General features: G+C 32.3%; 2 non-coding genes and 9 pseudogenes across 2 annotated transcripts; all 11 read left to right on the top strand.

The window, feature by feature from the left end:
* Positions 1 to 22,061: 22,061 nt before the first annotated feature.
* On the top strand, positions 22,062 to 22,180 carry LOC124913546 (annotated as a pseudogene).
* Positions 22,181 to 23,808: 1,628 nt separating this feature from the next.
* LOC124913526 lies at positions 23,809 to 23,927 on the top strand (annotated as a pseudogene).
* A 1,755-nt stretch (positions 23,928 to 25,682) lies between these two features.
* Positions 25,683 to 25,801, top strand: LOC124913533 (annotated as a pseudogene).
* Positions 25,802 to 27,565: 1,764 nt separating this feature from the next.
* On the top strand, positions 27,566 to 27,683 carry LOC124913521 (annotated as a pseudogene).
* Positions 27,684 to 28,559: 876 nt separating this feature from the next.
* On the top strand, positions 28,560 to 28,676 carry LOC124913531 (annotated as a pseudogene).
* A 776-nt stretch (positions 28,677 to 29,452) lies between these two features.
* Positions 29,453 to 29,571, top strand: LOC124913482. The gene has a single exon (XR_007096728.1). It is a non-coding gene; the product is annotated as a 5S ribosomal RNA (ribosomal RNA).
* Positions 29,572 to 30,620: 1,049 nt separating this feature from the next.
* LOC124913538 lies at positions 30,621 to 30,739 on the top strand (annotated as a pseudogene).
* A 1,983-nt stretch (positions 30,740 to 32,722) lies between these two features.
* Positions 32,723 to 32,841, top strand: LOC124913541. The gene has a single exon (XR_007096759.1). It is a non-coding gene; the product is annotated as a 5S ribosomal RNA (ribosomal RNA).
* Positions 32,842 to 33,931: 1,090 nt separating this feature from the next.
* On the top strand, positions 33,932 to 34,050 carry LOC124913517 (annotated as a pseudogene).
* A 765-nt stretch (positions 34,051 to 34,815) lies between these two features.
* LOC124913513 lies at positions 34,816 to 34,938 on the top strand (annotated as a pseudogene).
* Positions 34,939 to 35,874: 936 nt separating this feature from the next.
* Positions 35,875 to 35,993, top strand: LOC124913525 (annotated as a pseudogene).
* The last annotated feature ends 28,206 nt before the right edge of the window (positions 35,994 to 64,199 follow it).

Below are 64,199 nucleotides of genomic sequence, written 5' to 3'. Positions count from 1 at the left end.
ACTAGGGCTCTCTTCCGGAAAAGAGTGAATCAACTCTAAGTGTAAGTATTCTTATTCTCCCTCAAATTGTAAAACATAATAAATTCTCCTATTTCCCAAAATTATTTGTTTATTGAGTTGAAAGTCATATTCCTATTTAAAATGTGAAATTATAAACATCATACAAGAGTGTTGGAACATATGTTTAGATCAGTGAATGATACCATAATAATTTACATTTATGTTTCATTTGCTCTGAAACTATCAGATTGTTGAGTTTTAAAAGTATTCTATGAAATAGATGTGTATAGTATAAATGAATAATATATTTGTTATAATGCTTATAATTCTTCCACCATGCATAAAAGAATTGTAAAACATAGAATGATAATTAAGATTATAATGAATTATTAGCTCTCTTATTGAAAAAAATATTTTTTTCTAAATTATTTGTGCATAATATATCTTACACTACTTTAAGATGAATTTTCAATATTATACATGTACAAAATTAAGTAGGTCTTTAGTAAGGATATCTTCACATGCTTAGCTCTTTTATGGTGCACACAAATCCTTTTAACATATAATCACATATTGATTGCCACATATATTTGTTAAGAGTTCTTTGATTTTGGAACTCTTTCATTAGTCTTTGTATCCTTAGTACTTCACATTTACTACGTGTCAAATCTCCCTGTTCTAATTTAACAGTGTAGGTTTCAAAATTGATATATCTTGTGATGCATTTATAATAGATCTATCTAGATTTCAAATAATTTTATAAGACATGACTCAATAATTGGATATCAATCTTTAACTTAAAATTGTACATTCATTCTTATAATGATAACAATGACATCATTTGCAGGTTTTGTATAGAGTCAATCATGGAAACTCATTAAAGATAAGCCAACTACATGATTCAGCGTAGGAAGACCAAGTCTTTATTTTTCAATAGTTCTATGTAATAGCTTTACTTATTTTATTGTATATATCTTTATTTAGATAGTGTTACACTAACTTTATTATTCTTAAAATCAATGACTTTAGAGTTTGGTATAATTTTAGTGATTAATGTTTAGAAAACATAGAATTGTTATAAAATATTTTAAATTACAAGGTTTGTTATCTTATAATTGCAAATTTATCTTATGACTTTAGGGGAGAGAGCATTACTGATGAAATTATAGGTAGTTGATCGCAATGTCAATAATAGAGATTGTATTAGGATTAAATCAATCCAATATAATATATATAGAGAGAAAAATGATAAACTCAACCAAAGATTCAATAAAAACATGTCCACGAATCAACGTAGCATGACATGTGGATAAGAGAGAAAATTTTTCAAAATGTCCCGAAACGGCCTCATAATGTCCCAAAATGAGTGGTTTGGGACCCGAAATGAGTGGTTTCGAGACCCGAAATGAGCGGTTTCGGGACGTGGGGACAACCTAGTAGGCCACGTCAGATTCGTGGACATGCTTTCGTTGAATCTTTCGTTTAGTTTATCAATCTATATATATATAACTTTTATTTATATAACTTTTCAAATTAATATAAAAAAAATTGTATTAATTATCTAAGTAGTTTTTAAGATAAACATATATTCATTCATCTTGGTTCAATTATCCCGAGTGCACCTATCCTAACTCTGATTTCTCGCTCATATGGATTTTAGATACTGTGGTTATGGCTTTAGAGGAATATCCTCCCTCCAGCCTTCCTTAGGCTCCTTCCATATATGTATGGCGGGTAGTAAGAGTCTCCTTGACTCCACAGAAAGACACATATCAATGTGAACATTTAAAATGTTGATAGACAAGGTTGAAAACATATTACAAACCGGTCACACTTTCGAAGAAATCGCTTACTTAGTTTATAGTATTTCTTAGACCCTCTAGTACTTGTCTTTTAATTGAATCACCTTGTAATCTGCACGAAATCAGAAAGGAGGAGATTAGATTATTCATATCTCTAGACAGATCAATCCATTTGATTATTTTATGTTATCAACAACAACCTGCTGCATGGATAGAAAGGTATGTTGATTTCTTGTTGTTTCTCAAAAATATTTACTGAGTTACTTATAGTTTAATAATATATCTGTTACTAATATGATGTTACAACAAAAACATTTTTGTTAACTGATGATGCAGGTGCAATTGAGCATTTAGAAGAATACGAAAACATAATATCAATGGGTTGATAAGGTGTGAGAGAAAAATGATGGTGCAACAAAATAATCAAACATGATGATAATCCCTAAACAATAACAAGCGGACAACAACTTCCAAGAAGGAAGAAGAAGGTCACTTAACGAGAACAACAAAGGAGGAAAGTCACTTCAAACGGGATACCAATAAAGGAAAAAAAATCGCTGCAGAAAATATCATCATTGGTCTACTAATTGGGAATAAAAGCAACACCGAAGGAGGACATCCGTGTTGGAATTAAACTAATTCCATTAATTAAATGGAAATTTGGGACTAATGAAATTCACACCAAATTCAAATGTGAATTAAGTGTGAAATTAATTCATATGAAATTCAAATGTGAATTAAAGTGAAATTAATCCAAATGAAATTCACATGAAATTCAAATGTGAATTAAAGTGAAATTAATCCAAATGAAATTCACATGAAATTCAAATGTGAATTAAGGTGAAATTTATCCAAATGAAATTCACATCAAATTCATTGTGAATAAATTTGTTAATTGTTACAATTAACATAAATGTCTTGAATGAGGCAATTAACAAATGATGTTAATTGCCATTGTAACTACAAAATATTTATTGTAGGATGTAACTTGCAAAGATGAAGAAAAGGCAAGCAACGATAACGTTGGATGAATGGATGATGGATTAGTGACCTTGGATAAAAATTGATTATGAGTTTAATTTTCAACTATAAATATCCTTCACATTGTATTCCTCTCCACACATTATCTTATCACTTCTCACTCTAGAATTCAAAGTCTTTCCTTGTTCTTGTGAGTATGTGAGTGTTCTTCGAGTTTCTTGACTCGATCATTTCTGTGCGAAACCCGGTGATTGTGATTCAGGTACTTTTGTTTAGTTCGTTGTTGTAGTGTTTTTCTGTGCTAAATCATTGCAGGTTCCGTTGTACCCTGGGAAGCAGCCACATACGAAACTCTCCAGCACAAACAGGAGACGGTGAAATTGTTTTAAGGGAACTGTGATTTCATAGGCTCAGAGCAAACGAGAAGATTTTCTTCATCTTATTACATAATCTGTTGTATCTTTTATTATCATTGTATTTTTTCATATTATTTACGTGTAATTTTTATGAGATAAGATTACCAACAATCTTAAAACAGTCTCAAATACTACTTATCTCAGATTCGTAAACGTTTTGGTTCTTAAATGACTACCGAAACACCTACTTCTAACATGAGGATGCCGGTTCCAGCTAACCATCTGGATAAGCCAGAAAAGTTTTATGGCTCAAACTTTAAGAGATGGCAGCAGAAGATGTTCTTCTACCTCACGACCTAAGTCTTGCGCGATTCTCACGGAGGATCTCCCACTCCCAAAATCGATGAGCCAAACGTGGCTTCATCGTCGGATGCAAACGTGCATCCGAAAGATGATGTGCAAGCGCTTCGGCTATTAATGCTAGGCACCATTCAGATTTCTTATGTAGAAACTACGTGCTGAATGGTTTATCAGATTCATTGTACAATGTGTACAGTGAAAGAATACAGCCAAAGAACTATGGCAATCTCTTGAACGTAAGTACAAAACAGAAGATGCGGGTGCAAACAAGTTTATGGTCAGTCGATTTTTGGACTACAAAATTGTAGATTCAAGACTAGTCATTAAACAAGTTCAAGAGATCCAAGTTATTTTGCACGAAATTCATGCTAAGGGCATGGATTTGGGAAAAGAACTTTCTAAGGTGGCTTTAGTATTGAGAAGTTGCCACCGTCTTGGAACGATTTCAAGAACTACCTAAGAACAAGCGAAAGGAGATGAATGTAGAAGAATTGGTGATTCGTCTACGCATTGAAGAGGAAAATAAAAGTGGCCTCAAAGAAATACTTTAGTTAACATGTGGCTAATCAAATGTGGTTGAGCTGGTAAAGACAAGAAGAAACACAATACTTTTGTCGAAAACCGAGCCTTAATCCAAAGTAGGAATCTCTAAGAAGTTCACGGGCAAGTGTTTCAATTGCAATGGCATGGGCCATAGATCTTCCGATTGCAGAAGCCGAGAAGAGTTCGAGAGGCTAACTTGACTCAAGGATTTCGGACATGGATTTATGTGCGATGATGTCTGAGGTTAACTTGGTGGGGTCTAATCCACGAGTAGTGGTGGGGTTGATACATGAGCTACAAGACATGTTTGCTCTAATAAAGAAGTATTTCAAGCCTCGAAGAAGTGAAGAATGGTGAAAAGTTGTTAATGGGGAATTCCGCCACGTCTGACATACAAGGTGAAGGAAAAGTGGTGTTAAGATTGTCTTTAGGGAAAGATTTAACTTTAACTAATGTGTTGTATGTTCCAAGATTCGGAAAAATTTGATATCCGGATCTCTTCTAAGTAAGCATGGTTTTAGAATTGTGATTGAGTCGGATAAAATCATTTTATCCAAAGGTGGAATGTTTGTAGGTAGAGGTTATGCTACTGATGGTCTTTTTAAACTCAATGTAATGGCAGTTAAGCCAAGTATGAATGAAAAGAATAACTCTTTCATTTATCTGTCGGAGTCTTCCATTTTATGGCATGGTAGACTAGGTCATTATAGTATGATTCGATGCACGATTAATAAAACTGAATAATATACCTACATTCGAAATTAATAAGAAACACAAGTGTGAAATTTGTGTTGAAGCGAAATTGACGAGATCATCCTTTCGAAAGGTTGAAAGAAGTAATAGACCTCTTGATTTAATTCATACAGAATGTGTGTGATTTAAAAGGCACACCCTACACGTGGTGGAGGAAAATACTTAATTACTTTTATTGATTGATAACACAAAATATAGTTATGTGTATATTCTTAAAAGTAATATGACGCCATCGAGAAATTCACTCTCTATAAAAATGAGTTTGAAAACCAACTTGGTAAAAAGATCAAGGTGTTAAAAAGTTGATAGAGGAGGTGAATATGAATCCCTTTTGCCGAACTATGTGCTCAGCATGGTATAAAATCCATGAGACGACAGCACCTTATTCTCCTCAACAAAACGGTACGGCTGAGAGAAAAAAATAGAACATTAAAAGAAATGATGATTTCACTTCTATTAAGTTATGGTCTACCACAAAACATGTGGGGAGAAGATATTTTGACGGCTAATTACCTTTTAATAAGGTTCCACGTAAGAAGCTAGATAAGAGTCCATATGAGTTGGGGAATGAAAGAAAAAACCATCATCTGAATACTTACGAATGTGGGGGTGTCTAGCTAAGGTAGCCATACCATTACCTAAAAAGGTTAAAATTTGGACCAAAAATTGTTGATGGTATATTTATTAGATATGCACATAACAGTAGGTGCTTATCATTTTCTTGTGTTTAAATCGGCATTCCGGATATTCATAAGAATACGATAATGGAATCGAGAAATGCCTCGTTCTTTGAACCATATACTTCCATATAAGTCTAATGAAGAACAAAATTCTCCCAAAAGATTTCTTGAACTAGATGAACAAGAAAAGGAGAATGAAATTGAGGTGAACTTAGACGAAGTAAACGAGCTAGAACCGAAAAATCATTTGGTCCGATTTTATTACTTTCATGATGGAAAGGTGAACTCAAACGTATAATGATGCAATTACCTCATCTGAAGGGCCTCAATGGAAAGAAACAATTAATAGTGAGATAGAAATAATCTTACAAAACCATACTGGGAACTAGTGGATCTGCCTCCGGGAAATAACCACTAGTGTACGATTGGATTTTCAAAAGGAAAAGTGAAAGCTGATGGATCAATTGATAAATATAAGGCAAGACTGGTGGTAAAAGGATATCGCCAACGAGAAGGTCTTAATTATTTTGATACATATCTCCAGTTACGAGAATAAACTTCTATTTCGATTGATTCTTGCGATTGCTTCTTTGCGCAATCTAAAAGTTCATCAAATGGGCGTAAAACAGCTTTCTGAAATGGAGTCTTGGAAGAAGAAATTTACATATATCACCTCAAGGGTTTTCTTCTCAGGGCAAGAAAATAAAGTTTGTAATTGGTTAAGTCATTGTATGGCTTAAAACAAGCTCCAAAACAATGGCATGAGAAATTTGATCATGCTATGATCTCAAGTGGATTTAAGATCAATGAATGTGATAATGTATTTATATTAAAGACACAACAAATGGTTAACGTCATTTTATGTCTTTATATAAATGACATACTTATCATTGGAAGTAATGATAAAATGGTTAAATCCACTAAAGATATGTTTAAACTCAAAATTGACATGAAGATATGGATTGGCTGATGTGATTCTTGGAATCAAAGTGATTAGAACATCGGAAGGGATATTTCTAATTCAATCTCATTATGTGGATAAGATCCTTGAAAAATTTAACAAGGATGACTCTACATGGCTAAGACTCTAATAGATACGAGTCAACATCTATCTAAAAATCACGGAGAGAAGTAGAGAGTGTTTCTCAATTAGAATATTCTCGAATAATTGTGAGTCTAATGTACTTAATGAGTTGTACAAGACCCGATAGAGCCTATGCAATAAGCAAACTATGTAGATACACGAATAATCCGGGAATAATCATTGAAAGCCATTGTACGATACTTAGGTATTTAAGAAATACTCGTGATTATGGTCTTGCACTACACGAGGACATCCTGCTGTTATCGAAGGATACACTGATGCTAATTGGATTTCAGATATGAAAGACTCTAAGTCAACAAGTGGATATGTATTTACTTGGAGGTGCAGCTATATCTTGGAAATCTTCTAAACAACTGTTAATTTCTAATCCACGATGAAATCTGGAATTATAGCTCTTGACAAATGTAGTGAGAAGGTGAAGGGCTACGTCTATTCTTAGAAGATATTCCAATATGGTGTAAGCCCTGTAACAGCAATTTCTATTCATTGTGATAGTCAATCTGCGATTTGGAAGAGCTAAGAGTCATATATATAATGGTAAGTCTAGACATATACGTCGTAGACATAATACATTAGATAATTACTCTCTACTGGAATTATCTCAATTGATTACGTAAAATCAAAAAGATAATATTGCGGATCCGCTAACCAAAGGTTAAATAGAGAGTTGAGTGTTAAAGTCCTCACAAGGAATGGTACTTAAGCCTACAATAAGTTAGTATGAAGGGAAACCCAATCTATGATGATGGAGATCCCAAGAACTAGGTTCAATGAGACAACCTAATTGTACTAAACTTGGTAGATTGCTATGGGTAAAAATCCTACGATAAAATAACATTTCAGGAAAGGATAAGTACACAAGCTTTTAATGATTCTTTATGAATAAAGAGATCCCCTATATGAGAGAGAAGTGGGGCGCTTCGAAAAGAATGCACGGCTCAATTCTAGACCCTCTCATTGAACTAGGCGAGTGTTCATGGCCCAAAACGAACACAATCATGAGAACTGCCATGTATCAGGAAGAATTTTGTGAAAGTGTGTAATCGTTTACACAAAATACAGAATAGTTCAAGGACACGAGTCTACTAATCGGCTAGTAAAGTATATACTTTCATAAGAGAAGGTTCAAAGGGTTACACCTACCTATCCTATGTAGAATTCAACTGGTTGAACCTTTCACTGGGTTAATCTTTCAATTTCCATTAATGTGGGGGATTGTTGGAATTAAACTAATTCCATAATTAAATGGAAATGGTATTTGGGCTAATGAAATTCGCACCAAATTCAAATGTGAATTAAGTGTGAAATTATTTATATGTAATTCACATGAAATTCAAATGTGAATTAAAGTGAAATTAATCCAAATGAAATTCACATGAAATTCAAATGTGAATTAAAGTGAAATTAATCCAAATGAAATTCACATGAAATTCAAATGTGAATTAAGTTGAAATTTCATCCAAATAAAATTCACATAAAATTCATTGTGAATTAAATTTGTTAATTGTTACAATTAAATAAATGTCTTGAATGAGGATATTAACAAATGGTGTTAATTGCCATTGTAACTACAAAATATTTATTTTACGATGTAACTTGCAAAGATGATGAAAAGGCAAGCAACGATAACCGTTGGAAGAAATGAATGATGGATTAGTGACCGTTGGATTAAAGAATTGATTATGAGTTTAATTTTCATCTATAAATATCCCTTCACATTGTATTCCTCTCCACACATTATCTTATCACTTCTCACTCTAGAATTCAAAAGGCTTTCCTTGTTCTTGTGAGTATTCTTGTGAGTGTTCTTGTGAGTGTTCTTCGAGTTTCTTGACTCGATCATTTCTGTGCGAAACCGGTGATTGTGATTCAGGTACTTTTGTTTAGTTCGTTATTGTAGTGGTTTTTCTGTGCTAAATCATTGCAGGTTCCGTTGTACCCTGGGAAGCAGCCACCGACGAAACTCTCCAGCACAAACAGGAGACGGTGAAACTGTTTTAAGGGAACTGTGATTTCACAGGCCTCGGAGCAAACGAGAAGACTTTTCTTCATCTTATTACATAATCTGTTGTATCTGTTTTATTATCATTGTATTATTTTCATATATTATTTAGGTGTAATTTTTATAAGATAAGATTACCAACCATCCGCACCTAGGTAAAAGAAAGAGGTGGCTTCGGTGAAACTATAGAAATGAATGTGAAAGAAGTGGTCATTTGAGTACTGAAATAGAAGTGGGAACAATCCAAAATGAGAATATGTCTCATGGGAGCAAAATTAGATAAAAGAAAAAGAAGGTAATGTGTTGTAGACATGAGTTGAGTTTGATACTCTCGAATCAACCATTTTAAGTATTAGATTCTATGTTTTTCTTTCTTTTTTTTTAACAATCTTTTTTTCTCATTTTAATGATATTAAGTTATACTCACATTTATTTATTGCTTTAATTTTATGATGGTAAATAATATTTCATTTGCAAAATTTATCTTCTACTAAGAGCTACAGTAAATAAATGAATATTCACTCGCAAATAAATGTGTGTGGATTTATATATCTATATATATATATATATATATTAAAAGCTGACAATTAAAAGAAAGGCGGTGGTGTGCTTAATATTGATGCCACGTGGAAAATCAATTGAGGAACCTATAAAGAGTTTGTTAATTAAAATGGGTTCCTTTATAGTTTGTTTATATAGTAGTATTGTTGATTGGTATGTGTGTATAAACTGTATTTGGATTTATAATAAATCTTGTGAATACTGTTTTTTTTTGTAATCTCAATACAACTGTAAAGTTTTTAAGTGGTATTTAATGTCTCAAATGTCTACCAAGATAGAGGGAATGATGGCTCCATTCGCTAGATGTGATTTTTACATGCGCCTCAATCTCCCTTAGGCAAAAGAGAAGTCATGCGATAAGACGAAAAGAATGGTTTTTTCATGCCAATGCATAAACGGGCGGGACTCTATTTAATCGATACAATAATATGTGATCCCGATCTTGCAGATATTTCGATTTCCAACGAACGACAAAACCTATTGTCAAGACTATACCTCAATCCCTACTTGTCCTAACTCTCCTCTAGCTTTAGGAGTTTGGAGAAGACTTCGTACTATCATAACCTGTTTGCTAAGTTTATATATGTTAGAATTTGTCAAGAAGAATGTGGAGAAAAAATACATATCTTCATGCTTGTAAACATGAAAATTTTGCATGCTCTAATATATATTTTAAAAAATATTTCGAATTTTTTAATTCAAAATAATCAAAAACAAAAGCTAAAACTAATTATGATTAATTAATGTGATAACTTAAACCCAAATTAGAAAAATTAAATAGAAAAAAATGGAATTAAAATATGTATTATTTTACCCAAATTAATCTCAAAAGGGGATTAAAATAATTAGTTATGATTTTAGGCACAAATTCTGTATAGTTTATGGATTAAAATAATTAAATAAATACCCTAAAATACCCAAAATCAAAATAAATGAACATAATTTTTATTATGTTGTCATAAATATGTTTTGTGAAGAAAATTAAAGAAAATGGTTAAAATTCAATTTCAAATCGACTACCAGTAGGATTTGTATCCATCGGATCGCGCTGGATTTTCATACAACGCCCAGGAAGAAGCCACGCATCCGTTGTAACCAAGGAAGAAGTGCCCGGGTCCACCGGGATTAGCTAATAGAACGCTAGCGATGGACAAAATGCCAGCAACGCGTTCATTTAAACAAAACGATGCCGATGATATAGGCTGCGAACGTCGGAGGATCGCATTCGATGTGGGCGATCCTTCCAGAAGCCTTATCTCCGCCATCTTCCATCCTTATCTTCAAAATTTCACTCATGTGCACGTCTCTCCATCGCCTTCATACCCTTTGGTTAAGAATTCAAACGCTACCCTAGAACTAGGCTGGCAAGGACCAAATGAAATCAAAGGATAAGGTTTCAGAAGCAAACTGAAGATGAATACGACTTCAATAATCGACTTAGCTTGAGTATATACTCCCTAGATGTTTTTATCCAACCCATCAAACAAAATCCAATAAATACGGTGTATTTGAAGATTTCCAATAGAGCTCCGGCGACTGGTTTTGAAGAAATCATTCGGTGATCCAAGCTTCGATCCAAAGTTCTGAAATAGCTTCCTAAAGACATTTGGATTGTTCTCCAATCAATAATAAGCTTCCAGACCCTACTGTAATTCAAAATTTGAAATTTTCAAGTTCAATCGGGTTGATCTTATTTAGGGTTCAATTTTGTGCTTTCTATAGTCGAAAACAATACCTAGATGATTTCTAAGCCTTCATTTGAAAAAGATTTCATCAATCAATCCCAATAAAAAAACCCAATTTTGATTTGAAAATCTTGAAATTTTGAATTTATTTCTTGAACTTTTAAGCTTGAATTTTGATTCAAATAGTTGCATAAAATGTTTGTAAACATTTATGATGATTTTTAAATGATATTACATACATCCCGATCATGTTGATCGATCTGAAAATTTTAAATAAAAATATTAAATTTCATTTTTAAAGTTTGTTACAATGCTCACTTAATGTTCTTGTTTGGTCGTGTTCGATTTTAAACTCCATTTCGTAGCTTTTATACAAAATTAGGCCATGAGATGGCCTAATTCAAAAGATCCAAATATTTCCCTATAAATCGTTTTGAAAATCAATCGTCTTAGGGCTCGATTGATTGGGCTTAAGATTAGGAGTTATGATCCCTACATCCATATGAGTTGTTAGCAACATATTGATCATGTTTTCATGATTTGTGTCAAAAGATACAAACCTGCAATTTTCATACCAAATGAAGAACATTTAGTGTTCTTGGACCGAGTCTTGTAGGACCTAGGGCTAAGAAACAAGATCGAAATTATCGGTCCTGACCGAGATTGAGGCCGAGAAAATGACCGAGGACGAATGTTCTTTGAGTTATGACCGAGCTCTAGAACCGGTGTTCTTGAGCAATGACTGAGAAATCTGACAAAGGATTTTCCATATGACGAGCCTCACAGACCCACGACCGAGAAATCTGCATCTAGGACCGAGACTCCTAGACCTAGAACCGATCAATCCGAGTTCAGGATCAAGCCTCCTGAAACCCAGGGTCGAACCCCTCCAATCCTATAACTGAGTGTCCTAAGCCCCGATCTAGAGCACCCTTGTATAAACCGGCCCCATCTAGTCCTAGACCGGTAAACATGGACCCAAGCCTATGACTCTGGTCCTAAGTCATCTTTAGTTCCAAATTTAAAAATCCAAAATATTTTTATAATTGGAACCCCAATCAGTTTCAAATAATCCCGGCGAGGTCATAAAATAAATTCAAAATATTTTCGGGATATTCCCAAACAATATGTTCCTAATACTTTCTGATATTTTTCAAGTCTTGTACTCAATCTTAAATATTTTAATTGCAGGTACGCACTTCGAAATAATTTTGTATAATTATTTATGTAATCTAATTTATCCTTATTTAGGACCCCATATTATTAATTAAATAAAATAATGTTATGAATAAAACTTTTGATATCCAGACTTTTACTTAAAAAATAAAACTATTTTCAACGGGCTGCGAAGGACAAGCGCGAAAGTCCTTCTCCCGAGCGTAACCAACTAACGAACCCCTTATGGAAACTCTAGTATAAAAATACGTGTTTAGATGTACATTTTACTGATTTTTCTAAAATTATTTGGCGACTCTGTTTTCAAATAAATAATATTTTCTTAAATTAATTATTTTTAATTAATTTAAAATCGGATTTCAAGTCAAGTTATGATTGATTATAGTAAATTCCCAATTATTATAATTGAATAAAATTTAATTATTTTTACATAGTTAATTCAAAACAGTCATGTACGGTCAAATCTCTATAATAATGTTTATTTAAATAAAAAAAAATTTTGGCACGCAAAGCAAGGGTTTAAAATGCATCGAACCTTGAGTCACCCCGGATCCCCTGTATTGCCAAGTGTTGTTCGACATGCTCTAAGCTAGGGGACCAAAGGGATTTTCCTGGGGTTTACAATGCTTAAAAAAATATTTGGAAATGTGTGAAGCCATTTTGTTTAGTGAATGCGGTGGTAGTGGCTTGTTTTGGGTGCAAATCCAATCCAGTCATCCATTAACCATTATGGGCCTTCTAATTGCGGGGCCTACACTTTTTCTATCATATTTTTTTGCATACATGCGGTGACATTAAGACTTTTGTTAATATATGTAAATTGTCATAATATCGAAATGTTTTACTATGTTGGGGGCTTGTCTCGAAGAAACTTTGAGGGATTTAAGAAAAAGAATAACAATTTGATCGAAGTACTAGAAATTATCATGCCATGGCGACTGGACAACCAGCGAACATCGCGTCGCGATGGACTGATGACGGACCCAAAGGCAAGCCACCAAGCCCATCAAGAGCCTAGACGTAAGGTCAAGGCGCGTGAGAATCAGACCCAAGCGACTAAGCCCATGCCCAACTCATGCCAAAATTGGAACGTCTTCCCTCCCGTGATGTGGATCGTTAAGGTGGCTCTGATGTGGATCTCCAACATGGTTGTTAGTAGGGCATCGTCTCTAACGGGTCCTCTCTTCCTCGACTAGCTGATGAACTAGAGCCCCAAGAACAACAACCACAACCCGATTTTTAGAAAATCCTATTGGATGAATCATTTCGCGATTGGAATGAGGTTGGATGACCAGTAATCATCTGGTGATGATACACTTATATGACAAGTTAAACTAATAAAGAACTTTTTAGTGTTGCATTATTGAGTTGAACATTGATTGAATGACTTGTTAGGAACATCAGGTCAAGCAACAATCCTGACAACCTTATAAATAATTTTAGAAAGAAACAATGCCTCAAAAAAATCTGAGCAACATGAATCTCTACATATAATGCTTGTGTAAAGAGTATCATTGAGTTCCATAACTATGTTTCAATTAGTACATCGTTCTTCAATCATCAAGCCTTACAATGTGGTAATGAATTAGATTTCTTTATATATATTTAGAAACTTAGCCACCAATGTTAATCCACAACATACCGAAATATATAAGAGGATTCAACACATAACTTTGTAGCCCTATTTACTAATATAGAACTTATAAGAATCAACTTATAGTACCTTGTTTACTATCCAAAATTCCAACAACCTATTTTCTTCTTTTCAGATCCACTCGCTTCTGATCGTTTTCAATGATATAATTTGGATTATAACCACATAATATTCGTTAATTAAGAAATTAATGGAAGGAATATGAGACTGAAGAAAAGAAAGTACCATTGTAGTAGCTTTGATAGTGAAAAAACAATTGTCGCGAGGAAAGGAATGGGCAAAGAGCTTGGGATAGAGAAAAGGGGAAGATTGGAGGAGAAGAGAGATCATCGTTTTAAGAAGAAAATATAGAGAGAATATGATGAGTTAGGGTTTGGATTTTATCATTTCCTAATCTATTTATATATAATGATACTTAATTTTCGAAATTGCAACCTAACATAACAAGTACAACTCTTTAACCAACTAGGCTACAAAGACTTATATTTTAAATTCAACACCAAATTTGATAAACGCGGGCGTTTTAATATTAATATAAGTTCAACTTTTAACTAACTAATCTATATATATATAATGATGCTTAATTTTTAAAGTGTCCGGATTGCCGGGTCGAGAGCTGTGGTTAATTTGGATATTTGGGTCGGATTGTGGGTTGACCCGTTTTAATTTGAAACGGTTAAAAATAAAATTAAAAATGCTAAAGGTATGTTTCGAACTTGCAACCTAACAAAATAAGTACAACTCTTTAACCAACTAGGCTACATAGACTTTATATTTTAAATTCAACACCAAATTTGATAAACGCGGGACATTTTATATTAATATAAGTTCACTTTTTAACTAACTAATATATAATGATGTTGAGTAAATGGATACTTGGGTCGAATTGTGAGTTGACCCACCCATAAACTTAAAACGGTTAAAAATAAAATTTAAAAATGTTATCCGTAATTTTTTCACGATTTTTTATATTATTATTCGTGCAAATGCACGGGCTAAATGCTAATATGATTAATTAGAGAATATGAAAGGCCATGTAGATAGAGAGTGAAAAAAGTATTTATTTAGATTTTAATAATTTAAATAAATAAAAAATATATTATATATTATTAGGCTCGAAAACATTTGACAAAAACATCGAGTCCAGTATATTATCTGTTTGAGCTCGACTCGAATATTAGATGAGTCGACTCGAGGTCGACTCAAACTTGGTCAAAGTAAGCTCGAGTCAAACTTTTACTGAGTGGCTGCGAGCGGTTGACTCATTTTCAACCATCGGTTGGTAGTTGAAGATGGTCCAGACGTGTCTCTCTTGTCTCGCGAACGATGACTTGAATTTTGACCAAAGTGTCCAAGAAAATCTCCACTCGCCTATTTTTCGACTAAGCGTATGACCTAGAATTTCTCAAGGCCGCGATCCAAAACATTTCCCAACCACACGACTGTGAAAATAACTAATAAAGTTAGAGACTTCTCTCCTTCCACCAGGAATTTGTTTCCCTGCGCACGACCGAAAGATTAGGCCTCTAGCCTAGTTTTTTCCCGATAACTTCTTGCCCGCAACCGATGCTAGCGACCGATGTTGGAGACTCGGATTACGACTCGTGGACTCTCTCTATACCGAGACCCAATTTGACACAACTTTGCCCTATTTCTTTTGTATCTTTAATTTATTTTCTATTTTTTGTGTTTCAAAGACTTTTAAATCCCAAAATAAATAAATAATAATTTTAACAAAAATAAATATTTTTTTACTTATTGTCTGTTTGGCTTATTTTCAAATTTCTATTTTTCTTTTCATGTCCACAATTGGACTTTTAATCCCAAAAATTATGAAATCGATTTTTTTGTGTTCACAAAATTAATTTGAGACCACAAAAAAATAATTTTCATTTTGATTCTTTTTTCCGATTTTCACATTTACATCCCTTATTCAAGGCATTCGTTTTTGTTTTCTTTTCAATTATCCTTGTTATCCTTAAACATATGATATGACTAAGTTTGATATTTTTAGACCGAATAGGGTATTGACCAAAAAATATTTATAAGTGTAAAAATATTTCTAAGATAATACCAAAATATAGGAAGTAGAGACCCTCTGTTTTGGAAGGGTCACGTGAGACGTATCGTTAATGCTCTTTTTCACGTATAACCAACACCGAACATCTAAGGAATTTTTACTAAAATCGTTATTGTTTTACACGTTAATATTTATTTTCTTAATTTTGTGAGAAAAATAAGGTAGCCACTCTTGAAGTCATTTTTTTTTTAAGGCCCTGATTGATTTATTCTTTCATTTCAAAAATCGAAGATAATTTAAAATATTTATTATTTATTTTCTTTTTGAAAAACAATCGGGCGGGTGATTTTCAAACATATACAATGGTCGAACATGAAATTTTTTATGAAAAAATTTATTAGTTGATGACAATATTATAACATGTTGATAATATTATCATTCTTGCCAAAAAAAAATCAGGAAGTTCATCTTGAGTTTCCTTAGTTATAATTAGTAGCCGATTTTAAGAAAGTAGATAATAAAAGTTTATTTAAGATTTTCTCGGGTTAATAGTTGTTCTTGAAGAATTACCCTATGTTTGTGGCAAAATAAAGAATTATTAATTTTTATTTCTGTGTATGTCAACATGTATGATAAGTGATTGTTATTGAAGTATGTGGTTGTCCAAATCATTTGGTGTTATAAACCATATGAAATTGTAACATGATTATACTATTCACATAGTATATACACTATGTATATGTATGTGAATAATATAATTATGTGTAGGGTAAGTATTTAGCGAATTATGTGTAGGGTCAAGTATTTAACGAATTAATTCGAAAACAAATTGGAATTACAAATTTGGATTCCCTATTCGATTTGAATTAAATTGGAATTACAAATTTGGATTCCCTATTTCGATTTGAATTAAATTTGAATTTAATTTGAATAATCTTATTTATTTAAAATAATTTGAATGAAAATATTTTATTTTTCTTCTTGCGAACGAATTTCTCTCTCCCCTAACAAATGCTCAGAAGTCCGTTCATTCATTCTTTCTACAGATCCATAGATCTCTGGCAACAAATTTCTGTTTTATAATTGTTAAAACTTTGAATGATATTTTATTTGTTATGAATTATGAAACAAAATTTTAAAATTAATTACAGTCTTTTTTTTTTGGATATATAAAAATATAAATAAAAATAAAATAAAAATTCATATATATATATATATAATATACTTAACTTATTTTTTTTTTAATTAAATACAAATAAAATAAAATTAATTAATTATGAAAATAATTATTGAATAATATCAAGTGACACTTACAAAAATATAAATATTTTTTTAGTTAAGATTGTGAAATTATATTCAATCAAATTTATATCCGACCCTTAATAATTAATAAAATTGTTTGAATTACGAATTAAATAAATTTAATTGGATACAATATAGATCAGTTTTACACGTTTAGTCACCCTAATTATGTTACAATTTATATATAATGAGTCTGAGAAATAATAAATTTAATTTTTGTAACCTTTTGTATTAATTATTGTAATATAAAATGTTAAGGTTAAATAGCTTAATACAAACTTTGACACGATCAAGAGCAAATATTATTGATCGGATCTCGTTAAATATATTTTAAAAAATTGTTTTTATCATTTTAGATTGTTTAGTTAAGAGCAAATATTATTGACCGGATCTCGTTAAATATATTTTAAAAATTGTTTTTATCATTTTAGATAGTTTAGTTAATTGACGAATAATAAATATTAGATAATGTCTAGAGAATTATTAATTTTGTTTTTGTGAGAATGCAAATAATATAAAAAGTTTTTGTATGAGTCCCACCCGTCACATATAGTCTATGGTTTTGAGGAAATCCACTGTAGATGTTTCTCCTTGTTTCAAGTTAGAGAACAATTTGAGAAAGTTGACGATAAATTTCTGTCTGATTCTCCTTAATTTTCGGATTGTTAACTAATTTTTAAAAACCAAACTTTGATTATTCGTTTAAGTTTAATTTTCGACAATATTTAGGAAATAGGTGAATAATAGTTCATATTAGGAAAGTTTAAATTATTTTTTATTTTGATGATTTCAATTTGTTTAGAATCTTAACAAATGCGCATCCGGGGAATCGAAACCGTGGGAGGGTACTGAAGTTCATTCATTCCACACAGATATTAAAACATAATCTTTTAGAAAAGTTAAAATATATATATATATATATATATATATATATATATATATATATATATATATATATATATATATTTAATTTAGAAAATAATTATTACCCAAAGTTTATATAAAGGACTGGTGTAGTTTTAGATAATATAATGAAAGAAAAATCATTTTGAGTTTTTCAAACCTTATTCATTCTATTATATTTAGCTTATTTATTGTTTCATTTATCTCCACACAAAAGAGACGCACTTCTATGAATATAAAAAATATGACGTGATCAAGTACTTATACTTAAAACTAACCTTACTTTGTTCTCTTTGACATCTCTCGACACGTGTTCCAATTTAAACGTTTAGAATTCTTTACACTTTAAAACAACTTTAAAACTAAAAACATGAGTTTTGATTATAAATTTCTTAACTTTAGATTATGTTTTAAATGTTTCTAAGAGTTTTGTGAAGCTACCCAGGCCCTAGGATCGAAGAACCCAAACCTCCATCAAAATTCAAAAACTGTAATTTTGATGTTTTAGAAGACCGGTAGATACGTTAGAGAAACTTAACCTAGGATCGAGGTTTTATCTAGAACCGAGAGATCCGATCCGTGTTCTTCATCAAGGACCGAGAGGTCTAACCAATGTTCTTCAGATAAAACCGAGAGGTCCGATCGAGGATTTTTACATCCGAACGAGAGGTCAAACTTAGGACAAAGGAGTCTCGCACCCGATCGAGAACTCCTAAACCTAGGACCGATAACTTTCACTTGGGACTGAGAGGTCCAACCGAGAATTCTGGCACCTGACCGAGAATTCTAGCCTAGGACCGAGAGTCCTTAGCACCTAGACTGATGCTTTACAGCTAGGACCGAGGATCCTAAGCCCCGACCGAGAGGCTCTAGACCCAAGACCTAGGGTTATTAGCCCTTGACCGATAAAACGAACACAGGACCTAGGACATCGGTCATAAGGCATGTTTGGTTCCCATTTTCAAATTCCAAAATTATTTTTGTAATTTTGAAACCCAAAATTATTTTTGAAAAATCCCAGAAAATTAGAAAATGACTTTAAACTATTTTAGGGATATTTCCACAAAAATATTTTAACAAATTCTCATTTAGAATTTATTTTAAAACTCTAATGCCTTTTATACTGATTTTCTTTAGGTACTTTCCTCCCTCAGTTTTTATCAGCAATATGTACTAGCATTTAAATAATTGTTATTACAATTTTTTAAATAATACACAAATCTTATGCATGCTTCGAACTGAAAAAATAGTTGGTTAAACTAAACGTTATATAACCGGTTTTCAAAAGCCAAATTTATAAGTATAACCGTTTTCAAAACGGATACGGAGGATGAAGCGCGAAAGCTCATTATCAAGTATCACTAAAGTACAAACTAAAAGAAAACTCTAGCTAATATGTTTGTACACATATGCAATTTTTATTGATTTAAAAAAAATTAATTGACGACTCTATTTTTAAGAAATAATTTTTTTAACTAATTTAAACAATGAATTTCTAAAAAAATCAAATTATAATTTGATTACCACACATTCTCGAATTATATAAATTGGAATCAAATTTAATTACCTACCTAAGTATTTGACGGATTAATCCAAAATTAAATATGAGTTAAAATTATAAAATTGGATTAATTATTTCAGTTTGAATTAAATTGAATTGGTTTTGGATAATTTATTTTATCCAAAATAATTTGAATTAATTATTTTTTCTTATGTACGGGTTTCTCTCCTCTAATTGGGATGATATTTTATTTGGTACAAATTATATAACTAATATTCAATTAAATTATATCTCTTTTTCTTAGATATATAAAAATAAATAAAAATAACTTATATATATAATATATTTAATTCAATTTTTATTTTTTTTAATTAAATACAAATAAAATTAATTAATTAATTATAAAAACAAATTATTCAATAATATCAAGTTGACACATAAAAAAATTATAAACATTTTTTAGTTTGGATGATTCAAACCATCTTTAATTTAAATCATATTTCATTCAATCAAATTCATATCCGATCCGTAATAATTAGTAAAATGATTTGAATTTGTGATTGAATAAATTTCGTTTGAATGCAATACGAATCGGACAAAACATTTCAATTTTATCCGTTTGCTCACCCTAATAATTTAATTTTTTTAACCATAAGTATTAATTATTGTAATATAAAATTTTAACTTTATATAGTTTAATACAAACCCGAATAGGAGAAGAACAAAAATATTATTGTACTAATCTCGTTAAATATTTAAAAAAATATATATATTTCTAGTATAGTTAATTGGACAAATAATAAATATTAAATTATGTCTAAAAAAATTAATAACCTTTTTTTTCAGAACTCTGCAGTTAAGCGTGCTTGGGTGAGAGTAGTACTAGGATGGGTGAACCATTAGGAAGTCCTCGTGTCACACTCCTTTTTATAACTTTTTAAAAAAACAACCAAATTCATGATTAAAATGGATCAAACCTATGAAACGTTAATGACACACTCATTTTTAATGTTATTACGAAAAAAACGCAAAATAAAAGCGAGAAAATGTACGATTTAAAGGAAAAACATGTTAATTTTGAACATTTAAATTGATTTTTGATTATTTTACGAAAAAACACCAAATAAAAATGTGAAAACGTACAATTTAAAGAATAAACACGTTAATTTCAAACATTTTAATTGATTTTTGATATATTTACTTAAAAAACACAAAATAAAGCGAGAAAATCTACGATTTAATGAAAAAACGCATTAATTCCGAATTTTTTAATTGATTTTTTAAGTTAAAAAAAAACAAATTAAAGCGTGAAAACCTGAGATTTAAAGATAAAACGCGTTAATTTCGATTTTATTTTTATTTTTTAAGTTTTTACAAAAAAAATACAAAATAAAACATGAAAACCTACTATTTAAAAAAAATTGCGTTAATTTCGAATATTTTAATTGATTTTTAATATTTTTACTAAAAAACACAAAATAAAAGCGTGAAACCTATAATTTACAGAAAAAAAAGCGTTAATTTCGAACATTTTAATTGATTTTTAAGTTTTTATAAAAAAACACAAAATAAAATCGTAAAAATCTACGATTTAAAGAAAAAACATGTTAATTTCAAAAAAATTTATTGATTTTTTAAGTTTTTATAAAATAAAAGCATGAAAATGGATCAATTTGAAGAAAGCTTGGTCGTAAGTGGTCTTCGTCGGTTTAAAACTAGTCCATTTCGAATTTCGTGAAATAGTAATTTTTTATTTACATTATGATGTATCAAATGAATACATTGTTCATCATATGACGGGTGTGATCATACCTACACCAATGCACCGGATCCCATCAGAACTCTGCAGTTAAGTGTGCTTAAGCGAGAGTAGTACTAGGTGTCGCACTCCTTTTTATAACTTTTTTTAAAAACAACCAAATTCATGATTAAGATGGACCAAACATATGAAACGTTAATGACACACTCATTTTTAATGTTTTTACGAAAAAATACAAAATAAGAGCGTGAAAACGTACGATTTAAAGGAAAAACACGTTAATTTTGAATATTTAAATTGATTTTACGAAAAAAAACACAAAATAAAAGCATGAAAACGTACAATTTAAAAAATAAACACCTTAATTTCGAACATTTTAATTGATTTTTTATATATTTACTAAAAAACCACAAAATAAAAGCGTGAAAACCTACGATTTAAAGAAAAAAACGCTTTAATATCTAACATTTTAATTGATTTTTAAAGTTTTTATAAAAAAAAAAAAAAAATTAAAGCGTGAAAACTTGCGATTTAAAGAAAAAACGCGTTAATTTCGAAATATTTTATTCATTTTTTATGTTTTTACAAAAAACACAAAATAAATGCATGAAAACCTACAATTTACAGAAAAAACACGTTAATTTCGAACATGTTAATTGGTATTTTAAGTTTTATAAAAAACATAAAATAAAAGCGTGATAACTTACGATTTAAAGAAAAAACGCGTTAATTTCAAATGTATTTATTGATTTTTTTAATTTTTACAAAATAAAAGCATGAAAACAGATCAATTTGAAGAAACAGTGGTCGTAAACAACATTCGGCAGTTTAAAACTAGTCCATTTCGAATTTCGTGAAATAGTCATTTTTTTATTTACATTATGATGTATCAAATCAATACATTGTTTATCATATGACGGATGCGATCATAATAACACTAATTCAACGGATCCCATCAGTACTCCGCAGTTTAGCGTGCTTGGGTGAGAGTAGTACTAGGATGGGTGATCCCCTGGGAAGTCCTCGTGTGGCACTCCTTTTTATAACTTTTTTAAAAAACAACCAAATTCACGATTGAAATGGACTAAACTTATGAAACGTTAATGACACATTAATTTTTAATGTTTTTACGACAAAAACACAAAACATAAGCGTGGAAACGTACAATCTAAAGAATAAACATGTTAATCTTGAACATTTTAATTGATTTTTGATATATTTACTAAAAAAACACAAAATAAAAATCGTGAAAACCTATTATTTAAAGAAAAACGCGTTAATTTTAAACATTTTAATTGATTTTTAAGTTTTAAAAAAAAAAACAAAATTAAAGCGTGAAAACTTGCGATTTAAAGAAAAAACGCTTTAATTTCGAAATATTTTATTCATTTTTTATGTTTTTACAAAAAACACAAAATAAATGCTTGAAAACCTACGATTTAAAAAAAATGCGTTAATTTCGAATATTTTAATTGATTTTTTGATATTTTTACTAAAAACACAAAATAAAATTGTGAAAACATACAATTTACAGAAAAAAAAAATACAAAATAAAAGCGTGAAAACCTACGATTTAAAGAAAAAACGTGTTAATTTCGAAAGTTTTTATTGATATTTTAAGTTTTTACAAAATAGAAGTATGAAAACGGATCAATTTGAAGAAAACTGTAGTGGTAAATGGCCTTCGATAGTTTAAAACTGGTCCATTTCGAATTTCGTGAAATAGTCATTTTTTATTTATATTATGATGTATCAAATGAAAGCATTATTTATCATATCACGTGTGCGATCATACCAGCACTAATGCACCGGATCCCATCAGAACTCCGTAGTTAGTACTACGATGGGTGACCCCCTGAGAAGTTTTTGTGTCGTACTCATTTTTATAACTTTCTTAAAAAACAACCAAATTCACAATTAAAATGTACCAAAATTATACAACATTAATGACACTCATTTTTAATGTTTTTACGAAAAAGCACAAAATAAAAGCGTGAAAAAGTACGATTTAAAGGAAAAACACGTTAATTTCGAAAATCTAAATTGATTTTTGATGTGTTTACGAAAAAACGTCAAATAAAAATGTGAAAACGTACAACTTAATGAATAAAAATGTTAATTTCGAACATTTTAATTGATTTTTGATATATTTACTAAAAAAACACTGAATAAAAACGTGAAAAGCTACGATTTAAAAAAAACGCGTTAATTTCGAACATTCTGATTAATTTTTGAAGTTTAAAAAAAACAAAATATAAGCGTGAAAACCTGTGATTTATAGAAAAACGCACTAATTTCAAACATTTTAATTGAATTTTGATATTTTTACTTAAAAAACATAAAATAAAAGCGTGAAAACCTACAATTTACAGAAAAAAACGCGTTAATTTCGAACATGTTAATTGATATTTTAAGTTTTTATAAAAAAATATAAAATAAAAGCGTAATAACTTGCGATTTATAGAAAAAACGCGTTAATTTCAAATGTGTTTATTGATTTTTTTAGTTTTTATAAAATAAAAGCATGAAAACAGATCAATTTGAAGAAACAGTGGTCGTAAACAACATTCGGCAGTTTAAAACTAGTCCATTTCGAATTTCGTGAAATAGTCATTTTTTATTTACATTATGATGTATCAAATGAATACATTGTTTATCATATGACGGATGCGATCATAATAGCACTAATTCACCGGATCTCATCAGTACTCCGCAATTTAGCGTGCTTGGGTGAGAGTAGTACTAGGATGGGTGATCCCCTGGGAAGTCCTCGTGTCGCACTCCTTTTTATAACTTTTTTAAAAAACAACCAAATTCATGATTGAAATGGACTAAACTTATGAAACGTTAATGACACATTCATTTTTAATGTTTTTACGAAAAACACAAAACATAAGCGTGGAAACGTACAATCTAAAGAATAAACATGTTAATCTCGAACATTTTAATTGATTTTTGATATATTTACTAAAAAAACACAAAATAAAAATCGTGAAAACCTATTATTTTAAGAAAAACGCGTTAATTTTAAACATTTTAATTGATTTTTTAAGTTTTTAAAAAAACAAAATTAAAGCGTGAAAACTTGCGATTTAAAGAAAAAACGCGTTAATTTCGAAATATTTTATTCATTTTTTATGTTTTTACAATAAACACAAAATAAATGCATGAAAACCTACGATTTAAAAAAAATGCGTTAATTTCGAATATTTTAATTGATTTTTTGATATTTTTACTAAAAACACAAAATAAAATTGTGAAAACATACAATTTACAGAAAAAACACGTTAATTTCGAATATTTTAATTTATTTTTTATGTTTCTACAAAAAATACAAAATAAAATCGTGAAAACCTACGATTAAGAGAAAACGTGTTCATTTCGAATGTTTTTATTGATATTTTAAGTTTTTACAAAATAGAAGTATGAAAACAGATCAATTTGAAGAAACCGTGGTGGTAAATGGCCTTTGATAGTTTAAAACTGGTCCATTTCAAATTTCGTGAAATAGTCATTTTTTATTTATATTATGATGTCTCGAATGAAAACATTGTTTATCATATCAAGTGTGCGATTATACCAGCACTAATGCACCGGATCCCATCAGAACTCCGTAGTTAGTACTACGATGGGTGACCCCCTGAGAAGTTTTTGTGTCGTACTCATTTTTATAACTTTCTTAAAAAACAACCAAATTCACGATTAAAATGTACCAAAATTATGAAACATTAATGACACTCATTTTTAATGTTTTTACGAAAAAACACAAAATAAAAGCTTGATTTAAAGGAAAAACACGTTAATTTCGAAAATTTAAATTGATTTTTGATGTGTTTACGAAAAAACATCAAATAAAAATGTGAAAACGTACAACTTAAAGAATAAAAATGTTAATTTTGAACATTTTAATTGATTTTTGATATATTTACTAAAAAAAGCTAAATAAAAACGTGAAAAACTACGATTTAAAAAAACGCGTTAATTTCGAACATTCTGATTAAATTTTGAAGTTTAAAAAAAACAAAATATAAGCGTGAAAACCTGCGATTTATAGAAAAAACGCGTTAATCTCAATAAAATTTATTGATTTTTTAAGTTTTATAAAAAAACACAAAATAAAAGAATGAAAACCTACGATTTAAAGAAAAAACACGTTAATTTCAAACATTTTAATTGATTTTAATTGATTTTTGATATTTTTACTAAAAAAAACATAGAATAAAAGCGTGAAAACCTATAATTTACAGAAAAAATACATTTATTTCGAACATGTTAATTAATATTTTAAGTTTTTACAAAAAACATAAAATAAAAGTTTGATAACTTACGATTTAAAGAAAAAACACATTAATTTCGAATGGTTTTATTGATTTTTTTAGTTTTTACAAAATAAAAGCATGAAAACAGATAAATTTGAAGAAACATTGCTCGTAAACAACATTCGGCAATTTAAAACTAGTTCATTTCGAATTTCGTGAAATAGTCATTTTTTTACTTACATTATGATGTATCAAATGAATACATTGTTTATCATATGACGGATGCGATAATAATAGCACTAATTCACCGGATCCCATCAGTACTCCGCAGTTTAGCATGCTTGGGTGAGAATAGTACTAGGATGGGTGATCCCCTGGGAAGTCCTCGTGTCGCACTCCTTTTTATAACTTTTTTTAAAAACAACCAAATTCACGATTGAAATGGACTAAACTAATGAAACGTTAATGACACATTCATTTTTAATGTTTTTACGAAAAAAAACACAAAACATAAGCGTGAAAACATACAATCTAAAGAATAAACATGTTAATCTCGAACATTTTAATTGATTTTTGATATATTTACTAAAAAACACAAAATAAAAATCGTGAAAACCTATTATTTAAAAAAAAAACGCGTTAATTTTAAACATTTTAATTGATTTTTTAAGTTTTTACAAAAAACAAAAATAAAGCGTGAAAATTTGCGATTTAAGAGAAAAAACGCGTTAATTTCGAAATATTTTATTCATTTTTTATGTTTTTACAAAAAACACAAAATTAATGCATGAAAACCTACGATTTAAAAAAAATGCGTTAATTTCGAATATTTTAATTGATTTTTTGATATTTTTACTAAAAAACACAAAATAAAATCGTGAAAACATACAATTTACAGAAAAAAACACGTTAATTTCGAATATTTTAATTAATTTTTTATGTCTCTACAAAAAATACAAAATAAAAGCGTGAAACCTACGATTTAAAGAAAAAAACTGTTAATTTCGAATGTTTTTATTGATATTTTAAGTTTTTACAAAATAGAAGTATGAAAACGAATCAATTTGAAGAAACCGTGGTGGTAAATGGCCTTCGATAGTTTAAAACTGGTCCATTTCGAATTTCGTGAAATAGTCATTTTTTATTTATATTATGATGTATCAAATGAAAATAGTGTTTATCATATCACGTGTGCGATCATACCAGCACTAATGCACCGGATCCCATCAGAACTCCGTAATTATTACTACGAAGGGTGACCCCCTAAGAAGTTTTCGTGTCGTACTCATTTTTATAACTTTCTTAAAAAACAACCAAATTCACGATTAAAATGTACCAAAATTATGAAACATTAATGACACTCATTTTTAATGTTTTTACGAAAAAAAACAAAATTAAAGCGTGAAAAAGTACGATTTAAAGGAAAAACACATTAATTTCGAAAATTTAAATGTATTTTTGATGTGTTTACGAAAAAACATCAAATAAAATTGTGAAAACGTACAACTTAATGAATAAAAATGTTAATTTCGAACATTTTAATTGATTTTTGATATATTTACTAAAAAAACACTAAATAAAAACGTAAAAAGCTACGATTTAAAAAAAACCCGTTAATTTTGAACATTCTGATTAATTTTTGAAGTTTAAAAAAAACAAAATATAAGCGTGAAAACCTGCGATTTATAGAAAAAACGCGATAATTTCAATAAAATTTATTGATTTTTTAAGTTTTATAAAAAAACACAAAATAAAAGAATGAAAACCTACAATTTAAAGAAAAAACACGTTAATTTCAAAAAATTTAATTGATTTTTAATATTTTTACTAAAAAAACATAAAATAAAAGCGTGAAAACCTACAATTTACAGAAAAAATGCATTAATTTCGAACATGTTAATTAATATTTTAAGTTTTTACAAAAAACATAAAATAAAAGTTTGATAACTTACAATTTAAAGAAAAAACGCATTAATTTCGAATGGTTTTATTGATTTTTTTAGTTTTTACAAAATCAAAGCATGAAAACAGATTAATTTGAAGAAACTGTGGTCGTAAACAACATTCGGCAGTTTAAAAGTAGTCCATTTCGAATTTCGTGAAATAGTCATTTTTTTATTTACATTATGATATATCAAATTAATACATTGTTTATCATATGACGGATGCGATCATAATAGCACTAATTCACCGGATCCCATCAGAACTCCGCAGTTTAGCGTGCTTGGGCGAGAGTAGTACTAGGATGGTGACCCCCTAAGAAGTTCTCGTGTCGTACTCCTTTTTATAACTTTCTTAAAAAACAACCAAATTCACCATAAAAATGTACCAAAATTATGAAACATTAATGACACTCATTTTTAATGTTTTTACGAAAAAACACAAAATAAAAGCGTGAGAACCTACTATTTAAAGAGAAAACGCGTTAACTTTAAATATTTAAATTGATTTTTGATATTTATACGAAAAAACACCAAATAAAAATGTGAAAACATAAAACTTACAGAATAAAAATGTTAATTTCGGACATTTTAATTGATTTTTGATATATTTATTAAAAAAATACTAAATAAAAACGTGAAAACCTACGATTTAAAAAAAACGCGTTAATTTCAAACATTTTGATTGATTTTTGAAGTTTAAAAAAAAATATATAAGCGTGAAAACCTGCGATTTATAGAAAAAAGGCGTTAATTTCAAAAAAAAAATTATTGATTTTTTAAGTTTTATAAAAAAGCACAAAATAAAAGCATTAAAACCTACGATTTAAAGAAAAAACGCGTTAATTTCAAACATTATAATTGATTTTTGATAATTTTACTAAAAAAACATAAAATAAAAGCGTGAAAACCTACAATTTACAGAAAAAACGCGTTAATTTTGAACATGTTAATTGATATTTTATGTTTTTATAAAAAACATAAAATAAAAGCGTGATAACTTACGATTTAAAGAAAAAACGTATTAATTTCGAATGTTTTTATTGATTCATTAAGTTTTTACAAAAAAGAAGAATGAAAATAGATCAATTTGAAGAAACCGTGGTCGTAAACAACATTCCGTAGTTTAAAACTAGTCCATTTCGAATTTCGTGAAATACTTATTTTTTTTATTTACATTATTATGTATCAAATGAATACATTGTTTTTCATATGACGGATGCGATCATAATAGCACTAATTCACCGGATCCCATCAGTACTCCGCAGTTAACGTGCTTGGGCGAGAGTAGTACTAGGATGGGTGATCTCCTGGAAGTCCTCGTGTCGCGCTCCTTTTTATAACTTTTTTAAAAAACCACCAAATTCACGATTAAAATGGACTAAACTTATGAAACGTTAATGACACATTCATTTTTAATATTTTTACGAAAAAAACACAAAACATAAGCGTGAAAACGTACAATCTAAAGAATAAACATGTTAATCTCGAACATTTTAATTGATTTTTGATATATTTACTAAAAAAACACAAAAAAAAAACTGAAAACCTGTTATTTATAGAAAAACGCATTAATTTTAAACATTTTAATTGATTTTTTAAGTTTTTACAAAAACCAAAATTAAAGCGTGAAAACTTGCAATTAAAAGAAAAAGGCGTTAATTTCGAAATTTTTTATGTTATTACAAAAAAACACAAAATAAAAGCATGAAAACCTATAATTTAAAAAAAAATACGTTAATTTTGAACATCTTAATTGATTTTTGATATTTTTACTAAAATACACAAAATAAAATCGTGAAAATATACAATTTACAGAAAAAACGCCTTAATTTCGAACATTTTAATTGATTTTTTATGTTTTTACAAAAAAAAACACAAAAGAAAGCATGAAAACCTACGATTTAAAGAAAAAACGTGTTAATTTCGAAAGTTTTATTGATATTTTAAGTTTTTACAAAATAAAAGTATGAAAACGGATCAATTTAAAGAAACCGTGATCGTAAATGGCCTTCGGTAGTTTAAAACTAGTGCATTTGAATTTCGTGAAATGGTTATTTTTTTATTTACATTATGATGTATCAAATGAATACATTGTTTATCATATCACGTGTGTGATCATAAAAGAACTAATGCACCGGATCCCATCAGAACTCCGTAGGTAAGCGTACTTGGGCGAGTGTAGTACTAGAATGGGTGACCCCTTGGGAAGTCCTCGTGTCGCACTCCTTTTTATTTTTTAAGAAACAACCAAATTCACTATTAAAATGGACTAAACTTATGAAACGTTAATGACACATTCATTTTTAATGTTTTAACGAAAAAAAACACAAAATAAAAGCGTGAAAACGTACAATCTAAAGAATAAACACGTTAATTTCGAACATTTTAATTGATTTTTGATATATTTATTAAAAAAACACTAAATAAAAACGCGAAAACCTACGATTTAAAAAAAACGCGTTAATTTCAAACATTTTGATTGATTTTTGAAGTTTAAAAATAACAAAATATAAGCGTGAAAACCTGCGATTTATAGAAAAACGCGTTAATTTCAAAAAAATTTATTGCTTTTTCAAGTTTTATAAAAAAACACAAAATAAAAGCATTAAAACCTACGATTTAAAGAAAAAACGCGTTAATTTCAAATATTTTAATTGATTTTTGATGTTTTTACGAAAAAACACCAAATAAAAATGTGAAAACGTACAACTTAAAGAATAAAAATGTTAATTTGGAACATTTTAATTGATTTTTGATATACTTATTAAAAAAACACTAAATAAAAACGTGAAAACCTACGATTTAAAAAAAACGCGTTAATTTCAAACATTTTGATTGATTTTTGAAGTTAAAAAAAAACAAAATATAAGCGTGAAAACCTGCGATTTATAGAAAAAACGCGTTAATTTCAAAAAAAATTATTGATTTTTCACGTTTTATAAAAAAACACAAAATAAAAGCATTAAAACCTACGATTTAAAGAAAAAACGCGTTAATTTCGAACATGTTAATTGATATTTTAAGTTTTTATAAAAAACATAAAATAAAAGCGTGATAACTTACGATTTAAAGAAAAAAACGCATTAATTTTGAATGTTTTTATTGATTCTTTAAGTTTTTACAAAATAAAAGCATAAAAACAGATCAATTTGAAGAAACCGTAGTCGTAAACAACATTCGTCAGTTTAAAACTAGTCCATTTCGAATTTCGTGAAATACTCATTTTTTTATTTACATTATAATGTATCAAATGAATACATTGTTTATCATATGACGGATGGGATCATAATAGCACTAATTCACCTGATCCCATCAGTACTCCGCAGTTTAGCGTGCTTGGGCGAGAGTAGTACTAGGATGGGTGATCCCCTGGGAAGTCCTCTTGTCGCACTCCTTTTTATAATTTTTTTAAAAAAATGACCAAATTCACGATTAAAATGGACTAAACTTATGAAACGTTAATGACACATTCATTTTTAATATTTATACGAAAAAAAAAACAAAACATATGCGTGAAAACGTACAATCTAAAGAATAAACATGTTAATCTCGAACATTTTAATTGATTTTTGATATATTTACTAAAAAACACAAAATAAAAACGTGAAAATCTATTATTTATAGAAAAACGCATTAATTTTAAACATTTTAATTGATTTTTTAAGTTTTTACAAAAAACAAAATTGGAGCGTGAAAACTTGCGATTTAAAGAAAAACGCGTTAATTTCAAAAATTTTTATTCATTTTTTATGTTTTTACAAAAAAAACACAAAATAAAAGCATGAAACCTACAATTTAAAAAAATACGTTAATTTCAAACATTTTAATTGATTTTTGATATTTTTACAAAAAAAAACACAAAATAAAATCGTGAAAACATGCAATTTACAGAAAAAACGCCTTAATTTCGAACATTTTATTTCATTTTTTATGTTTTTACAAAAAAAACACAAATGAAAAGCGTGAAAACCTACGATTTAAAGAAAAACGTGTTAGGATCTAGGTCGCGGCTAGAGGACCGGGGTCTGGCCGGTTAGCGCGTCTTACTCAAAGGGTGGTGATTAATCTGGTTAGAGATTAACACCGGGGTTTCAATACTACACAAACTGTCACAAACCCTTGAACCAGGTTCAAGCGCGGAAGTGGTTTGTTTCAGGTTGAAGCGGGACACTCTTAGGATAGGCAGAACCGGTTTTGAGTAGGATAGGTTTGGAAGTTGCTGGGTCGGTTTTATAGCTTAGTGATTCGGTTTAAGTAGTGTAGAGTCGGCCAAAGCGATGTAAGTAGGTTATAAAGTAGAACTGGCAAAAAGTAAGTAACAAGACAGATTTTTATGGATGTTCGGAGATAAAACTCCTACGTCACCCCTTCCTCTCGAAACCGCGAGAAGGATATTCACAAAGGAATACAAACACAATCCGATCGAGACTTATTTCCTGCTCGATAACACCCGTACAATTTTAACCGAAATTGTAAAAATTACACTTCAACTTAGCACTTATGCTTTCTAGAGATAGAACACACTTTTTTCACTTGTAGATTAAATGTTCACTGTGTCCCACATTTACTCCTCTTCAGCTACTCCTTTTATAGGTGAAATATGCCAACGGTCATATTTCATTTCCTTGAATTTGATTGGTTGAGCAGAGGTTCAGTGATTCAGACCTGGCGGTCTGTTCTTCCAGTATGTATGTCAAACTGGCTAGGTTTGTCTTTTACTCAATATGGTGACTGTCAGTTGGACAGTTGTCTATACTTGGAAGATCGTCTTTCTGATTTATCCTGAAGTGGAAAGATCTTGTAGGACGGTCTTTTGCAGTCTGCAGACTGTCCTCAGACTTGTATGAATATGGCAATGTTCAGTCTGTTCCTTTGGTATCATTCTCAACAGATACCCGTAGTATCTTCTTATGCTGGTCGGTTATTTGTCTTAACCGGATGTTTTCCGGTTATTGCTTTGGCTTCTGGTCGGTTAATGACCGACTATCTGGTGTTTCCGGCCTTCAGTTTTGACCTATCTTGCCTTCTTTGTGCGGTCATGTTTCTCATCTGTTTAGGTGTTTGACCAGTTGAGTTTCTCAACCGGCTCAGTACTTTGACCGGTCCGGTTCTTTGTCTGTTCCTGCATAGGAAGTTTATTTGTGTTAAGTTTCTATTGACCGGTCTAATTTTATCTAACAAAACGAGTTAATTTCGAAAGTTTTATTGATATTTTAAGTTTTTACAAAATAAAAGTATGAAAATGGATCAATTTAAAGAAACCGTGATCGTAAATGGCCTTCGGCAGTTTAAAACTAGTGCATTTCGAATTTCGTGTAATAGTCATTTTTTATTTACATTATGATGTATCAAATGAATACATCGTTTATCATATCACGTGTGCGATCATACCAGCACTAATGCACTGGATCCCATCAGAACTCCGTAGGTAAGCGTACTTGGGCGAGTGTGGTACTAGGATGGGTGACCCCTTGGGAAGTCCTCGTGTCGCACTCCTTTTTATAACATTTTTAAGAAACAACCAAATTCACTATTAAAATGGACTAAACTTATGAAACGTTAATGACACATTCATTTTTAATGTTTTTACGAAAAAAACACAAAATAAAAGCGCGAAAAAATACAATCTAAAGAATAAACACGTTAATTTCGAACATTATAATTGATTTTTGATATATTTATTAAAAAAACACTAAATAAAAACGTGAAAACCTAAAATTTAAAAAAAACGCTTTAATTTCAAACATTTTGATTGATTTTTGAAGTTAAAAAAAACAAAATATAAGCGTGAAAACTTGTGATTTATAGAAAAAACACGTTAATTTCAAAAAAAATTATTGATTTTTCAAGTTTTATAAAAAAACACAAAATAAAAGCATTAAAACCTACGATTTAAAGAAAAAACGCGTTAATTTTAAACATTTTAATTGATTTTTGAGGTTTTTACAAAAAAACACCAAATAAAAATGTGAAAACGTACAACTTAAAGAATAAAAATGTTAATTTCGAACATTTTAATTGATTTTTGATATACTTATTTAAAAAACACTAGATAAAAACATGAAAACCTACGATTTAAAAAAAACACGTTAATTTCAAACATTTTGATTGATTTTTGAAGTTTTTAAAAAACAAAATATAAGCGTGAAAATCTGCGATTTAAAAGATAAACCATTAATTTAAAAAAAAAATATTGATTTTTTAAGTTTAAAAAAAACATAAAATAAAAGAATGAAAACCTACGATTTAAAGAAAAAACGCGTTAATTTCAAACATTTTAATTGATTTTTGATATTTTTACTAAAAAAACATGAAATAAAAGCGTGAAAACCTACTATTTACAGAAAAAACGCGTTAATTTGAACATGTTAATTGATATTTTATGTTTTTACAAAAAACATAAAATAAAAGCGTGATAACCCACGATTTAAAGAAAAAACGCGTTAATTTCGAATGTTTTTATTGATTCTTGAAGTTTTTACAAAATAAAAGCATGAAAACAGAACAATTTGAAGAATTTCGTGAAATACTCATTTTCTAATTTACATTATGATGTATCAAATGAATACATTGTTTATCATATGACGGATGTGATCATAATAGCACTAATTCACCGGATCCGATCAGAACTCCGCAGTTAAGCGTACTTGGGCGAAAGTAGTACTAGGATGGGTGATCCCCTGGGAAGTTCTCGTGTCGCACTCATTTTTATAACTTTTTTAAAAAACAACCAAATTCACGATTAAAATGGACTAAACTTATGAAACGTTAATGACACACTCATTTTTAATGTTTTTATGAAAAAACACACAAAATAACAGCATGAAAACGTACAATTTAAAGAATAAACACGTTAATATCGAATATTTTAATTGATTTTTGATATATTTACTTAAAAAACAAAATAAAAGCGTGAAAACCTACGATTTAAAGAAAAAATGCGTTAATTTCAAACATTTTAATAGATTCTTTAAGTTTTTACAAAAAAAACAAAATTAAAGCTTGAAAACCTACGATTTAAAGAAAAAATGCGTTAATTTCGAAAAATTTTATTCATTTTTTATGTTTTTACAAAAAAAACAAAAAATAAATGTGTTAATTTCTAACATTTTAATTGATTTTTGATATTTTTTTACTAGAAAACACAAAATAAAAGTGTAAAAACATACAATTTACGGAAAAAACGCGTTAATTTCGAACATTTTGATTAATTTTTTATGTTTTTACAAAAAACACTAAATAAAAGCGTGAAAACCTATGATTTAAAGAAAAAAACGTGTTAATTTCGAAAGTTTTTATTAATATTTTATGTTTTTACAAAATAAAAGTATGAAAACGAATCAATTTGAAGAAACCGTGGTCGTAAATGTTCTTCGACAGTTTAAAACTAGTCCATTTTGAATTTCGTGAAATAGTCATTTTTTATTTACATTATGATGTATCAAATGAATACATTGTTTATCATATGACGGATGCGATCATAATAGCACTAATGCACCGGATCCCATCAGAACTCCGTAGTTTAGCGTGCTTGGGCGAGAGTAGTACTAGGATGGGTGCATGATCCCCTGGGAAGTCCTCGTGTCGCACTCCTTTATATAAATTACTTAAAAACAACCAAATTCACGATTAAAATGTACCAAAATTATGAAACATTAATGATACTCATTTTTAATGTTTTTACGAAAAAATACAAAATAAAAGCGTGAAACATACGACTTAAAGGAAAAACACGTTAATTTCGAAAATTTAAATTGATTTTTGATGGTTTTACGAAAAAACACCAAATAAAAATGTTAATTTTGAATATTTTAATTGATTTTTGATATATTTACTAAAAAAACACTAAATAAAAACGTGAAAAACTACGATTTAAAAAAAACGGGTTAATTTCGAACATTTTGATTAATTTTTTAAGTTAAAAAAAACAAAATATAAGCGTGAAAACCTGCAATTTAAAGAAAAAAATGCATTAATTTAAAAAAAAATTATTCATTTTTTATGTTTTTTAAAAAAAAACACAAAATAAAAGTATAAAAACCTACGATTTAAAGAAAAAACGCGTTAATTTCAAAAAAATTAATTGATTTTTGATATTTTACTAAAAAAACATAGTATAAAAGCGTGAAAACCTACGATTTACAGAAGAAACGCGTTAATTTCAAACATTTTAATTGATTTTTGATATTTTTACTAAAAAAACATAATAAAAGAGTGAAAACCTACGATTTACAGAAAAAATGTGTTAATTTCGAACATGTTAATTGATATTTTAAGTTTTTACAAAAAAACATTATATAAAAGCATGATAACCTACAATTTAAAGAAAAATGTGTTAATTTAGAATGTTTTTTTATTGATTTTTTAAGTTTTTACAAAATAAAAGAATGAAAACGGATCAATTTGAAGAAACCGTGGTCGTAAACGGCATTCAGCAGTTTAAAACTAGTTCATTTCGAATTTCGTGAAATAGTCATTTTTTTATTTACATTATGATGTATCAAATGAATACATTATGTATCATATGACGGGTGCGATCATAATAGCACTAATTCATCGGATCCCATCAGAACTCCACAGTTAAACTTGGTTGGGCGAGAGTAGTACTAGGATGGGTGATCCCCTAGGAAGTCCTCGTATCGCACTCCTTTTTATAACTTTTTTAAAAAACAACCAAATTCACGATTAAAATAGACTAAACTTATGAAACGTTAATGACACACTTAATTTTAATGTTTTTACGAAAAAAATACAAAATAAAAGCGTGAAAACGTACAATTTAAAGAATAAACACGTTAATCTCGAACATTTTAATTAATTTTTGATGTATTTACTAAAAAAACTATAATGAAGAGAAAAATATTAAGATAAATGAAGAGGCAAACAATGTCAACATTGGATCAATTGATGATTTTATGTATTGGTTTAACTTTTCAACAATATAAATCTCTCATCTCTAATCTAAAACTCAGTTTATCCTCTTATATTCTCACTTTAGAATTCCAAGAGCTCTCTTATTGTTTTGTGAGTGTTTTTCAAATTCTTTATTCGATATATTTTCTGTTGAAACCTGATAATCGTTCAGGTACATTGATCAAGTTTGATGCGTAGTAATTCTAGTGCAGAATCGCTACTAGATTCATTGTACCCTATGAGACAGTCATCTACGATAAGCTCCAGCACAAACGGGAGACGATAGAACTGTTTTAAAGAAAATTTGTTGAGCACATGCCTCGAATCAACGTCTCATTCGGTAAATTCGATCTTCGTATATTTAATTTAATTTTATTTACTTGCAACATCATATCATATGTATATATATTTTCTGTTATTTCGAGACAAGATTTCTAACCATTATATAATGAAAATGATATTGGCTAATTAATGAGATTGAAATGCAATTAAATTGCTTCATTAAATTTATATTTCTACCTTAAAAAAAACACAATCTTATATGCAAGGAATTCAAATTTTATCTTGGGCTTAAAATATAGTTTAATTCATGTATTGATTCATTTAAAAAATCAATAATACCACAATTTCAGAAAATGCATCTTACAATTACATGAATAATTGGATGTTTTGTCCAAACCTCTAATTTATTCAAAATTCTTTGCTCGCTTCTAATTTTGGTTTCATGCAATTTGTGTTTGTCTTTATGATAATTATTCAGGTACTAAGTAATTCAATTTGGTTTAGTAATTATTGTACAAACTCACTAAATTATCCTATGTACCTAAGAAAAAGTAATTTGTTAAGGCAACAAAGAATTCTCTTAGTCTGGAATCCCACATTTTAAATTCGATGAATTTGTTTCATTGAATTTTATATACAAATTTTTGATGTTTCAAAAGGAGTTGTCAACCTTATCTCTATAAAACTCAAAGAAATAAGGTCTACACATGATTTATTGTTGGATAATTTGTAGGTGTATTCCAAAAGTTTGGCTTATTGCAAAATGGAATATAATCATATAGCCCAATTTTAGAAATAGACCAATTTATAATATCATATTAAATCATTATTAAAATTAAAAGCTTTTCAAAATAACTTTTAAAATTAAAATTCATTAAAATCTATTGTAAACTTAAGTGTCACATATACTAAAGAAATAAATACAACAAACAATGAAAATGCAAGATCTACAAAAGTAAGATCTTAAAAATCATTATTAAAGAAAGAAGATTTTTTTTTGTTTAAAGTAAGGATAACATGACACCCCAATAAGCAGTCATTTTTTTCAGTCCAAGAAGAAGCAAAAGTCCTTCTCTTTCAATCAAAGGGTTTTATGTGAGAATTGAACCCGTAATCTTTTGATCTTTTAATTCGACTTTTTTGACTTAACTATTATTGAGAGAGTTAATAAAAAATAGATAATAGAACAAGGGGTGTTCAATATTTGGTCTGAACCGAATATCCGACCGAATTCGAATTCACCGAATTCGAATAAACCGAATTCGAATTTCATTTTCGGTTTTCGAATCGAATTTCAAATCAATTCGAATTCAAATACGGTTTTCGAATTGGTTTTCGAGTTTGGGTTTCAACTCGAAAACCAAACCGAAAACCGAATTCATTTTTTATTATTTATTCTTTCAAACTTAACTTAAGAATAAGTTCAAAATAATCAAACTAGAATATTTTGAATTAAGATTTATAATAAAAGAAAAAATGAAACAAAAACACTAGTGGTCTAGTGGTAGAATAGTACCCTACCATGGTATAGACCCCGCGTTCAATTCTTGGCTGTTACATTTTATTTTGAGTTTAAAATAAAAGAAAATTGAATTCGGTTTGAATTCAAATTATTCGAAGTTCAAACCGAATATAAAATTCGAATTCGGTTCGGTTTTCGAATTGACGAAAAAAAACAAAAAATTCGAAGAAACCGGATTGTGGAACTCGAATAACTCGAAACCGAACCGATGAACACCTCTAAATAGAACAAATTTTCCAATCCATAAAAACAAACAACAAAAAATAATAATGAAAAATGTAGTTTTTTTTAATGAAATATGCTACCAGCATGACCTCCATAACCATGACATCCACTTTATATCAATTTATATAATTATAAATTGTTAAAATCATATTATATTATTATTTATATTTAAAGTTTTTCAAAATAACTTTAGAAATGAAAATTCATTATAATTTAATCTAAATAAGTGTTGCATATACTAAAGAAATAAATACAACAAGCAGTCAAAATGCAAAAAAGTGAGATCTTAAAAAAAAATAGATAATAGATTAAAAATTCTGCTACATAAAAACAAATAATAAAAATAATAAATGTAGTTTTGTTTACAGAAGGAAAGATATAGAAATAAAAAAAAGGCTAGAATGATCACCTTTCCAATCATAACATTTACTTCAACTTAATGCATTTTAAATAAGAATCGAACTCGAGATTTTTGTTGTCTTAGAAACCACTTTTAGCACTTAAACTATTTTAGTAAGGTAATAAAATAAATGTAGTATATCAAATACATACATAAAATAATGAATCCTCTATAATCTAACTTCTCATTTTTTTCAAATAATAAGATAAAAGACAAGCTATAAATAAGAGTCATTCTTTTTGATATAAATATTTTCTTTCTCCTCTATGTCGGTTGTTCGTCATACACTAATCCGGGCTCAGAAGGTTGGATATTTCATATGGGGTTATGTAACTTTTATTTTAACCTTTCTTAACACTTTTAAAAATGATAAACATATTGATAATACTTTAATATAAAAAAATAACAAAATCAAGTTATCTTAGGTAGTGAGTTATTCTCTTTTATAAGTTTGTTGACTAATATAGATCAAGAGTCCAAACCTTTGGATAACATATATTTTTCATATTCTTTTATAATTGAATTTTATATTTTTAATGTATTCTTTTTATCTCTGGTTTCATTGTTCTAGAATAGACTCGCTACAATCCCAGATACATCTGAGACCACATGTTTGTGAAAGGATTAAGACAAACAAGGCTACATGTGCCACTGATTAGGAGGATGGTCCCATTGCCTATCCTCACATACAATTCACCCATTCATAATTGTCTCTCCCTTCCTTGTTCTTATTCTACCAAATTTTCAAAACTTTCACTTAACCCTACATTTGAAAAAAGATTCTATCGCTAGCAATTGCGGTCACTCGCATCGAAATTCTCATCAAGTTTTGGATATTTCTTTTACCTATCAATTTAGGTGGTTGAAATAACAGATCATATCAATCTCATGCCAATGTCGGTTTTGTACTAGACCATTGAATTATCCTCATGTGACATGTCCACTTGGTCATGTTAGCAAAAGAGATTCAACTCTATATTAACCAAGACCAAATGTAATTTTCTCAAAAGGGGTGACTTTGAACCTTTCTTTTATATATTTAAAGTTGAATAAGAAGATGCATAACTTAGTGACTTTTGATTTACAAATATATACATATGATGCAGTAATTAAATTATTGTAGACATTAGTTTAATATGAATTACTATATGTATAGTTAATTGTTATTTAATTTTAGAAAAATATTATAGACAAGTTGATAAAAAAAATTAAGGGATGAATTATGTATATTGGAGCCTGCTATATTCTGCACCATATAATTTTCTTCTTTGTCATATGTGTCACATGCATTACTTTTTACTTACATCTGTACCTTTACATTTCTTTCAATATTTAATTTATTTAAAATATTAATTTGAAGCTATTTAATATAAGAATTTTAAGCATTTTAATAATTAAGATTGGTGCATTTTCCAAAATTCGTAATTATATAATTCTCCTTTACTTCATATTTTACATGAATTATAATTAATCAAAACGTTTAACTTGACACTAATTACAAATATTTTGAAAAAGCTCTTCTATTTTTTTAATATTGATCTTTAACATCACTTAGTTTACTAGGATGTGTGGTTTGTTTGATTTTTACTAAAATAATAATTATTAAATTTGATAATTAATATTATAAGCTTTAAAATGCATAACAAACTTTTTCATTACTCATAAAATTTACGACTAGTAATAATTTAAATTTCAAGATAAAAAGATATTGAAGAAATTAAAAATTTCATTATAACTGTAATATACTAAATGCATATTCGCACAGTACAAGGTTGATTTACATATATAATTTTTTGAGTGTTATTAACTTATATATTACTATATTGTTTAAATAATTATATAATTAATTTTAATATTAAATTTAAATAATATTTTGTTACACTTTAAACTATAACCGAGCCTTTCGAGTTCTTTGATTCAAGAAACGGGTTCTTGAATGTTGGGACCGAGGATGTTATTCAATACTCAAACGCAGCGGAGATAGAGTGAGGAAAGAATCTAAGGTTAAAGAGAGGAGAAACCGGGGTGCGAAAAGAATACGAATAGAATACACCTAGTAGGCCAAGAAAAGGGGATGAAGGGCGAGAGATAACTTAGAGCACCAAGGTCCAAAATATTCAATTCATAGCCCCCAAAAGTGGGGTGGGCATCAGCATTTAAAGATGCTGATTTACCCAAGATTATTCGGTTACAACTACTTTCAAAATAACAGAATTCGGTTTCAAAAGAAATAAGAGAGAAATGAAACAAAACAGAATTATTCAATAAAAACATAAACTGGCCCATATGCACACTAGGGCCGAGAGACGGGTGCTTCAAATATTTTAGGCCCGAGGCTTTGGTGAACAGGCCGTAACATAATCTCCCCCTTCAAAGTTCGTCGCCCTCGACGAAAAGAACGTGGACTGATCAGCCTATAATGTGCATCTTCAATCTTAAAAAATTATTGCTTCGGTCTGGCTTCGGCACATTCAGCAAGGGTCGCAGCATAGGACCGTATTTTCTCAAAACTTTCGGCATAATCGTTTCAGTAGTGGAACTGGTCGGGTCCTTGCGGTCTTTTGCGCTGCCGGGTCGCTTGCCACTCCGTCCCTGTGAGGAATTTCTGTGCACCAAAGGTTGAGTTTTTCAGTGTTCAGAGTTGACCTTTGTTGCTGCAATGTCTCCAGCACCTGGTGCAAAAATAATATCTTCCAACTTCGCTTATAATCTATAGTGTTATCAAAAATCCAGGCCAAGTCTTTTTCTCGAACCAGCATAACAGCGGCATCGAAAGAGCCATAACTTCTAATTAGTTCTTCAGGAATATCTTCCAAGGTCATTGTCGCGAGTGAAACAGTTTGGCCTTCGGGCTTACTCTTTATTTGCATTTTGGCATCAACACTGTATTCATCTAGAGTCTTTTCCAGCTGGTTTCCATGCATCAAACTGACCTGCGACCGAGGAATCCCCTTTAGGACCGTGGTTCTGTCTTTCTTTTCATAGGATAGGGTTAGTTTTTCGAAGTCCCAAGATGACAGGCCTAGAGTAATCAGCCATTCAATGCCCAACACAATATCGTATCCGTCCATGGAAATTACCTTCATTTCTGTTTGATATTCATTGCCTTCCATCGACCACTTCAAGTCTTTGCAAACACTAAAGCATAACACATTAGACCCATCGACCACTCTAACCGATTGCGCCCGGGTTGCTATACTTTGTGGTCTATATTCTCCAAAATCCTGCTATTGATAAAATTGTGGGTGCTTCCTATATCGACAAGGATCACTGTCGGCAGGTTCCCAACTTTACCAAGAATCTGGAGCGTTTGAAAAGCTTTAGACCCGGTCAAGGCATGTAAAGATATGGCTGGTTCATCCCTTGGGCCGATCAACGAAGGTAAATTATCAAAAACAGGTTCTTGATCTTCTTGATTGGCCGAGACCATGAATAACTTTGATTTACACCTATGTTTTGGTTGCCATTTTTCACTGTAAGAGTAGCATAGGCCCTTCTTTCGCCTTTCATCCATTGAGACCGGGTCTAATTACTTAACATGGCCCTGGTTTGCACTTGAAGAGGACCCTATGATGAATTCTTGAAGTCAGTATTGGTGCTCGGCCAGGCTGTGTTGATACTCGATGGCTTGAGCAGCAACGGTGCTTCGGCGTTGTACAAGTGCCCGCTGCACATTAGGGACCGATACGTTGCTTCTTGGACCTTAGCCATGGCCATGGCTTCGTTTAAAGAATCTGGGAACCGCAATCTGATGTAGTTCGCAATCTCTTCCCTTAGACCGGACAAGTAGCAATCTATGACGTAGTCCCTTGGCATATGTAATAACTTTTGAGAAATCGACATGTACAGGAGATTATATTCTTGGACCGAACCAACTTGTTTCAAATTCATCAGCTACCTCATTGGAGTGTCATGTATAGAGGGCCCAAATTGGGCCACAAGGTCTCTTTTGAACACATCCCATGACAATGCTTCATTTTGGTCGCGGTTCTGAAGATATGACCCGTACCACATTCTTGCTTTGCCAGAAAAGTGAATGGGGGCGATATATAATTTAGTATCATCCTTGGTCCTCTCCACCCTGAACAATTGCTCGGCCGATATCAACCAGCCCTCGACATCCGACCCATAAAACCGAGGGAAGTCGACCTTGGTTAGCCGAGTAGGAGGAACATATTTGTGGTCGCGGTTCTGGCCAGGGTGCGGGGGCCTAAATGGAGGACCGTGGCAAGAAGGCTCATCTTGATCATTGGGGCTGGCGCGGGGATCTTGGCCCTTACCTGACGCGGCACTTTCAATTGCTGAAAGTCTTTCTTCAGTGACACTAAATCTTCTGTCTATATTATTGCTTAGTTCGACCAGCTGTTGTTTAAGGGCACCATGCAAGCAGCCGATTCAGTCATGTGTTGGTGCAAAATGGCCTGCGTAGCGGCTAATTGTTGGGACAATCCTTCAATTAGGAACTTTAGTGCTTCCATTTCTATTTGCTGGCGGGTTTCTACCATTTGGATAATCGCCGAGCTCTGATACCAATTGATACACTTTAAACTATAACGGAGCCTTTCGAGTTCTTTGATTCAAGACACGGGTTCTTGAATGTTGAGACCGAGGATGAAATTCAATACTCAAACGCAGCAGACATGGAGTGAGGAAAGAATATAAGGTTAAAGAGAGGAGAAATCGGGGTGAGAAGAGAATACCACTAGAATACACCTAGTAGTCCAAGAAAAGGGGATGAGGGCCGAGAGATAACTTAGAGCACCAAGTTCCAAAATATTCAATTCATAGCCCCAAAAAGTGGGGTGGACATCAACATTTAAAGAGGCTGATTTACCCAAGAGTATTCGGTTACAACTACTTCCAAAATAACAGAATTCAGTTTCAAAAGAAATAAGAGAGAAATGAAACAAAACAAAATTATTCAATAAAAACATAAACTGGCCCATATGCACACTAGGGCCGAGAGACGGGTGCTGCAAATATTTTAGGACCGAGGCTTTGGTGAGCAGACCGTAACATATTCCTTCATTCAAATTTATATATTATTTTAAATTTATATATAATTAAGTTGTGAATATTAGAATTAAGTTGTATTAGAATAAATAATAAGATTATAACCATATAAAAAAAATCATTACAAACTAACAAGAATATTTCTAAAATTATATCAAACTAATTAGGGTATTCCAAATATTATGTTCAACATGAATGCACCTTACAATTTTATTTGGGAGAAGTTATGGGAGTCTAAACTCCCATTGAAGATCTCTTTCTTTGGATGGAGTGTCATGCACGGAGGGATTTTAACGGATGATAAATGAATGAAAAAAAGGTGTATTATGGCAAGTCGTTGTCGAATGTGTCATAAAGAGGTGTAGTCAGCGTCTCACTTGCTCTTACATTGTGATGGAGTGATGGCGATTTGGAGTCTTGTATGGAATATGACTGGTATTCAGTGGGTTATGCAAAATCTATTGTTAGTTGTTGGGAAGTTTGGATAGAGACGGTGAATTCGGTTGGGCTGACTCGTTGGACCACTATCCCACTTATCTTTTGGTGGACCATTTAGCTTGAAAGGAACCAGATAACGTTTAGTAACCGTAGAAGAACAATGCACATAATTCATAATTCTATTATTATGACAATCAGGGAGGTTTCTTTGGGGAAACTAGTTGATGCGGTTGGGGAAGTCATTGAGCTTATTGAATATCTCCGTGCTCGTTAAAGTTTGTTCTTTTGTCATATCCTTTGGTCATTTGTGAACATATATATGTCACGTTGTTTGTTTGTTTTTATTTTTATTTTTTATCTTTCATTCTTTTTTTGTTATGCTTTTGTCGTTATGCTTAAACGACTCTCATTTATATAATTTGCATGGACCTTTTTAAAAAAAAAATATCAAACATGTCGGTACTACATAAATAAATAAGTGTCATCTATTATAACCTAAATTTGAGCTCAAATAACAAAATAAACAAATAAAACCCTTACATATTAAAGATAAAACGTATAACAATGATTATATTCCACCAACATTGGTTAAATAATTAAGAACATTGACATATATTTTCAAATTGAGTAGGATAGGTGAACATCCATTTCCATGGGGAAGCGAATATATCAATTTTAGAAAGAAAGTTGTTGAAAGACATGAGAATAACCATTGAAGACAAAGCAATAATTCAAGAGTGTTTATACGAAGAGTACAATTAAACTTTCCTATTTGATGTGTTCTAAGTCGGTGTCGAATTCGTAATATTTGATCTCTTAATATTTAAGAATCACTCATGTTAATTGAATTACATTATTATGTATATATACCTACAAGCACTTGCCAATACAAAATACATTTATTTACTATGATCAAGTATTATAGTTATAAACAAGATTTAAAATAAAAGATGTTCTAGGTAAATTGTCGAAATGCAACGTTTTTTTGAAACAAATAATTTATTAATGCTAGTTTTTAAAAATTGTATTTAACATTGCAACGAAATAACTCACCATTATAAATACAAAATCAATTATTACAATAACGATGTATGTTTACGTAAGATAAAATCCAAAAAATATATATTGAAAATTATATCACTAAAAATGAAATAATGTAATATTTCTTCAAAAGTTTTATAAATATAAGGCTACAACAAATATAGTAATATAGAAAATGAAGGAGAATACAAATACTCTCGAAACAAAAATTAATCTTCAATGTTTGCAAAATATTTAGCAATAACTTATATTTTCATTAACTATTGTATCAAATAATATACACATAAGGGTTGTTATGGTTGTAAATATAAATATGAAATAATTGTGATGATTTTATTAATTATATTTGTACTATATGTTATAGTATCACAAATAAATAATCTCTTCACAACTATATTTACAGTACTATGATTAGGGTGTTCAATATTTGGTCTGAACCGAATATCCGACCGAATTCGAATTCACCGAATTCGAATAAACCGAATTCGAATTTCATTTTCGGTTTTCGAATCGAATTTCAAACCAATTCGAATTCAAATACGGTTTTCGAATTGGTTTTCGACTTTGGGTTTCAACTCGAAAATCAAACCGAAAACCGAATTCATTTTTTATTATTTATTCTTCGAAACTTAACTTAAAAAAAAGTTCAAAATAATCAAACTAGAATATTTTGAATTAAGATTTATAATAAAAGAAAAATGAAACAAAAACACTAGTGGTCTAGTGGTAAAATAATACCCTACCATGCTATAGACCCCGGGTTCAATTCTTGGTTGATACATTTTATTTTGAGTTTAAAATAAAAGAAAATTGAATTCGGTTTGAATTCGAATTATTCAAAGTTCAAACCGAATATAAAATTCGAATTTGGTTCCGTTTAATTAAAATTTATTCGAATTCGGTTCGATTTTCGAATTGACGAAAAAAAATAAAAAATTCGAAGAAACCGAATTGAGGAACTCGAATAACCCGAAACCGAACCGATGAACACCCTAACTATATAGAGTATCATTGCAAAATATATTACACTAGTATTTAAAAATATCTTTTGAAATATTCAAAATCTGTTCTAAATAGGATTTGCACTAATTTTTTAAAATTTCTACTTGTCAATTATTTTTAAACCCATCAGTGCAAACGTAGTTGCTATGCCTATTAAAAATAATCGTTCATAATCTATTAGAAATAAAATATGCAGTAAGTTATATAATTTTATACTTAGAATATATTTTCAAAAAATTTCAAATCCATCCGTACAAACTTAGTTGCTAGCCCTATTAAATATAATCTTTCATAAACTTCTTGCAATATCATTTGTAGTATGTTTTATGAATTTATACTTGGAATATATCTTCAAAAAAAATTTATATCCATCAATGCAAAAGTAGTTGCTAGGTCAATAAAAAATAGAATTGCATTAAAATTTGCAATAACAAATATGATATGTATTGCAAGAACCAGTGTAGATTGAATGACATATATTGTAATTATTTTTTAACTCTAGTGTACTAATCCATTGATTAGTGTGCACTAATTTTTGTAATAACACATTTAGAAAATTAAATTGCATTAGCGTTTGCACTAACCAATAGAATGTGTATTTTGAGAACTAATACAGATTGAATGAGATATATTATAATTATTTTACAACTCTCAGTGTACAAATCCCCTGTATTAGTGTGCACTAATTTTTGTGATAACCCACTTAGAAAATTATAGTGCATTAGTGTTTTGCACTAACCAATATGATGTGCATTGCAAAAATTAGTGCATATCAAATGTCATATATTGTAATTATTTTTCAACTCTAAGGTACAAATCCCTTGCATTATTGTGCACTATTTTTTTGCACTAACCCATTTAGAAAATTATATTACATTAGAGTTTGTATTAACAAATAGGATGTGTATTGTAAGAACTAGTTAGATTGAATGAAATATATTGTAATTATTTTTGAACTCTCAAGTACAAATCTCTTGTATTAATGTGCACTAATTTTTTCACTAACTCATTTACAAAATTATACAACATTAGCATTTGCACTAACAAATAGAATGTGTATTGCGAGAACTAGTGCAAATCGAATAACATATATTATAATTATTTTTCAACTCTCGGGTATAAATCCCCTGTATTAGTTTGCAATAATATTTACAATAACCAATTTATAAAATTACACTACATTAGCATTTTCACTAACCCATAGGATGTGTAAAGCAAGAGCTAGTGCAAATCGAATGTCAAATATATTATACATCATAATTAGTAACAATTTAACGTTAACTAATTATTAAGTATTTCTAACCACACACATCTACCCATGTACTTCTTTACTAACCTTATTTAATTCATCTTCTTAATTTTACTTTATTCTATCACCATCTTTTCTCTACATTTTTCTTACATACTTCTTCATTTTACGTCATTCATTTATCACTTTCTTTTCCAAAATTCTATCTTTCATCACCACCTTTGAAAGGATCTTCATACATTGGTCACCAAAATCAAGAACATCAATAAATTGGTTTTGCATTTCAAGTTATCACCATTTCAAGGTAATTATGTCTACATTTATACTTCATATTTATAAACTCCATCACTAACTTTATCTAATCTTATCATTCATTATATTTATATAAATATATATATATATATATTGTTAGGATCTAGGTAGCCACTGGAGGACCGGGGGTTGGACCGGTTAGCGGTTCTTACTCGTAAGGTGATGGTTAATCCGGTTAGAGATTAACACCGCGGTTTCAATACTACACAACCTGTCACAAACCCTTGAACTAGGTTCAAGCACGGAAGAGGTTTGCTTTTAGGCTGAAGCGGCACATTTGTATGATAGGCAGGATCGGTATTATATGATGGAGTTTTGAGATTTGATGGGTCGGCTTCGGTAATTTGGAAATTCGGCTTGGATAGAATTAAGTCGGTTGTATCGGTATGAATCGGTTAGATAATGAAACCGGCAGACAGTAAATAACAAGACAGATTTTATGGATGTTCGGAGATAAAACTCCTACGTCACCCCTTCCTCTCGAAACCGCGAGAAGGATATTCACTAAGGAATACAAGTACAATCCAACCGAGACTTATTTCCTGCTCGATAATACTATTACAATTTACACCGAAATTGTAGAACACACACTTTTACTTTTGCACTTAGGCTTTCTAGAATATCACAATCTTATCACTTGGAGTAAATGCTCTTAGAATTTCTCACTTGCTTCACTGTATCTCACTTGTCCCGCATTTACTCTTCTTCAACTGCCCCTTTTTATAGGTGAAATATGCCAACAGTCATATTTCACTGCTTTGAATCTGATTGGCTGAACAGAGGTGCAGTGATTCAGTGTTTCAGAGATTCAGACCTGCGGTCGTTTCCTCAGACCTGATGGTCAACCTCAGACCTGGTATTCTGTCTCAGACCTGGCGGTCTGTTCTTCCAGTTTGTAAGACAAACCTGCTGGGTTTGTCTTTTACTCAATGTAGACACTGTCTGTTGGACAGTTGTCTGTACTTGGAAGATCTTCTTTCTGACTTATCCCGAAGTGGAAAGATCCGGTAGGACTGTCTTCTGCAGCCTGCAGACTTTCCTCAGACTTGTATGGATATGGAAGTGTTCAGTCTGTTCCTTTGGTATCATTCTCAACAGATACCCGAATTGTCTTCTTGTACAGGTCGGTCATTCGACTTAACCGGATGGCTTCCGGTACGAGTGATGTAACCAGACTTCTTCCGGTTATTCCTTTGTCTTGTGGCTGATCGGCTGTTTGATGATTCCGGTTTTAATCTTTGGCTGATCCTTTCTTTATCCGTTTATATTCCAAGAGTTCCTGGTCGGTTTAATGACTTGACCGGCTAGTTTTCTTTAGCCGGTTCTTTCGTTTATCCGGTCTGGTTCCAAGTTCCTACATGGAAGGTTTATTTAAGTTAGGTTTATTTGAACCGGTCTAATTTTATCTAACAATTTCTCCCTTTTTGATTATTTTATTTAAAATTATCAAAATCATGTAAGTTTGCAACCGTAGGCCGGTTGTTTTGTTTGTCCGGATTTTGAAACTAACTTAGGAGAATTTTTCGAAAAATTTTGAGAAATTTTTTGAAAAAGTCTTATCTTTTATCTTATCAATTTCTCCCATTTTGATTATTTTATTTAAAATTATCAAAACTAAGTGGAAACGCAAAAGATGGCCGATTTCAAAAATAGCTTTATATATAAGATAGATAACCGAAAATAATATGTAAAAGCGCTAAGATAAGTAAAGGAAAGATAGCCCCTATTCCGAGTCCGAGAAGTCATATATGCTCCGCTTTTTCGGTTGTTGTCGATTAGTCGGTTCGGAAGGTCGTCGTCTTGTAGACCGGGACTGCAGTTGTTCTTCAACTTCCTCCTCGACTTGATCAGCCTGCTGCGATGTACTCGTGATGACCGTTTCGGTGACCTCATTGAGCAGGTCGGCTATTTGAACTTTCTTTGGGGCTTCCCTCTTTCGCTTTTTCGGCGCCGAAGTGGAGGTGGCCGCCTTTTTCTTCTTGTTTTCGGCTGCGTAGCCTTCCAGTCTCCATTTTTCCCTTTCCAACCGCTCAGCATCCTCCGCAGCTTGAGCGGCTGCTTTCTTAGCAATTCCTGGGAACAAGGTCTCTCCCCTTTTAATCCGCGCGGCTTCCTCTTCTTCTTTGGTAATTTGAGATGATCGCGGTGCCTCCTTCTCTTTACCTGCTTCGGCGTCCAGCGCATCCTGGACCCTCTTAGCCGCTTGAGCATCAGCCGCTACAGCCGCGGCGTCCGCGTTCATCTTTACCCTCAGCAATTCGGTAACCTGTTCGGAAAGCGCCTTAAGTTCGGCCTCGAGACCCACATTTTTCTTCTCGAGTTCGGAGACCCGTTCGAGTGTTGTGCCGACCAGGTCATCAGCCATCGTTGTCAATCGTTGATCGGTCTCTCTTTCGAGCCGGTCGAAGTTTCCCTTTAACTCGGAGGTCAAGTCCTCCAGAATTGCGGTTCGCTTAACATTTTTACTGCGCAGAGCCGCCTCTTCCTGCAGATCTTTGTTCATTTCTGAGAACCGTTCCTGATTTCTGTTCAAGAGATACCTTGTGGTGTCGGTGAACTTGAGCGCCGAGTCAACGATTCTTAGGGATCTCTCCTTGAATGGCTGAACCGCGGAGTCTTCGAACTCTTGAATTCGGCTATCAATCCGTTCTGCGGTTGAGTCTTCAAGCCTTTGGAGACGGCCCTCAACCCATTCCTTTGTGAAGTCTGATGCGGAGACTTCCGGTTGTGAAGGAGGGGATTGCTCGGTGGGTTTAGGATCCGCTCTTTCATCGGATTCCTTTGATGCCGCATTTTCCTTTGGAAGTGTTGGGCAGTGATCCGGAGTCGTTTCGATCCGGGGAGCAGTATAGACCGGTATTTTTATTTGGCTGCATATTGCTTCTAGCCGTTCGATTTCTTGAATGAGTTCCCCTTTGGCTTTTTCAAGCCTTTCTAACACCCGCGGTGTTAAGGTGTCTTCCGGTCCCATCGCTTTGAACTCCTCCGTAATTTTCCGGATACGTGTTGTTAGCTTCCGTAGTTGGACCTTTGGTTTTAAGAGGCAGGTTCGGTGTAATACCTCTTGAAGTGTGTTGGAGTTTGTAAGATTCATGATCAAGTCCTCCACTTCCTCCAATCTGTGGATGCACTCCAAGTCTGTGTGGCCCGGTAGGATTTCCCGATACGGTGTGCCGTACCGGTGCTCGTGCCATTCCAGGTATAACTCCTCAATCGACTTAGCCCGCTCTTTGGCGATCTTTAGGAGTTTTAGAGTTACCCTATCGGCCTCTGCTTCTTCGGCCTCCTCCTTATCTTTGTCGCCGCCTTCATCAACGGCTTCTTCACCATCCTCTTCATCATCCTCTTCACCACCTTCGGTGGTCTCAGGGTTGGTGTTAGGTTCGGCATCATTGGGGCTCTGGGCCGAATACTCGTCTTCATTGACCGATCTTTCGTCCTCGGTCTTCTCTGTATCGGTTCTTTCAGAGCGGGAAGCCGACTCTTCATCCTCCGTCTGCTGCGGCGGTTCCGAGAAAGTTACTTTCTCTTTTCCATTGCTTTCGGCCTTTGCTTTGGCCGGGGCCGCTTTCTTGTCGGCTTTCTTCTTTCGGCCACCTGTGGAACCGGGGGCCGGCTGCTTCCTTTCTAAGAATTGCTTCGATCTGATGAGGCATCTATCTACGACAACGACGTCGGGACCGATGTTCAGATTGTGGTGAAGGAAGATCTTACCGAGCGGAACGACGTATCCCCACGACCGGTTTGAATCCGGTTTCACCATATCCATTAAGTTGCTGAACACCGCTTTTGCCCAGTTGACCTTTCTTCCCTCTATCAGTCCGATCAGCATCCTGATTTTGTCCCTTGTTAGGTTGCTGTAGTTTCCTCCCCTCGCCAGAATCGCCCTTGCGAAGATGTCACAGATTGGTATATACTCTGGCTTCAACATTGATTTGCTGCCGGATACTTTGATCGGCTCTTTAGTTGCTGATAGAATCTGGCAAGCCGCCTCAAAGGTTTTGGGCTCTATGTCTGCCGTTGCATCCTGGCCGGTTGTCGGAAGGCGCAGGCTCTCTGCCACCGATGCCTCGGTGAGCTCTATTTCAGTACCGCATACAGTTGCGGTGATTTTGTCTTTAGAGATGGTTGCGGTCTTGAAAAATTCTTCAACCGCATCTTTGTAGATCACATGAGGACCGCCAAGGAAAAATTCTTCAACCGCTTGAGAGAGTTTGAAAGCTTTTAGAGAAAGAAAGCAAATTCGCGTGAGAATGAAGTAAAATGACCGAGGGCACCTCTTATAGGTGCGGTTTGGAAACACAACCGTCCCATCAACATTGGGCGGGAAAGTTCCCTCCAAAGCAAATGAGCGGCAAACCATTGGCGGGAACGGATTAGGCGCCAAACTATGGGCGGTAAGTCGGGGGGGCGGGAAACTTCCCTCCAAAGCTTTTGCTTACGCCATTGATGACGCACTCTTCTTTTGAGACCGATTGATACTCCGGTTTCTAAATGTAACCGGTTATTTAGAGTGAGAATGGTTTTTCCAATCTTTTGAGTTTGAGCGATTTTCTTTGAAGCCGGATAGGAACGCGGTTGTTTTGATAATGTTAATCGGTTACTTAGATGTTCTAGATGGAAATAAAACTCGGTCATTTAAACTAAAATGAGATTGAATTCAAGAGATATTGCAGAGGACCGACAAATAAATCGGTATTGGAATAAGCATACATAAATAATGGAAAATTACAGTCTATGGAAGAAACATTCTGGAAATTCTTTCCTCCACCGAATCCTTGTCAAGAATGTTTGAGGGGGCGGCCGGTGTGCCCGGTCCGAACTCTGGTCGGTATAATAGGATTAGTTTGCTGATGTGAGGTGCAAAGCCAAGACCTTTCTTGGTTATTACCATGGATTTCAGACGTTCAAAGATGACCGTGGACCAATTGATAGCCTTGTTGCTGAATATGTTGGTCATCATATTGTAGGTATTCTTTGAGTACCGCTGATTAGGGGACTGACAAAGAATGGACCGAGTGACGATCTCAAGAAGAAGTTGGGCATGTCTGCCTAGAAGGTTTTTGGGCCCATGGTCTTCCACCGGTTCCATGGTTCCAGAAAAGACGAGTGAATAATAGAATTCGTCAAGCCCCTCAAGAGGTGGGAAATCGGAGAACCCTTCTGTGGGCAGGTTGAAAAGAGTGGCAAACTCGGTTTCATCGATCCAGAATGTGTGGTCCCTCACCGCGGAGACAATGTAATTGCCCCTAATACAGGCGCTTCTGAAGAACGTTTTAACGTCCTCAGTCAGAATCGGACCGGATTCTTCGAGGAACGTCCGAAGGCCGGTAAGAATGAGTGATTCGAACATGAGTTTCTTTGCGGGCAGCCCGTCCCATTCCTCCAGGCATGAATCAAAATCGATGCTTAAGAAGTTTCCCAAGGTTCGGCTCGGCATGATTTTAAACGCTGATATTAGATAGGGGAGAGTTTATGATTTGAAGTGTGTTGATTTCATTAGTAAAGCTCTCCTTTTATAGAGCCGGTTTTGGAGGGAAAGTTTTGATAGTTTTGTCTTTTTAGAGAATATAATCTTTGCATTTCCAAGGTCATTGGGCAGAGTGTGCTTTTTGACTATTTACGGTCTTCGAGGTAAATGTTTGTTGAAGGGTAACCAAGTTAGTTGGGTATTGAATATTTAGTTAGTTTGGGAGGTACCTCATTGATTAAAGACCTTTTTCATTAAATGCAATAACATAATGAGTAGTAAACAAAAGAGACCGATGGAAATAAAACCGAGGAGAGACATAAGAGAAGCCGAAGTGATCATAATGAGGTTAGATAAAAATACACCCGGTACGTACAGCCAGATTACCGGGTGCAAGAAGGAGTGACTTAATGTGCGCGGGAAGTGGCTTCACGGATGGGATTGAAGTTCCTCCTCCTCCAGGCTCTCTCAAACCGATCATAGAATGAGTCGGTTATCTCTCTGGTTAGCACCTGGGCTTGGTTCAAACCTTCGCCGGGACAGGTTGGGACACCAAGTTCCACGAGAAGGCTGCTTATTTGGGGAATGAGACCGACTGACCGGATGCCGACCATCCAGATGAGGACGTCGAATAACACCCTGGACCAGTTTACCGGCGTACCGGTGACAATAGCCGCCATCATGTTGAAGGTCGCGGCACAGTAGGTGTTGGTGACATCCCTTCCGAAGTTGCCCATACCTATCACATCGTTGAGGAGCTGATATTCAGCCCTCAGGTGTGACTTAGTGCCATGATCGTCAACCGGCTCATCCGACCGGGCAAGAGAGAGGGAGACCTCAGCCTTAATGTTGGCCGGTGGGTTGAGGTCTGTCAGCCCTTGCTTAGGCAGACTAAAGCACCGAGCGAAGTCCTTCTCGGTGAAATCGAAGATAATACCCCCCACCTTGGATTGAATGTGGGTATCAAAATGAGGGGTACCCCTGAACACTCTGGCATTATAGAAAAACTTCATAATGGATTCAGGGTAAACAGTTTGCTTATCGTCCAGAAAATACTGAAGGCCAGTATCTTCCAGAGCCTTAATCATCCTATACACTTCATAGTGCTCGGTACTGGAGCAAGATTGAAAATCAACTTGAAGAATGTTTGGGAATTGAGACATGGTTGCCTTAGTGAGAGGATGTGTTTTGTCTTGTGAATGTTTTAGTGAATGTGTGCTTCCCTTAAATACTAGTTTGGGGACTATCCTATTGTCCAGGTATTAAATGAGATAATGTCTATTGACTGCAGGATATAAGATATTGCATGAAATAGGCAGGTTTTTCAGACTAGGTTGTTGGTCATAGGCCTGTTCTGTGAAAGATATCAAAAGATCCTCACGTCTTTTTAGGCGCGACCAGTTTTACTTTGAGAGGGTAATGTTTCAGAACAGATATCCTTAAATCCTGATAATTATTCCTCTTCTGTTTGAAATTCAAATAATCTTGGATAACCTGCTTCCGAACCGGTCAGTTATCAGTTGTTCATCCCGATGCGGTTATTTGGTGCATGTACCAAGTAACCGGTCAGTTTACTCTATCTGATAAACTGGGCGGTTCTTCCACAGACACCCTAAAGATTCGAAGTTCAACAGTTTAGGAAGAACAGCCGGTTTTGTCTGTCTGAACCGGTTTCCCTTTTAGCATCCTTTGGAAGGATTTGGCTAATGTCGGTTAAGCCGAGAGTAAGCCTGAATTGAGAGAACTTAGCTTTCTGTAGAGGCTTCGTGAAGATATCGGCTACTTGTTGATCGGTCGATACGTATTCCAGCCGGATATGCTTCAGCGTGACATGCTCCCGGATAAAGTGATGCCTTATGTCGATATGCTTGGTTCTGGAGTGGAGAACCGGGTTGTAGGTGATTGCAATGGCACTTGTATTGTCACAGAAGATCGGGGACTCTTCGGCTATGACACCGAAGTCCTTCAGCTGTTGTTGGATCCAGAGGAGTTGTGAACAGCAACTTCCGGCCGCCAAGTATTCAGCCTCTGCGATTGATGTGGCCACCGATGTCTGTTTCTTGCTGTGCCATGACACCAGTTGGTCACCTAGGAATTGGCACGTACCGCTTGTGCTTTTCCTGTCAATCTTACACCCTGCATAGTCTGCATCTGAATAGCTCGTTAGATTAAAGGACGAATCCTTTGGATACTACAGACCGATGTCAGGAGTGCCTTTTAGATACTTCAGTATCCTCTTTGCGGCTGTGTAATGGGATTGCTTTGGATTTGCTTGAAATCTCCCACACACACCGACTGCAAACAGAATGTCCGGTATTTCCTAAGGAATACAAGTACAATCCGACCGAGACTTATTTCCTGCTCGATAATACTCTTACAATTTACACCGAAATTGTAGAACACACACTTTTACTTTTGCACTTAGGCTTTCTAGAATATCACAATCTTATCACTTGGAGTAAATGCTCTTAGAATTTCTCACTTGCTTCACTGTATCTCACTTGTCCCGCATTTACTCTTCTTCAACTGCCCCTTTTTATAGGTGAAATATGCCAACGGTCACATTTCACTGCCTTGAATCTGATTGGCTGAACAGAGGTGCAGTGATTCAGTGTTTCAGAGATTCAGACCTGCGGTCGTTTCCTCAGACCTGATGGTCAACCTCTGACCTGGTATTCTGTCTCAGACCTGGCGGTCTGTTCTTCCGGTTTGTAAGACAAACCTGCTGGGTTTGTCTTTTACTCAATGTAGACACTGTTTGTTGGACAGTTGTCTGTACTTGGAAGATCTCCTTTCTGACTTATCCCGAAGTGGAAAGATCCGGTAGGACTGTCTTCTGCAGCCTGCAGACTTTCCTCAGACTTGTATGGATATGGAAGTGTTCAGTCTGTTCCTTTGGTATCATTCTCAACAGATACCCGAATTGTCTTCTTGTACAGGTCGGTCATTCGACTTAACCGGATGGCTTCCGGTACGAGTGATGTAACCGGACTTCTTCCGGTTATTCCTTTGCCTTGTGGCTGATCGGCTGTTTGATGATTCCGGTTTTAATCTTTGGCCGATCCTTTCTTTGTCCGGTTATATTCCAAGAGTTCCTGGTCGGTTTAATGACTTGACCGGCTAGTTTTCTTTAGCCGGTTCTTTCGTTTGTCCGGTCTGGTTCCAAGTTCCTGCATGGAAGGTTTATTTAAGTTAGGTTTATTTGAATCGGTCTAATTTTATCTAACATATATATATATATATATATAATCATTGACTTATGTTTATATTACTATTATTTGCTAACTAATTATTAAACCCCTAACTAATATATTAATTTTAGAAAATGAAGATGTTTTAATCCATAATAATAGATAATTATGGTTTTCTTGTTTTTAATATGTATTGTTTTAATAGAAGTGCATCAAAATTATATATATTGCAAACTATATACATAATTGTAAATGATGTCTGGCTGTGATTGGATGTACAAGGAAAACCCTAGAGGCATGACAATTTTTTTAAAAGGAGTGCAAGAGTTCATTTCATTTGCCACAACTTAACTCGGTTATATGGAAGATGGAAAAAATTTCCTTACTTAAAATGTCGCATTCAAAAGGACATTACGTCGGATTTGTGCCTTAGTCATTTGATTAAACATGGATTCATGGAAAATTATCATACGTGGTCTAATAATGAGAATATAGACAAACCTCTAATGTATACACCTTTCGACTTAAAAATCGTCGCTCGGTTACAATGAAAAAAGACCAATCGGTACGAGTCAATGGTACATAACATGGGTTCTAATTACCAACCAAATGTGAGAAATTAAGCTTCATTCTCTTTCAATTCTAACACACATATTCTATCATAAAGGTTTTTGAAAGCATTGAATGCGACACACCAACTAATCTGGCCTGGTAAAGATAGCGAGAGTAAACTATCTGCATCGGTGAAACATCTTAACATGAAATCTGAGAGCAATTGGTCCAAACGTGCTATCAATCAAAATCTTGACTATATTGGATCATTGTTACCCAACGACAATTGTATTCCGAATAGTTATTATAGCATGAAGAAATTGGTTGAAATTTGAGTTTGCCCGTGATTAGAATAGATGTATGTAGAGATGGTTGAATGTTTTTTGGGGAGAATATATTTTTAAACAATCATGCATATTTATTGTCATCAATCTCGATACAAAGAAAATGTTCATAAACTAAAACACCATAAAAAACTATTTTATTTACCACTAGCTTCTAGATTGCAAAGATGCACGCCACAAATTAGATAACCCCTCACAATACATGGCATGGTCGCCATGTTAACAAACCCTAGATTATATTTCATCCTTAAAATGGAGATGCTTAGAAGAGGTTTGATCATCATCATTCAATATTTGCACTCGAACATAGAAATGCCCAACTAGGCTTATGTTCAGATGGATTTTCTCTTATAAGACATTATGGAAAATCATATCCATACTGATCAGTTATTCTGACACCGTAAAATCTACCATCGACGATGTGCATGAAATTACCATATATGTTTATTTCATTAATTATTCCCGGGCCAAAAAATACTCAAAGGAATATTGATATTTTTCTTCAATTATTGATATATGAGTTGAAAATGTTAAGGAATGCAGGTGTTCCTACATATGATGTTTCTCGAGGTGAAATGTGTATCATGACTGTTAGTGATTTTCTGGCTTATGAAATGTTATCGGGTTGGAGTACACACGGAATCGATGGTTGTCCGATATACATGAAAAATCTAAATCCTTCCGATTAAAATACGACTAGAAAGATTGCTACTTTGATTATCATTGACAATTCTTGTCATTGGAGCATCCTTATAGACATGACACACAACAATTTACAAAAAAAATGGGTGGAAATAACTATTCATCCTCATATTAATGATGGCAATGAAATACGAACAAAAATTTCACATTTAAAGCTAATTAGTGAAGATCCCAATTAATATCCTCATGGACTCGATGATTATCATAAGTAGGATAAGAGAAGTATCTTCTTGGAACTTCCATATTGGGGTAAACTTCTAATTTGACACAACTTGGATTTTATGCATATCAAAAATAATATGTTTCAAAACATCATAAATACTATTATGAATGTGAAGGAAAAGACGAAAGACAATCTTATGCTAGGATGAATATGTTTATTGTTTACAATTGTCCAGAGCTACATGTTGATCCTCATACAACTTCTCACAGGCCTAAGAAGGCTTCATATAGTTTGACGAAAACAAAAAACATGATAATTTACAAGTGGTTGAAGACCTTAAAATTTTCAGATGGTTATGAGTCAAACTTGTCATGGTGTGTTGACACAACCTAATCAAGGTATTTGGATTCAAAAGCCACGATTATCATGTTTTTTAGAAAGGTTGTTTCATATTGAGTTTAGACATTATTCCCTAAATTTATACGGGGAACACTTACAGATTGAAGTAATTTTATGAGTGACCTAAGTGGTATAACTTTGAGCTCAGACCAAGTGGATAACTTGCATTCTCAAATTTTGGTAATTTTATACAACATGGAGAAGATTTTTTTACCCTCCTTTTTTGATTCATTGGAGCAGCTTTTGATAAATTTAGCATTTTAAGAAAAAATAGGAGGTCTTGTACAATACAGATGGATGTATCCTTTCGAAAGGTATGTACCAATTTCATACTATATTTTCCCCCAATATTTATAGAGTTGTAAGATATTTTTCAAATTTCTATTTAGGTTTTTAAAGAGTGTGAAAAAAAGGTAAAAAACAAAGCCATAATAGAAGCGTCCATATGTAATGCCTTTATTCTAGAAGAAATATTCACATTTTCTTCATATTATTTTGAATCGAATATGAGTTGCAAATAAATACAACCGCAAATGAACAATAAAGGGATAAAAAAATAATATAACCACTGTTAGATTAAAGTTTCTAATTAACTTAGGATAATTAATCAATAATATAAAATTACCGGGTTTTGAATATTTATTTTAAATAATCAAAAAGGGATAAATTGTTAGATAAAATTAATCCGGGACACTCACTATAATGATTCTACCAGGTTTTGATAATTTAGTTTACACAATCAAAAATGTAGAAATTGTTAAGTTCATGTTTTTTTATTAATTTTAAGAGTATCAATATAACTGAGCAGTGTTATTGATTTTGTGTAGGGTTAAAGTAAAGAAAACTAGAAAGGTAATCCATCTAGTAGTTGATCAAATTTGGTATTTGATCAACTTCAGTTTTAAAGAAGTGCGTCTAGTTTTATGTTCAAATTCGGTTTAGAAGAAGCGCGTCCGGTTTTATGTTAAAATTTGGTTTTTAAATAAGCGCTTCCGGTTTATGTCAAGTTTGGTATTTTGAATAAGCGCATCCGGTAGTTTGTCCAAATTGGTTTTTTGATATGCGCTTTCGGTTTTATCTATCTTCGGTATTTTGAAGAAGCGCATCCGATAGTTTGTCCAAATCGGTTTTTGGATAAGCGCTTCGAGTTTTATCTATCTTTGGTATTTTGGATAAGCGCTTCGATTTTTATCATCTTTAGTATTTTGAAGAAGGCCTTCCGATATTTAACTAGTTCGGTTTTGTACAAGGCATTTCTGGTATTTAACAAGTTAGGTTTTATACAAGACGTTTCCAGTTTTTGATCAAATTTGGTTTTATTTGAAGTGTTTCCGGTTTTTCTAGAAGTTCGGTTTTATATCAGCACTTCTGGTATTTAACCTGTTCGGTTTTATATAAGACTGCCACATCAACATGCACAGTAATCAATGGAATAACATAACATTTAATATTCAGATTCGACCGTTGCATTAAGTACCATGTATCATTATACAAACCTTCTAAGAAGCTCAACAGTCACACGTTATTCAAGTAGGGCTACGATACTCAAGTGCGGCTACAACACTTAAGTAGAGCTACGCTATATCAGCACGCGGAGCTGTACAACACTCCATCATTTAATGCAAAGTAGCTGAGCTAATCCTATAGAAGACTAACATGTGTCCATCTAATTAAAATTTCATGTGATATACGTTCCCAATACACCACGATCTCTATATAGAATTTTTGGCGCATTATCTTCATCCAGTACATCCATGATCAAAGGAATATCCTTTGATGTACTACCCTGACATAAATCCAACCAAAATAGGACAAGTGTCCTCTAAAGCAAAATTGTCCGTTGAGATGTTATCTATTTGAGAAGAAGTTGGATGACAATATGCGCAGCGGTCTTTATCAGTTTTCACGATTCTTAAGAAATTTTGTGAAACTATTCTCAAGCTCTCAAGATCTCAAAGTTTATAAGTGTGTTAGATCAATACGTTGTATTACATACTATTCTTTTTATATGAGATTTCAGTATTGTAAGTTGACATAATTTGTTCTTTTGAACAGAGTATTGTGTGCTAGGAGTTCGGAAATAGGAAGTATCTAAGTCATGGTTGTTAGATTGGGTTTGTGTAAGCGTTACACTCAAACCAAATCTTTTAGTGATTATCCTTCTCAAGTTTGAGAAGAAGGGGTGATGTAGGAGAGTTTTCTCCGAACATCCATAAACAAACTTTGTGTGTTGTGTTCTTTACTTTCCAAATATTGAGACTCTCTATATGCCGCTTCAAGTCTAAACAAATAGTTTCGCATTTGACTTTGTTCAAGATTTTTGAATACTTATGAAGAATAGAAATAAATATTAAATTCTAACAAAGTTAATATCAAACGAAGGTTTTCGAGTTTAACAATACTTGGTCAACCCCCTGCTATTGTTGACTCATTTACTAACAACCACCGATTTCGATTTTCAATCACCTTGGACGTGGAACTGGTGGTTTATCAAAGAGATTTATGTCTTATTGAATTGTCCGGAGGTGGGTCCATATTATAGGTAACAAATGATTAAATTTGAATTTTAATTAAAAATTTGATTGTCTAAAATTTATATCATGATTGTAGGGCTTTTTGTGACATGAATATTGGATTAGATCCGGATGAAATAGATTGTCAATTCTCGTCATGGTTCCGATCAAAGGTGATGAACTTATAATTTCAATTTGATTCACAATTTATATTATTTGGTTCAACACATGGTTAGTGATGTTTTCATTAAATTTGTTTTCCAAGTTGTACAAGACAATCGGAAGATTCCGAAAAAGGAACTACCTTATTTCATCTCATTAGGTCCTAAAACTCCAACAACCACATATTCAACTTACTTCATCAAGGGTTTTGTCTAGAGGGCACGTGATTACAGTTCTAATATATCAACAATGAATAGTAGTATTTGCGTTCATGCCCACAATGCCAATTACTCTGGACTTTTGGAGAAGATTATTGAATTACAATACCCTGGTCCATGTTTACGTGGTGTTCTATTCTGATGCATATGGTTTAATCCGATAAGAGGCATTGGAGTTAATCTAACTTATAGATTTATTGACATTAACATGAAATATAGATACGCAAAATACGATCCATTTGTTCTTTCATAACAAGCCATACAAGTTTATTATTTGTACTATCCAACCCCAATGAATGATCCTAATTGTGAATGATTAGTCGTCTGTACAACAAAATCAAGGATTGGGAAAATATGGAAAATGAGAGTGAGGTGGTGTATCAACAGGATTATTCAACTATTAAATTGTATATTCCCTTTGATATATCATTGTACAATGTCAATGATTTGATTGATCCAAATACTTTGAATGTTGAGTTAGATAGATCGAATGAAATTGAATTGCATGAGAGTGGTTCGAATAAAACTAAAGAAGTACTAAGTGATTCATATCACAATACATACAAATGGAGATGTTGAACCTATATTAGGGGAAGAACAATTCGTAGATGACATATTTTAGTTTTCTAATAAAATAGTTTATATTATGGTTTATTTTATGGCATATTATGGTTTATTATATTGCATATTATGGTTTATATTCTTGTTTATTTTTCTACATGTTATGGTATATTTTAGTGAATATTATGGTGAATTTGAGTGTATATTATGGTTCATTTTAATGTAAAATAGATTTAGCACTAACTTCGGCACTAACGTTGTAAGGCGAGAATTATAAGACTTAACGCATATTGGAATTTACTTATAGTCAAAGGAAAATATTGCAACATAATTTAAACTCTTGTTTTCAGATGAAAGAGTTTGAATTTGTTCTTTGAGCATCTCATTCTCAGATGAGATCTCTTCAATCTTCTTTTCAAAAACATTTGACTCTTCAGTTTGAAAGAAAATTGATTTATGCACATCTGGTGAAGATTTAGTTTCATTTAGGGATTCTGCTAGCTTTCTGTACTCGATGACCATTTCATCTAGTGCAGATACCAGTTGTTCCCTTTAAAACCTTTCGGAAGAGAAGTCGAATACCTCAGTCTCCTGAGTCTTTTCGTCATCTTGAAACCATTCTCTTGGAAGAGCACGCATGACCTTAATAGCAAGCTCTCGGTGGCTATATGTCTTGCAGGGAATGGATAGGGAGGAGACAATCTTGCTGAATCTAGTGTCGAAATCGTTCATTGTTTCACCAGGACGCATCTTGAAACTATCAAACTGCTGAGTGACAACCATAATCTTGTTTTCCTTGATTTGCTCGTTGCCCTCACACAGTTGGGTGAGTCTGCCCCAGACCTTTTAGCAGTGTCGCATTCGATAATGTAGTTGAACATACTATCATCGAGAGATCTATACAGAACATCAAGAGCCATGTTGTTGAGGTTGTTCTGCCTCTTTTCTTCAGCAGTCCAGTCAGCTTTCTCCTTATCAATCTTGATAGGAACTTCTGTGACGACACTCCACATGTCTTCATGAAGAGAAGAAAGATGAGCACAAACTCTTTTCTTCCATACAATAATGTTTTCACGAGAGAAGGTTGGAATGGATGTAGCACTGGCATCTTTGGTTATGGTCGACATTTTTCAGGAAAAGATTGAGAATAGAATCAGAGCTCTGATACCAATTGATAGGATCGGCTTAATCGATAGAGACGGGGGTCTGTCTATTTATGAAGGCTTATGAAAAACGGTTTGAAAGAAATCTTGTTAGAGATTTAATTCGCTTTCTATTGTACGCAAACCCTTGTGAGCAATTAAAACAGAATCAAGGCGGAATTGTTTACTTAGGTTTGAAGCTCAAGATGAAGAATGTGAAGATGAAATAAATGAAAAGATACAGCAATTTGTTTATGGATGTTCGGAGCAAATTCTCCTACGTCACCCCTTCTTCCTACCACCGGTAGGATTCACTATGATAATATTCGAATCAAATACAGTTTGCACACACTTAACTCACTATTGAGTAGAACACACTCTGTTCAGTTTACAAGATGAAGAATATCACTCAGCTAAAGGTGTTTTTGATTCTAGCTCTCTCTTGATTCACACACAATACAATTAGGAAAGTAGCTCACAGCTTGAAAATTCAAAGAATTGATTACTCAGTAGTTTCAGCAAGATGATCGAGAGATTGTGCAAAGATTCACTACTTCGTACGTTGTCCTTGAGATTTGATAAATACTGGGCAGAGACTAACAAGCGAATCTTCATAATGATACGTGGCACTCTTCTATTGGAAAGCCTCCATAGTACACAGCAGGTTCTGAGCACAGGGATCGTGGTCGTACACCAACTAGTAGTGCGCCGAATATTCCATCAGAGATGTACCTACAAAACAAGTAATATGAGGAAAATTCTCTTACGTGGCATTTGTTGGTTGGTTGCGTATACCTATCGTACTGATCTTCACTAGAAAGTGGAGCAGGAGTAGAGTACAACTATAGCACGTGGGTAGGTGGGTGCTAGCTTCAAGCAACCTGCTTAAGCTTAGTATTAGACGTATTTCAGTTAGACGACTTCGTCTAATGAAATCAAACGTCCCCGTCTAAGAGAATAATCCATTGGACCACCTGGTCTAATGGGATTAGACATACGTCTAATTACAATCACTTCAGACTAATCTGAAGGAGTTAAAC

This window comes from Impatiens glandulifera, chromosome 8, assembly GCF_907164915.1.
Source record: "Impatiens glandulifera chromosome 8, dImpGla2.1, whole genome shotgun sequence".
In the NCBI taxonomy this organism is placed as follows: Eukaryota; Viridiplantae; Streptophyta; class Magnoliopsida; order Ericales; family Balsaminaceae; genus Impatiens; species Impatiens glandulifera.
This window is presented reverse-complemented; position numbering and strand designations above follow the sequence as displayed.